Below are 72,089 nucleotides of genomic sequence, written 5' to 3'. Positions count from 1 at the left end.
ATATGGTCATTAGATTTCCTAGGAACTATTACATGCTTCGATTCGATAAGGCTAGGCCAGTTTATGCCCTTTTTAGTGAAAGAAAAAGGATCAAAATCGAGTAAAATCCGTAAATTAACAAGGAAATTACCCCCATGTTGGCCGTTTTTGAAAATTCTAATATAAACCATGGAAGTCGTAGATATGCTTGTTAGATTTCCTAGGAAGTATTACATGCTTCGATTTCATAAGGCTAGGCCACTTTATGCCCCTTTTAGTGAAAGAAAAAGGATCAAAATCGAGTAAAATCCGTAAATTAACAAGGAAATTCACTTCACCACCATTTTGGCCGTTTTTGAAATTTCTAAAATCAACCATGGAAGTCGTAGATATGCTCATTAGATTTCCTAGGAACTATTACATGCTTCGATTCGATAAGGCTAGGCCACTTTATGTCCTTTTTAGTGAAAGAAAAAGGATCAAAATCGAGTAAAATCCGTAAATTAACAAGGAAATTACCCCCATGTGGGCCGTTTTTGAAAATTCTAATATAACCCATGGAAGTCATAGATATGCTCGTTAGATTTCCTAGGAACTATTACATGCTTCGATTCGTTAAGGCTAGGCCACTTTATGCCTTTTTTAGTGAAAGAAAAAGGGTCAAAAACGAGTAAAATCCGTAAATTAACAAGGAAATTACCCCCATGTTGGCCGTTTTCGAAAATTCTAATATAAACCATGGAAGTCGTAGATATGCTTGTTAGATTTCTTAGGAACTATTACATGCTTCGATTTGATAAGGCTAGGCCACTTTATGCCCTTTTTAGTGAAAGAAAAAGGGTCAAAAACGAGTAAAATCCGTAAATTAACAAGGAAATTCACTTTACCACCATTTTGGCCATTTTTGAAATTTCTAAAATCAACCATGGAAGTCGTAGATATGCTCATTAGATTTCCTAGGAACTATTACATGCTTCGATTCGATAAGGCTAGGCCACTTTATGCCCTTTTTATTGAACGAAAAAGGATCAAAATCGAGTAAAATCCGTAAATTAACAAGGAAATTACCACCATTTTGGCCGTTTTTGAAATTTCTAAAATCAACCATGGAAGTCGTAGATATGCTCATTAGATTTCCTAGGAACTATTACATGCTTCGATTCGATAAGGCTAGGCCACTTTATGCCTTTTTTAGTGAAAGAAAAGGGTCAAAACGAGTAAAATCCGTAAATTAACAAGGAAATTACCCCCATGTTGGCCGTTTTTGAAAATTCTAATATAAACCATGGAAGTCGTAGATATGCTTGTTAGATTTCCTAGGAAGTATTACATGCTTCAATTTCATAAGGCTAGGCCACTTTATGCCCCTTTTAGTGAAAGAAAAAGGATCAAAATCGAGTAAAATCCGTAAATTAACAAGGAAATTCACTTCACCACCATTTTGGCCGTTTTTGAAATTTCTAAAATCAACCACGGAAGTCGTAGATATGGTCATTAGATTTCCTAGGAACTATTACATGCTTCGATTCGATAAGGCTAGGCCAGTTTATGCCCTTTTTAGTGAAAGAAAAAGGATCAAAATCGAGTAAAATCCGTAAATTAACAAGGAAATTACCCCCATGTTGGCCGTTTTTGAAAATTCTAATATAAACCATGGAAGTCGTAGATATGCTTGTTAGATTTCCTAGGAAGTATTACATGCTTCGATTTCATAAGGCTAGGCCACTTTATGCCCCTTTTAGTGAAAGAAAAAGGATCAAAATCGAGTAAAATCCGTAAATTAACAAGGAAATTCACTTCACCACCATTTTGGCCGTTTTTGAAATTTCTAAAATCAACCATGGAAGTCGTAGATATGCTCATTAGATTTCCTAGGAACTATTACATGCTTCGATTCGATAAGGCTAGGCCACTTTATGTCCTTTTTAGTGAAAGAAAAAGGATCAAAATCGAGTAAAATCCGTAAATTAACAAGGAAATTACCCCCATGTGGGCCGTTTTTGAAAATTCTAATATAACCCATGGAAGTCATAGATATGCTCGTTAGATTTCCTAGGAACTATTACATGCTTCGATTCGTTAAGGCTAGGCCACTTTATGCCTTTTTTAGTGAAAGAAAAAGGGTCAAAAACGAGTAAAATCCGTAAATTAACAAGGAAATTACCCCCATGTTGGCCGTTTTCGAAAATTCTAATATAAACCATGGAAGTCGTAGATATGCTTGTTAGATTTCTTAGGAACTATTACATGCTTCGATTTGATAAGGCTAGGCCACTTTATGACCTTTTTAGTGAAAGAAAAAGGGTCAAAAACGAGTAAAATCCGTAAATTAACAAGGAAATTCACTTTACCACCATTTTGGCCATTTTTGAAATTTCTAAAATCAACCATGGAAGTCGTAGATATGCTCATTAGATTTCCTAGGAACTATTACATGCTTCGATTCGATAAGGCTAGGCCACTTTATGCCCTTTTTATTGAACGAAAAAGGATCAAAATCGAGTAAAATCCGTAAATTAACAAGGAAATTACCACCATTTTGGCCGTTTTTGAAATTTCTAAAATCAACCATGGAAGTCGTAGATATGCTCATTAGATTTCCTAGGAACTATTACATGCTTCGATTCGATAAGGCTAGGCCACTTTATGCCTTTTTTAGTGAAAGAAAAGGGTCAAAAACGAGTAAAATCCGTAAATTAACAAGGAAATTACCCCCATGTTGGCCGTTTTTGAAAATTCTAATATAAACCATGGAAGTCATAGATATGCTTGTTAGATTTCCTTGGAACTATTACATGCTTCGATTTGATAAGGCTAGGCCACTTTATGCTCTTTTTAGTGAAAGAAAAAGGGTCAAAAACGAATAAAATCCATAAATTAACAAGGAAATTCACTTTACCACCATTTTGGCCGTTTTTGAAATTTCTAAAATCAACCATGGAAGTCGTAGATATGCTCATTTGATTTCCTAGGAACTATTACATGCTTCGATTCGATAAGGCTAGGCCACTTTATGCCCTTTTTAGTGAACGAAAAAGGATCAAAATCGAGTAAAATCCGTAAATAACAAGGAAATTACCACCATTTTGGCCGTTTTTGAAATTTCTAAAATCAACCACGGAAGTCGTAGATATGCTTGTTAGATTTCCTTGGAACTATTACATGCTTCGATTTGATAAGGCTAGGCCACTTTATGCTCTTTTTAGTGAAAGAAAAAGGGTCAAAAACGAATAAAATCCATAAATTAACAAGGAAATTCACTTTACCACCATTTTGGCCGTTTTTGAAATTTCTAAAATCAACCATGGAAGTCATAGATATGCTCATTAGATTTCCTAGGAACTATTACATGCTTCGATTCGATAAGGCTAGGCCACTTTATGCCATTTTTAGTGAAAGAAAAGGGTCAAAAACGAGTAAAATCCGTAAATTAACAAGGAAATTCACTTTACTACCATTTTGGCCTTTTTTGAAATTTCTAAAATCAACCACGGAAGTCGTAGATATGGTCATTAGATTTCCTATGAACTATTACATGCTTCGATTCGATAAGGCTAGGCCAGTTTATGCCCTTTTTAGTGAAAGAAAAAGGATCAAAATCGAGTAAAATCCGTAAATTAACAAGGAAATTACCCCCATGTTGGCCGTTTTTGAAAATTCTAATATAAACCATGGAAGTCGTAGATATGCTTGTTAGATTTCCTTAGAACAATTACATGCTTCGATTTGATATGGCTAGGCCACTTTATGCCCTTTTTAGTGAAAGAAAAAGGGTCAAAAACGAGTAAAATCCGTAAATTAACAAGGAAATTCACTTTACCACCATTTTGGCCGTTTTTGAAATTTCTAAAATCAACCATGGAAGTCGTAGATATGCTCATTAGATTTCCTAGGAACTATTACATGCTTCGATTCGATAAGGCTAGGCCACTTTATGCCCTTTTTAGTGAACGAAAAAGGATCAAAATCGAGTAAAATCCGTAAATAACAAGGAAATTACCACCATTTTGGCCGTTTTTGAAATTTCTAAAATCAACCATGGAAGTCGTAGATATGCTTGTTAGATTTCCTTGGAACTATTACATGCTTCGATTTGATAAGGCTAGGCCACTTTATGCTCTTTTTAGTGAAAGAAAAAGGGTCAAAAACTAATAAAATCCATAAATTAACAAGGACATTCACTTTACCACCATTTTGGCCGTTTTTGAAATTTCTAAATTCAACCATGGAAGTCGTAGATATGCTCATTAGATTTCCTAGGAACTATTACATGCTTCGATTCGATAAGGCTAGGCCACTTTATGCCTTTTTTAGTGAAAGAAAAAGGGTCAAAAACAAGTAAAATCCGTAAATTAACAAGGAAATTACCCCCATGTTGGCCGTTTTTGAAAATTCTAATATAAACCATGGAAGTCATAGATATGCTTGTTAGATTTCCTTAGAACAATTACATGCTTCGATTTGATAAGGCTAGGCCACTTTATGCCCTATTTAGTGAAAGAAAAAGGGTCAAAAACGAGTAAAATCCGTAAATTAACAAGGAAATTCACTTTACCACCATTTTGGCCGTTTTTGAAATTTCTAAAATCAACCATGGAAGTCGTAGATATGCTCATTAGATTTCCTAGGAACTATTACATGCTTCGATTCGATAAGGCTAGGCCACTTTATGCCCTTTTTAGTGAACGAAAAAGGATCAAAATCGAGTAAAATCCGTAAATTAACAAGGAAATTACCACCATTTTGGCCGTTTTTGAAATTTCTAAAATCAACCACGGAAGTCGTAGATATGCTCATTAGATTTCCTAGGAACTATTACATGCTTCGATTCGATAAGGCTAGGCCAGTTTATGCCTTTTTTAGTGAAAGAAAAGGGTCCAAAACGAGTAAAATCCGAAAATTAACAAGGAAATTACCCCCATGTTGGCCGTTTTTGAAAATTCTAATATAAACCATGGAAGTCATAGATATGCTTGTTAGATTTCCTTGGAACTATTACATGCTTCGATTTGATAAGGCTAGGCCACTTTATGCTCTTTTTAGTGAAAGAAAAAGGGTCAAAAACGAATAAAATCCATAAATTAACAAGGAAATTCACTTTACCACCATTTTGGCCGTTTTTGAAATTTCTAAAATCAACCATGGAAGTCATAGATATGCTCATTAGATTTCCTAGGAACTATTACATGCTTCGATTCGATAAGGCTAGGCCACTTTATGCCATTTTTAGTGAAAGAAAAGGGTCAAAAACGAGTAAAATCCGTAAATTAACAAGGAAATTCACTTTACTACCATTTTGGCCTTTTTTGAAATTTCTAAAATCAACCACGGAAGTCGTAGATATGGTCATTAGATTTCCTAGGAACTATTACATGCTTCGATTCGATAAGGCTAGGCCAGTTTATGCCCTTTTTAGTGAAAGAAAAAGGATCAAAATCGAGTAAAATCCGTAAATTAACAAGGAAATTACCCCCATGTTGGCCGTTTTTGAAAATTCTAATATAAACCATGGAAGTCGTAGATATGCTTGTTAGATTTCCTTAGAACAATTACATGCTTCGATTTGATATGGCTAGGCCACTTTATGCCCTTTTTAGTGAAAGAAAAAGGGTCAAAAACGAGTAAAATCCGTAAATTAACAAGGAAATTCACTTTACCACCATTTTGGCCGTTTTTGAAATTTCTAAAATCAACCATGGAAGTCGTAGATATGCTCATTAGATTTCCTAGGAACTATTACATGCTTCGATTCGATAAGGCTAGGCCACTTTATGCCCTTTTTAGTGAACGAAAAAGGATCAAAATCGAGTAAAATCCGTAAATAACAAGGAAATTACCACCATTTTGGCCGTTTTTGAAATTTCTAAAATCAACCATGGAAGTCGTAGATATGCTTGTTAGATTTCCTTGGAACTATTACATGCTTCGATTTGATAAGGCTAGGCCACTTTATGCTCTTTTTAGTGAAAGAAAAAGGGTCAAAAACTAATAAAATCCATAAATTAACAAGGAAATTCACTTTACCACCATTTTGGCCGTTTTTGAAATTTCTAAATTCAACCATGGAAGTCGTAGATATGCTCATTAGATTTCCTAGGAACTATTACATGCTTCGATTCGATAAGGCTAGGCCACTTTATGCCTTTTTTAGTGAAAGAAAAAGGGTCAAAAACAAGTAAAATCCGTAAATTAACAAGGAAATTACCCCCATGTTGGCCGTTTTTGAAAATTCTAATATAAACCATGGAAGTCATAGATATGCTTGTTAGATTTCCTTAGAACAATTACATGCTTCGATTTGATAAGGCTAGGCCACTTTATGCCCTATTTAGTGAAAGAAAAAGGGTCAAAAACGAGTAAAATCCGTAAATTAACAAGGAAATTCACTTTACCACCATTTTGGCCGTTTTTGAAATTTCTAAAATCAACCATGGAAGTCGTAGATATGCTCATTAGATTTCCTAGGAACTATTACATGCTTCGATTCGATAAGGCTAGGCCACTTTATGCCCTTTTTAGTGAACGAAAAAGGATCAAAATCGAGTAAAATCCGTAAATTAACAAGGAAATTACCACCATTTTGGCCGTTTTTGAAATTTCTAAAATCAACCACGGAAGTCGTAGATATGCTCATTAGATTTCCTAGGAACTATTACATGCTTCGATTCGATAAGGCTAGGCCAGTTTATGCCTTTTTTAGTGAAAGAAAAGGGTCCAAAACGAGTAAAATCCGAAAATTAACAAGGAAATTACCCCCATGTTGGCCGTTTTTGAAAATTCTAATATAAACCATGGAAGTCATAGATATGCTTGTTAGATTTCCTTGGAACTATTACATGCTTCGATTTGATAAGGCTAGGCCACTTTATGCTCTTTTTAGTGAAAGAAAAAGGGTCAAAAACGAATAAAATCCATAAATTAACAAGGAAATTCACTTTACCACCATTTTGGCCGTTTTCGAAATTTCTAAAATCAACCATGGAAGTCATAGATATGCTCATTAGATTTCCTAGGAACTATTACATGCTTCGATTCGATAAGGCTAGGCCACTTTATGCCATTTTTAGTGAAAGAAAAGGGTCAAAAACGAGTAAAATCCGTAAATTAACAAGGAAATTCACTTTACTACCATTTTGGCCTTTTTTGAAATTTCTAAAATCAACCACGGAAGTCGTAGATATGGTCATTAGATTTCCTAGGAACTATTACATGCTTCGATTCGATAAGGCTAGGCCAGTTTATGCCCTTTTTAGTGAAAGAAAAAGGATCAAAATCGAGTAAAATCCGTAAATTAACAAGGAAATTACCCCCATGTTGGCCGTTTTTGAAAATTCTAATATAAACCATGGAAGTCGTAGATATGCTTGTTAGATTTCCTTAGAACAATTACATGCTTCGATTTGATATGGCTAGGCCACTTTATGCCCTTTTTAGTGAAAGAAAAAGGGTCAAAAACGAGTAAAATCCGTAAATTAACAAGGAAATTCACTTTACCACCATTTTGGCCGTTTTTGAAATTTCTAAAATCAACCATGGAAGTCGTAGATATGCTCATTAGATTTCCTAGGAACTATTACATGCTTCGATTCGATAAGGCTAGGCCACTTTATGCCCTTTTTAGTGAACGAAAAAGGATCAAAATCGAGTAAAATCCGTAAATAACAAGGAAATTACCACCATTTTGGCCGTTTTTGAAATTTCTAAAATCAACCATGGAAGTCGTAGATATGCTTGTTAGATTTCCTTGGAACTATTACATGGTTCGATTTGATAAGGCTAGGCCACTTTATGCTCTTTTTAGTGAAAGAAAAAGGGTCAAAAACTAATAAAATCCATAAATTAACAAGGAAATTCACTTTACCACCATTTTGGCCGTTTTTGAAATTTCTAAATTCAACCATGGAAGTCGTAGATATGCTCATTAGATTTCCTAGGAACTATTACATGCTTCGATTCGATAAGGCTAGGCCACTTTATGCCTTTTTTAGTGAAAGAAAAAGGGTCAAAAACGAGTAAAATCCGTAAATTAACAAGGAAATTACCCCCATGTTGGCCGTTTTTGAAAATTCTAATATAAACCATGGAAGTCATAGATATGCTTGTTAGATTTCCTTAGAACAATTACATGCTTCGATTTGATAAGGCTAGGCCACTTTATGCCCTATTTAGTGAAAGAAAAAGGGTCAAAAACGAGTAAAATCCGTAAATTAACAAGGAAATTCACTTTACCACCATTTTGGCCGTTTTTGAAATTTCTAAAATCAACCATGGAAGTCGTAGATATGCTCATTAGATTTCCTAGGAACTATTACATGCTTCGATTCGATAAGGCTAGGCCACTTTATGCCCTTTTTAGTGAACGAAAAAGGATCAAAATCGAGTAAAATCCGTAAATTAACAAGGAAATTACCACCATTTTGGCCGTTTTTGAAATTTCTAAAATCAACCACGGAAGTCGTATATATGCTCATTAGATTTCCTAGGAACTATTACATGCTTCGATTCGATAAGGCTAGGCCACTTTATGCCTTTTTTAGTGAAAGAAAAGGGTCCAAAACGAGTAAAATCCGAAAATTAACAAGGAAATTACCCCCATGTTGGCCGTTTTTGAAAATTCTAATATAAACCATGGAAGTCATAGATATGCTTGTTAGATTTTCTTGGAACTATTACATGCTTCGATTTGATAAGGCTAGGCCACTTTATGCTCTTTTTAGTGAAAGAAAAAGGGTCAAAAACGAATAAAATCCATAAATTAACAAGGAAATTCACTTTACCACCATTTTGGCCGTTTTTGAAATTTCTAAAATCAACCATGGAAGTCATAGATATGCTCATTAGATTTCCTAGGAACTATTACATGCTTCGATTCGATAAGGCTAGGCCACTTTATGCCATTTTTAGTGAAAGAAAAGGGTCAAAAACGAGTAAAATCCGTAAATTAACAAGGAAATTCACTTTACTACCATTTTGGCCTTTTTTGAAATTTCTAAAATCAACCACGGAAGTCGTAGATATGGTCATTAGATTTCCTAGGAACTATTACATGCTTCGATTCGATAAGGCTAGGCCAGTTTATGCCCTTTTTAGTGAAAGAAAAAGGATCAAAATCGAGTAAAATCCGTAAATTAACAAGGAAATTACCCCCATGTTGGCCGTTTTTGAAAATTCTAATATAAACCATGGAAGTCGTAGATATGCTTGTTAGATTTCCTTAGAACAATTACATGCTTCGATTTGATATGGCTAGGCCACTTTATGCCCTTTTTAGTGAAAGAAAAAGGGTCAAAAACGAGTAAAATCCGTAAATTAACAAGGAAATTCACTTTACCACCATTTTGGCCGTTTTTGAAATTTCTAAAATCAACCATGGAAGTCGTAGATATGCTCATTAGATTTCCTAGGAACTATTACATGCTTCGATTCGATAAGGCTAGGCCACTTTATGCCCTTTTTAGTGAACGAAAAAGGATCAAAATCGAGTAAAATCCGTAAATAACAAGGAAATTACCACCATTTTGGCCGTTTTTGAAATTTCTAAAATCAACCATGGAAGTCGTAGATATGCTTGTTAGATTTCCTTGGAACTATTACATGCTTCGATTTGATAAGGCTAGGCCACTTTATGCTCTTTTTAGTGAAAGAAAAAGGGTCAAAAACTAATAAAATCCATAAATTAACAAGGAAATTCACTTTACCACCATTTTGGCCGTTTTTGAAATTTCTAAATTCAACCATGGAAGTCGTAGATATGCTCATTAGATTTCCTAGGAACTATTACATGCTTCGATTCGATAAGGCTAGGCCACTTTATGCCTTTTTTAGTGAAAGAAAAAGGGTCAAAAACAAGTAAAATCCGTAAATTAACAAGGAAATTACCCCCATGTTGGCCGTTTTTGAAAATTCTAATATAAACCATGGAAGTCATAGATATGCTTGTTAGATTTCCTTAGAACAATTACATGCTTCGATTTGATAAGGCTAGGCCACTTTATGCCCTATTTAGTGAAAGAAAAAGGGTCAAAAACGAGTAAAATCCGTAAATTAACAAGGAAATTCACTTTACCACCATTTTGGCCGTTTTTGAAATTTCTAAAATCAACCATGGAAGTCGTAGATATGCTCATTAGATTTCCTAGGAACTATTACATGCTTCGATTCGATAAGGCTAGGCCACTTTATGCCCTTTTTAGTGAACGAAAAAGGATCAAAATCGAGTAAAATCCGTAAATTAACAAGGAAATTACCACCATTTTGGCCGTTTTTGAAATTTCTAAAATCAACCACGGAAGTCGTAGATATGCTCATTAGATTTCCTAGGAACTATTACATGCTTCGATTCGATAAGGCTAGGCCAGTTTATGCCTTTTTTAGTGAAAGAAAAGGGTCCAAAACGAGTAAAATCCGAAAATTAACAAGGAAATTACCCCCATGTTGGCCGTTTTTGAAAATTCTAATATAAACCATGGAAGTCATAGATATGCTTGTTAGATTTCCTTGGAACTATTACATGCTTCGATTTGATAAGGCTAGGCCACTTTATGCTCTTTTTAGTGAAAGAAAAAGGGTCAAAAACGAATAAAATCCATAAATTAACAAGGAAATTCACTTTACCACCATTTTGGCCGTTTTCGAAATTTCTAAAATCAACCATGGAAGTCATAGATATGCTCATTAGATTTCCTAGGAACTATTACATGCTTCGATTCGATAAGGCTAGGCCACTTTATGCCATTTTTAGTGAAAGAAAAGGGTCAAAAACGAGTAAAATCCGTAAATTAACAAGGAAATTCACTTTACTACCATTTTGGCCTTTTTTGAAATTTCTAAAATCAACCACGGAAGTCGTAGATATGGTCATTAGATTTCCTAGGAACTATTACATGCTTCGATTCGATAAGGCTAGGCCAGTTTATGCCCTTTTTAGTGAAAGAAAAAGGATCAAAATCGAGTAAAATCCGTAAATTAACAAGGAAATTACCCCCATGTTGGCCGTTTTTGAAAATTCTAATATAAACCATGGAAGTCGTAGATATGCTTGTTAGATTTCCTTAGAACAATTACATGCTTCGATTTGATATGGCTAGGCCACTTTATGCCCTTTTTAGTGAAAGAAAAAGGGTCAAAAACGAGTAAAATCCGTAAATTAACAAGGAAATTCACTTTACCACCATTTTGGCCGTTTTTGAAATTTCTAAAATCAACCATGGAAGTCGTAGATATGCTCATTAGATTTCCTAGGAACTATTACATGCTTCGATTCGATAAGGCTAGGCCACTTTATGCCCTTTTTAGTGAACGAAAAAGGATCAAAATCGAGTAAAATCCGTAAATAACAAGGAAATTACCACCATTTTGGCCGTTTTTGAAATTTCTAAAATCAACCATGGAAGTCGTAGATATGCTTGTTAGATTTCCTTGGAACTATTACATGGTTCGATTTGATAAGGCTAGGCCACTTTATGCTCTTTTTAGTGAAAGAAAAAGGGTCAAAAACTAATAAAATCCATAAATTAACAAGGAAATTAACTTTACCACCATTTTGGCCGTTTTTGAAATTTCTAAATTCAACCATGGAAGTCGTAGATATGCTCATTAGATTTCCTAGGAACTATTACATGCTTCGATTCGATAAGGCTAGGCCACTTTATGCCTTTTTTAGTGAAAGAAAAAGGGTCAAAAACGAGTAAAATCCGTAAATTAACAAGGAAATTACCCCCATGTTGGCCGTTTTTGAAAATTCTAATATAAACCATGGAAGTCATAGATATGCTTGTTTGATTTCCTTAGAACAATTACATGCTTCGATTTGATAAGGCTAGGCCACTTTATGCCCTATTTAGTGAAAGAAAAAGGGTCAGAAACGAGTAAAATCCGTAAATTAACAAGGAAATTCACTTTACCACCATTTTGGCCGTTTTTGAAATTTCTAAAATCAACCATGGAAGTCGTAGATATGCTCATTAGATTTCCTAGGAACTATTACATGCTTCGATTCGATAAGGCTAGGCCACTTTATGCCCTTTTTAGTGAACGAAAAAGGATGAAAATCGAGTAAAATCCGTAAATTAACAAGGAAATTACCACCATTTTGGCCGTTTTTGAAATTTCTAAAATCAACCACGGAAGTCGTAGATATGCTCATTAGATTTCCTAGGAACTATTACATGCTTCGATTCGATAAGGCTAGGCCACTTTATGCCTTTTTTAGTGAAAGAAAAGGGTCCAAAACGAGTAAAATCCGAAAATTAACAAGGAAATTACCCCCATGTTGGCCGTTTTTGAAAATTCTAATATAAACCATGGAAGTCATAGATATGCTTGTTAGATTTCCTTGGAACTATTACATGCTTCGATTTGATAAGGCTAGGCCACTTTATGCTCTTTTTAGTGAAAGAAAAAGGGTCAAAAACGAATAAAATCCATAAATTAACAAGGAAATTCACTTTACCACCATTTTGGCCGTTTTTGAAATTTCTAAAATCAACCATGGAAGTCATAGATATGCTCATTAGATTTCCTAGGAACTATTACATGCTTCGATTCGATAAGGCTAGGCCACTTTATGCCATTTTTAGTGAAAGAAAAGGGTCAAAAACGAGTAAAATCCGTAAATTAACAAGGAAATTCACTTTACTACCATTTTGGCCTTTTTTGAAATTTCTAAAATCAACCACGGAAGTCGTAGATATGGTCATTAGATTTCCTAGGAACTATTACATGCTTCGATTCGATAAGGCTAGGCCAGTTTTTGCCCTTTTTAGTGAAAGAAAAAGGATCAAAATCGAGTAAAATCCGTAAATTAACAAGGAAATTACCCCCATGTTGGCCGTTTTTGAAAATTCAGGTATAAACCATGGAAGTCGTAGATATGCTTGTTAGATTTCCTAGGAAGTATTACATGCTTCGATTTCATAAGGCTAGGCCACTTTATGCCCCTTTTAGTGAAAGAAAAAGGGTCAAAAACGAGTAAAATCCGTAAATTAACAAGGAAATTCACTTTACCACCATTTTGGCCGTTTTTGAAATTTCTAAAATCAACCATGGAAGTCGTAGATATGCTCATTAGATTTCCTAGGAACTATTACATGCTTCGATTCGATAAGGCTAGGCCACTTTATGCCATTTTTAGTGAAAGAAAAGGGTCAAAAACGAGTAAAATCCGTAAATTAACAAGGAAATTACCACCCATGTTGGCCGTTTTTGAAAATTCTAATATAAACCATGGAAGTCGTAGATATGCTTGTTAGATTTCCTTGGAACTATTACATGCTTTGATTTGATATGGCTAGGCCACTTTATGCCCTTTTTAGTGAAAGAAAAAGGGTCAAAAACGAGTAAAATCCGTAAATTAACAAGGAAATTCACTTTACCACCATTTTGGCCATTTTTGAAATTTCTAAAATCAACCATGGAAGTCGTAGATATGCTCATTAGATTTCCTAGAAACTATTACATGCTTCGATTCGATAAGGCTAGGCCACTTTATGCCTTTTTCAGTGAAAGAAAAGGGTCAAAAACGAGTAAAATCCGTAAATTAACAAGGAAATTACCCCCATGGTGGCCGTTTTTGAAAATTCAGGTATAAACCATGGAAGTCGTAGATATGCTTGTTAGATTTCCTAGGAAGTATTACATGCTTCGATTTCATAAGGCTAGGCCACTTTATGCCCCTTTTAGTGAAAGAAAAAGGATCAAAATCGAGTAAAATCCGTAAATTAACAAGGAAATTCACTTTACCACCATTTTGGCCGTTTTTGAAATTTCTAAAATCAACCATGGAAGTCGTAGATATGCTCATTAGATTTCCTAGGAACTATTACATGCTTCGATTCGATAAGGCTAGGCCACTTTATGCCTTTTTTAGTGAAAGAAAAAGGGTCAAAAACGAGTAAAATCCGTAAATTAACAAGGAAATTACCCCATGTTGGCCGTTTTTGAAAATTCTAATATAAACCATGGAAGTCATAGATATGCTTGTTAGATTTCCTTGGAACTATTACATGCTTCGATTTGATAAGGCTAGGCCACTTTATGCTCTTTTTAGTGAAAGAAAAAGGGTCAAAAACGAATAAAATCCATAAATTAACAAGGAAATTCACTTTACCACCATTTTGGCCGTTTTTGAAATTTCTAAAATCAACCATGGAAGTCATAGATATGCTCATTAGATTTCCTAGGAACTATTACATGCTTCGATTCGATAAGGCTAGGCCACTTTATGCCATTTTTAGTGAAAGAAAAGGGTCAAAAACGAGTAAAATCCGTAAATTAACAAGGAAATTACCACCCATGTTGGCCGTTTTTGAAAATTCTAATATAAACCATGGAAGTCGTTGATATGCTTGTTAGATTTCCTTGGAACTATTACATGCTTTGATTTGATATGGCTAGGCCACTTTATGCCCTTTTTAGTGAAAGAAAAAGGGTCAAAAACGAGTAAAATCCGTAAATTAACAAGGAAATTCACTTTACCACCATTTTGGCCATTTTTGAAATTTCTAAAATCAACCATGGAAGTCGTAGATATGCTCATTAGATTTCCTAGAAACTATTACATGCTTCGATTCGATAAGGCTAGGCCACTTTATGCCTTTTTCAGTGAAAGAAAAGGGTCAAAAACGAGTAAAATCCGTAAATTAACAAGGAAATTACCCCCATGGTGGCCGTTTTTGAAAATTCAGGTATAAACCATGGAAGTCGTAGATATGCTTGTTAGATTTCCTAGGAAGTATTACATGCTTCGATTTCATAAGGCTAGGCCACTTTATGCCCCTTTTAGTGAAAGAAAAAGGATCAAAATCGAGTAAAATCCGTAAATTAACAAGGAAATTCACTTTACCACCATTTTGGCCGTTTTTGAAATTTCTAAAATCAACCATGGAAGTCGTAGATATGCTCATTAGATTTCCTAGGAACTATTACATGCTTCGATTCGATAAGGCTAGGCCACTTTATGCCTTTTTTAGTGAAAGAAAAAGGGTCAAAAACGAGTAAAATCCGTAAATTAACAAGGAAATTACTCCCATGTTGGCCGTTTTTGAAAATTCTAATATAAACCATGGAAGTCATAGATATGCTTGTTAGATTTCCTTAGAACAATTATATGCTTCGATTTGATAAGGCTAGGCCACTTTATGCCCTATTTAGTGAAAGAAAAAGGGTCAAAAACGAGTAAAATCCGTAAATTAACAAGGAAATTCACTTTACCACCATTTTGGCCGTTTTTGAAATTTCTAAAATCAACCATGGAAGTCGTAGATATGCTCATTAGATTTCCTAGGAACTATTACATGCTTCGATTCGATAAGGCTAGGCCACTTTATGCCCTTTTTAGTGAACGAAAAAGGATCAAAATCGAGTAAAATCCGTAAATTAACAAGGAAATTACCACCATTTTGGCCGTTTTTGAAATTTCTAAAATCAACCACGGAAGTCGTAGATATGCTCATTAGATTTCCTAGGACCTATTACATGCTTCGATTCGATAAGGCTAGGCCACTTTATGCCTTTTTTAGTGAAAGAAAAGGGTCCAAAACGAGTAAAATCCGAAAATTAACAAGGAAATTACCTCCATGTTGGCCGTTTTTGAAAATTCTAATATAAACCATGGAAGTCATAGATATGCTTGTTAGATTTCCTTGGAACTATTACATGCTTCGATTTGATAAGGCTAGGCCACTTTATGCTCTTTTTATTGAAAGAAAAAGGGTCAAAAACGAATAAAATCCATAAATTAACAAGGAAATTCACTTTACCACCATTTTGGCCGTTTTTGAAATTTCTAAAATCAACCATGGAAGTCATAGATATGCTCATTAGATTTCCTAGGAACTATTATATGCTTCGATTCGATAAGGCTAGGCCACTTTATGCCTTTTTTAGTGAAAGAAAAGGGTCAAAAACGAGTAAAATCCGTAAATTAACAAGGAAATTACCACCCATGTTGGCCGTTTTTGAAAATTCTAATATAAACCATGGAAGTCGTAGATATGCTTGTTAGATTTCCTTGGAACTATTACATGCTTCGATTTGATATGGCTAGGCCACTTTATGCCCTTTTTAGTGAAAGAAAAAGGGTCAAAAACGAGTAAAATCCGTAAATTAACAAGGAAATTCACTTTACCACCATTTTGGCCATTTTTGAAATTTCTAAAATCAACCATGGAAGTCGTAGATATGCTCATTAGATTTCCTAGAAACTATTACATGCTTCGATTCGATAAGGCTAGGCCACTTTATGCCTTTTTCAGTGAAAGAAAAGGGTCAAAAACGAGTAAAATCCGTAAATTAACAAGGAAATTACCCCCATGTTGGCCGTTTTTGAAAATTCTAATATAAACCATGGAAGTCGTAGATATGCTTGTTAGATTTCCTAGGAAGTATTACATGCTTCGATTTCATAAGGCTAGGCCACTTTATGCCCCTTTTAGTGAAAGAAAAAGGATCAAAATCGAGTAAAATCCGTAAATTAACAAGGAAATTCACTTTACCACCATTTTGGCCGTTTTTGAAATTTCTAAAATCAACCATGGAAGTCGTAGATATGCTCATTAGATTTCCTAGAAACTATTACATGCTTCGATTCGATAAGGCTAGGCCACTTTATGCCTTTTTCAGTGAAAGAAAAGGGTCAAAAACGAGTAAAATCCGTAAATTAACAAGGAAATTACCCCCATGGTGGCCGTTTTTGAAAATTCAGGTATAAACCATGGAAGTCGTAGATATGCTTGTTAGATTTCCTAGGAAGTATTACATGCTTCGATTTCATAAGGCTAGGCCACTTTATGCCCCTTTTAGTGAAAGAAAAAGGATCAAAATCGAGTAAAATCCGTAAATTAACAAGGAAATTCACTTTACCACCATTTTGGCCGTTTTTGAAATTTCTAAAATCAACCATGGAAGTCGTAGATATGCTCATTAGATTTCCTAGGAACTATTACATGCTTCGATTCGATAAGGCTAGGCCACTTTATGCCTTTTTTAGTGAAAGAAAAAGGGTCAAAAACGAGTAAAATCCGTAAATTAACAAGGAAATTACCCCATGTTGGCCGTTTTTGAAAATTCTAATATAAACCATGGAAGTCATAGATATGCTTGTTAGATTTCCTTGGAACTATTACATGCTTCGATTTGATAAGGCTAGGCCACTTTATGCTCTTTTTAGTGAAAGAAAAAGGGTCAAAAACGAATAAAATCCATAAATTAACAAGGAAATTCACTTTACCACCATTTTGGCCGTTTTTGAAATTTCTAAAATCAACCATGGAAGTCATAGATATGCTCATTAGATTTCCTAGGAACTATTACATGCTTCGATTCGATAAGGCTAGGCCACTTTATGCCATTTTTAGTGAAAGAAAAGGGTCAAAAACGAGTAAAATCCGTAAATTAACAAGGAAATTACCACCCATGTTGGCCGTTTTTGAAAATTCTAATATAAACCATGGAAGTCGTTGATATGCTTGTTAGATTTCCTTGGAACTATTACATGCTTTGATTTGATATGGCTAGGCCACTTTATGCCCTTTTTAGTGAAAGAAAAAGGGTCAAAAACGAGTAAAATCCGTAAATTAACAAGGAAATTCACTTTACCACCATTTTGGCCATTTTTGAAATTTCTAAAATCAACCATGGAAGTCGTAGATATGCTCATTAGATTTCCTAGAAACTATTACATGCTTCGATTCGATAAGGCTAGGCCACTTTATGCCTTTTTCAGTGAAAGAAAAGGGTCAAAAACGAGTAAAATCCGTAAATTAACAAGGAAATTACCCCCATGGTGGCCGTTTTTGAAAATTCAGGTATAAACCATGGAAGTCGTAGATATGCTTGTTAGATTTCCTAGGAAGTATTACATGCTTCGATTTCATAAGGCTAGGCCACTTTATGCCCCTTTTAGTGAAAGAAAAAGGATCAAAATCGAGTAAAATCCGTAAATTAACAAGGAAATTCACTTTACCACCATTTTGGCCGTTTTTGAAATTTCTAAAATCAACCATGGAAGTCGTAGATATGCTCATTAGATTTCCTAGGAACTATTACATGCTTCGATTCGATAAGGCTAGGCCACTTTATGCCTTTTTTAGTGAAAGAAAAAGGGTCAAAAACGAGTAAAATCCGTAAATTAACAAGGAAATTACTCCCATGTTGGCCGTTTTTGAAAATTCTAATATAAACCATGGAAGTCATAGATATGCTTGTTAGATTTCCTTAGAACAATTATATGCTTCGATTTGATAAGGCTAGGCCACTTTATGCCCTATTTAGTGAAAGAAAAAGGGTCAAAAACGAGTAAAATCCGTAAATTAACAAGGAAATTCACTTTACCACCATTTTGGCCGTTTTTGAAATTTCTAAAATCAACCATGGAAGTCGTAGATATGCTCATTAGATTTCCTAGGAACTATTACATGCTTCGATTCGATAAGGCTAGGCCACTTTATGCCCTTTTTAGTGAACGAAAAAGGATCAAAATCGAGTAAAATCCGTAAATTAACAAGGAAATTACCACCATTTTGGCCGTTTTTGAAATTTCTAAAATCAACCACGGAAGTCGTAGATATGCTCATTAGATTTCCTAGGACCTATTACATGCTTCGATTCGATAAGGCTAGGCCACTTTATGCCTTTTTTAGTGAAAGAAAAGGGTCCAAAACGAGTAAAATCCGAAAATTAACAAGGAAATTACCTCCATGTTGGCCGTTTTTGAAAATTCTAATATAAACCATGGAAGTCATAGATATGCTTGTTAGATTTCCTTGGAACTATTACATGCTTCGATTTGATAAGGCTAGGCCACTTTATGCTCTTTTTATTGAAAGAAAAAGGGTCAAAAACGAATAAAATCCATAAATTAACAAGGAAATTCACTTTACCACCATTTTGGCCGTTTTTGAAATTTCTAAAATCAACCATGGAAGTCATAGATATGCTCATTAGATTTCCTAGGAACTATTATATGCTTCGATTCGATAAGGCTAGGCCACTTTATGCCTTTTTTAGTGAAAGAAAAGGGTCAAAAACGAGTAAAATCCGTAAATTAACAAGGAAATTACCACCCATGTTGGCCGTTTTTGAAAATTCTAATATAAACCATGGAAGTCGTAGATATGCTTGTTAGATTTCCTTGGAACTATTACATGCTTCGATTTGATATGGCTAGGCCACTTTATGCCCTTTTTAGTGAAAGAAAAAGGGTCAAAAACGAGTAAAATCCGTAAATTAACAAGGAAATTCACTTTACCACCATTTTGGCCATTTTTGAAATTTCTAAAATCAACCATGGAAGTCGTAGATATGCTCATTAGATTTCCTAGAAACTATTACATGCTTCGATTCGATAAGGCTAGGCCACTTTATGCCTTTTTCAGTGAAAGAAAAGGGTCAAAAACGAGTAAAATCCGTAAATTAACAAGGAAATTACCCCCATGTTGGCCGTTTTTGAAAATTCTAATATAAACCATGGAAGTCGTAGATATGCTTGTTAGATTTCCTAGGAAGTATTACATGCTTCGATTTCATAAGGCTAGGCCACTTTATGCCCCTTTTAGTGAAAGAAAAAGGATCAAAATCGAGTAAAATCCGTAAATTAACAAGGAAATTCACTTTACCACCATTTTGGCCGTTTTTGAAATTTCTAAAATCAACCATGGAAGTCGTAGATATGCTCATTAGATATCCTAGGAACTATTACATGCTTCGATTCGATAAGGCTAGGCACTTTATGCCTTTTTTAGTGAAAGAAAAAGGGTCAAAAACGAGTAAAATCCGTAAATTAACAAGGAAATTACCCCCATGTTGGCCGTTTTTGAAAATTCTAATATAAACCATGGAAGTCATAGATATGCTTGTTAGATTTCCTTAGAACAATTATATGCTTCGATTTGATAAGGCTAGGCCACTTTATGCCCTATTTAGTGAAAGAAAAAGGGTCAAAAACGAGTAAAATCCGTAAATTAACAAGGAAATTCACTTTACCACCATTTTGGCCGTTTTTGAAATTTCTAAAATCAACCATGGAAGTCGTAGATATGCTCATTAGATTTCCTAGGAACTATTACATGCTTCGATTCGATAAGGCTAGGCCACTTTATGCCCTTTTTAGTGAACGAAAAAGGATCAAAATCGAGTAAAATCCGTAAATTAACAAGGAAATTACCACCATTTTGGCCGTTTTTGAAATTTCTAAAATCAACCACGGAAGTCGTAGATATGCTCATTAGATTTCCTAGGACCTATTACATGCTTCGATTCGATAAGGCTAGGCCACTTTATGCCTTTTTTAGTGAAAGAAAAGGGTCCAAAACGAGTAAAATCCGAAAATTAACAAGGAAATTACCCCCATGTTGGCCGTTTTTGAAAATTCTAATATAAACCATGGAAGTCATAGATATGCTTGTTAGATTTCCTTGGAACTATTACATGCTTCGATTTGATAAGGCTAGGCCACTTTATGCTCTTTTTATTGAAAGAAAAAGGGTCAAAAACGAATAAAATCCATAAATTAACAAGGAAATTCACTTTACCACCATTTTGGCCGTTTTTGAAATTTCTAAAATCAACCATGGAAGTCATAGATATGCTCATTAGATTTCCTAGGAACTATTATATGCTTCGATTCGATAAGGCTAGGCCACTTTATGCCTTTTTTAGTGAAAGAAAAGGGTCAAAAACGAGTAAAATCCGTAAATTAACAAGGAAATTACCACCCATGTTGGCCGTTTTTGAAAATTCTAATATAAACCATGGAAGTCGTAGATATGCTTGTTAGATTTCCTTGGAACTATTACATGCTTCGATTTGATATGGCTAGGCCACTTTATGCCCTTTTTAGTGAAAGAAAAAGGGTCAAAAACGAGTAAAATCCGTAAATTAACAAGGAAATTCACTTTACCACCATTTTGGCCATTTTTGAAATTTCTAAAATCAACCATGGAAGTCGTAGATATGCTCATTAGATTTCCTAGAAACTATTACATGCTTCGATTCGATAAGGCTAGGCCACTTTATGCCTTTTTCAGTGAAAGAAAAGGGTCAAAAACGAGTAAAATCCGTAAATTAACAAGGAAATTACCCCCATGTTGGCCGTTTTTGAAAATTCTAATATAAACCATGGAAGTCGTAGATATGCTTGTTAGATTTCCTAGGAAGTATTACATGCTTCGATTTCATAAGGCTAGGCCACTTTATGCCCCTTTTAGTGAAAGAAAAAGGATCAAAATCGAGTAAAATCCGTAAATTAACAAGGAAATTCACTTTACCACCATTTTGGCCGTTTTTGAAATTTCTAAAATCAACCATGGAAGTCGTAGATATGCTCATTAGATATCCTAGGAACTATTACATGCTTCGATTCGATAAGGCTAGGCCACTTTATGCCTTTTTTAGTGAAAGAAAAAGGGTCAAAAACGAGTAAAATCCGTAAATTAACAAGGAAATTACCCCCATGTTGGCCGTTTTTGAAAATTCTAATATAAACCATGGAAGTCGTAGATATGCTTGTTAGATTTCCTTAGAACAATTACATGCTTCGATTTGATAAGGCTAGGCCACTTTATGCCCTATTTAGTGAAAGAAAAAGGGTCAAAAACGAGTAAAATCCGTAAATTAACAAGGAAATTCACTTTACCACCATTTTGGCCGTTTTTGAAATTTCTAAAATCAACCATGGAAGTCGTAGATATGCTCATTAGATTTCCTAGGAACTATTACATGCTTCGATTCGATAAGGCTAGGCCACTTTATGCCTTTTTTAGTGAAAGAAAAAGGGTCAAAAACGACTAAAATCCGTAAATTAACAAGGAAATTCACTTTACCACCGTTTTGGCCATTTTTGAAATTTCTAAAATCAACCATGGAAGTCGTAGATATGCTCAATAGATTTCCTAGGAACTATTACATGCTTCGATTCGATAAGGCTAGGCCACTTTATGCCTTTTTTAGTGAAAGAAAAGGGTCAAAAACGAGTAAAATCCGAAAATTAACAAGGAAATTACCCCCATGTTGGCCGTTTTTGAAAATTCTAATATAAACCATAGAAGTCATAGATATGCTTGTTAGATTTCCTTGGAACTATTACATGCTTCGATTTGATAAGGCTAGGCCACTTTATGCTCTTTTTAGTGAAAGAAAAAGGGTCAAAAACGAATAAAATCCATAAATTAACAAGGAAATTCACTTTACCACCATTTTGGCAGTTTTTGAAATTTCTAAAATCAACCATGGAAGTCATAGATATGCTCATTAGATTTCCTAGGAACTATTACATGCTTCGATTCGATAAGGCTAGGCCACTTTATGCCTTTTTTAGTGAAAGAAAAGGGTCCAAAACGAGTAAAATCCGAAAATTAACAAGGAAATTACCCCCATGTTGGCCGTTTTTGAAAATTCTAATATAAACCATGGAAGTCATAGATATGCTTGTTAGATTTCCTTGGAACTATTACATGCTTCGATTTGATAAGGCTAGGCCACTTTATGCCTTTTTTAGTGAAAGAAAAGGGTCAAAAACGAGTAAAATCCGAAAATTAACAAGGAAATTACCCCCATGTTGGCCGTTTTTGAAAATTCTAATATAAACCATAGAAGTCATAGATATGCTTGTTAGATTTCCTTGGAACTATTACATGCTTCGATTTGATAAGGCTAGGCCACTTTATGCTCTTTTTAGTGAAAGAAAAAGGGTCAAAAACGAATAAAATCCATAAATTAACAAGGAAATTCACTTTACCACCATTTTGGCCGTTTTTGAAATTTCTAAAATCAACCATGGAAGTCATAGATATGCTCATTAGATTTCCTAGGAACTATTACATGCTTCGATTCGATAAGGCTAGGCCACTTTATGCCTTTTTTAGTGAAAGAAAAGGGTCCAAAACGAGTAAAATCCGAAAATTAACAAGGAAATTACCCCCATGTTGGCCGTTTTTGAAAATTCTAATATAAACCATGGAAGTCGTAGATATGCTTGTTAGATTTCCTAGGAAGTATTACATGCTTCGATTTCATAAGGCTAGGCCACTTTATGCCCCTTTTAGTGAAAGAAAAAGGATCAAAATCGAGTAAAATCCGTAAATTAACAAGGAAATTCACTTTACCACCATTTTGGCCGTTTTTGAAATTTCTAAAATCAACCATGGAAGTCGTAGATATGCTCATTAGATATCCTAGGAACTATTACATGCTTCGATTCGATAAGGCTAGGCCACTTTATGCCTTTTTTAGTGAAAGAAAAAGGGTCAAAAACGAGTAAAATCCGTAAATTAACAAGGAAATTACCCCCATGTTGGCCGTTTTTGAAAATTCTAATATAAACCATGGAAGTCGTAGATATGCTTGTTAGATTTCCTTAGAACAATTACATGCTTCGATTTGATAAGGCTAGGCCACTTTATGCCCTATTTAGTGAAAGAAAAAGGGTCAAAAACGAGTAAAATCCGTAAATTAACAAGGAAATTCACTTTACCACCATTTTGGCCGTTTTTGAAATTTCTAAAATCAACCATGGAAGTCGTAGATATGCTCATTAGATTTCCTAGGAACTATTACATGCTTCGATTCGATAAGGCTAGGCCACTTTATGCCTTTTTTAGTGAAAGAAAAAGGGTCAAAAACGACTAAAATCCGTAAATTAACAAGGAAATTCACTTTACCACCGTTTTGGCCATTTTTGAAATTTCTAAAATCAACCATGGAAGTCGTAGATATGCTCAATAGATTTCCTAGGAACTATTACATGCTTCGATTCGATAAGGCTAGGCCACTTTATGCCTTTTTTAGTGAAAGAAAAGGGTCAAAAACGAGTAAAATCCGAAAATTAACAAGGAAATTACCCCCATGTTGGCCGTTTTTGAAAATTCTAATATAAACCATAGAAGTCATAGATATGCTTGTTAGATTTCCTTGGAACTATTACATGCTTCGATTTGATAAGGCTAGGCCACTTTATGCTCTTTTTAGTGAAAGAAAAAGGGTCAAAAACGAATAAAATCCATAAATTAACAAGGAAATTCACTTTACCACCATTTTGGCCGTTTTTGAAATTTCTAAAATCAACCATGGAAGTCATAGATATGCTCATTAGATTTCCTAGGAACTATTACATGCTTCGATTCGATAAGGCTAGGCCACTTTATGCCTTTTTTAGTGAAAGAAAAGGGTCCAAAACGAGTAAAATCCGAAAATTAACAAGGAAATTACCCCCATGTTGGCCGTTTTTGAAAATTCTAATATAAACCATGGAAGTCATAGATATGCTTGTTAGATTTCCTTGGAACTATTACATGCTTCGATTTGATAAGGCTAGGCCACTTTATGCCTTTTTTAGTGAAAGAAAAGGGTCAAAAACGAGTAAAATCCGTAAATTAACAAGGAAATTACCACCCATGTTGGCCGTTTTTGAAAATTCTAATATAAACCATGGAAGTCGTAGATATGCTTGTTAGATTTCCTTGGAACTATTACATGCTTCGATTTGATATGGCTAGGCCACTTTATGCCCTTTTTAGTGAAAGAAAAAGGGTCAAAAACGAGTAAAATCCGTAAATTAACAAGGAAATTCACTTTACCACCATTTTGGCCATTTTTGATATTTCTAAAATCAACCATGGAAGTCGTAGATATGCTCATTAGATTTCCTAGAAACTATTACATGCTTCGATTCGATAAGGCTAGGCCACTTTATGCCTTTTTCAGTGAAAGAAAAGGGTCAAAAACGAGTAAAATCCGTAAATTAACAAGGAAATTACCACCCATGTTGGCCGTTTTTGAAAATTCTAATATAAACCATGGAAGTCGTAGATATGCTTGTTAGATTTCCTTGGAACTATTACATGCTTCGATTTGATATGGCTAGGCCACTTTATGCCCTTTTTAGTGAAAGAAAAAGGGTCCAAAACGAGTAAAATCCGAAAATTAACAAGGAAATTACCCCCATGTTGGCCGTTTTTGAAAATTCTAATATAAACCATGGAAGTCGTAGATATGCTTGTTAGATTTCCTAGGAAGTATTACATGCTTCGATTTCATAAGGCTAGGCCACTTTATGCCCCTTTTAGTGAAAGAAAAAGGATCAAAATCGAGTAAAATCCGTAAATTAACAAGGAAATTCACTTTACCACCATTTTGGCCGTTTTTGAAATTTCTAAAATCAACCATGGAAGTCGTAGATATGCTCATTAGATATCCTAGGAACTATTACATGCTTCGATTCGATAAGGCTAGGCCACTTTATGCCTTTTTTAGTGAAAGAAAAAGGGTCAAAAACGAGTAAAATCCGTAAATTAACAAGGAAATTACCCCCATGTTGGCCGTTTTTGAAAATTCTAATATAAACCATGGAAGTCGTAGATATGCTTGTTAGATTTCCTTAGAACAATTACATGCTTCGATTTGATAAGGCTAGGCCACTTTATGCCCTATTTAGTGAAAGAAAAAGGGTCAAAAACGAGTAAAATCCGTAAATTAACAAGGAAATTCACTTTACCACCATTTTGGCCGTTTTTGAAATTTCTAAAATCAACCATGGAAGTCGTAGATATGCTCATTAGATTTCCTAGGAACTATTACATGCTTCGATTCGATAAGGCTAGGCCACTTTATGCCTTTTTTAGTGAAAGAAAAAGGGTCAAAAACGACTAAAATCCGTAAATTAACAAGGAAATTCACTTTACCACCGTTTTGGCCATTTTTGAAATTTCTAAAATCAACCATGGAAGTCGTAGATATGCTCAATAGATTTCCTAGGAACTATTACATGCTTCGATTCGATAAGGCTAGGCCACTTTATGCCTTTTTTAGTGAAAGAAAAGGGTCAAAAACGAGTAAAATCCGAAAATTAACAAGGAAATTACCCCCATGTTGGCCGTTTTTGAAAATTCTAATATAAACCATAGAAGTCATAGATATGCTTGTTAGATTTCCTTGGAACTATTACATGCTTCGATTTGATAAGGCTAGGCCACTTTATGCTCTTTTTAGTGAAAGAAAAAGGGTCAAAAACGAATAAAATCCATAAATTAACAAGGAAATTCACTTTACCACCATTTTGGCCGTTTTTGAAATTTCTAAAATCAACCATGGAAGTCATAGATATGCTCATTAGATTTCCTAGGAACTATTACATGCTTCGATTCGATAAGGCTAGGCCACTTTATGCCTTTTTTAGTGAAAGAAAAGGGTCCAAAACGAGTAAAATCCGAAAATTAACAAGGAAATTACCCCCATGTTGGCCGTTTTTGAAAATTCTAATATAAACCATGGAAGTCATAGATATGCTTGTTAGATTTCCTTGGAACTATTACATGCTTCGATTTGATAAGGCTAGGCCACTTTATGCCTTTTTTAGTGAAAGAAAAGGGTCAAAAACGAGTAAAATCCGTAAATTAACAAGGAAATTACCACCCATGTTGGCCGTTTTTGAAAATTCTAATATAAACCATGGAAGTCGTAGATATGCTTGTTAGATTTCCTTGGAACTATTACATGCTTCGATTTGATATGGCTAGGCCACTTTATGCCCTTTTTAGTGAAAGAAAAAGGGTCAAAAACGAGTAAAATCCGTAAATTAACAAGGAAATTCACTTTACCACCATTTTGGCCATTTTTGATATTTCTAAAATCAACCATGGAAGTCGTAGATATGCTCATTAGATTTCCTAGAAACTATTACATGCTTCGATTCGATAAGGCTAGGCCACTTTATGCCTTTTTCAGTGAAAGAAAAGGGTCAAAAACGAGTAAAATCCGTAAATTAACAAGGAAATTACCACCCATGTTGGCCGTTTTTGAAAATTCTAATATAAACCATGGAAGTCGTAGATATGCTTGTTAGATTTCCTTGGAACTATTACATGCTTCGATTTGATATGGCTAGGCCACTTTATGCCCTTTTTAGTGAAAGAAAAAGGGTCAAAAACGAGTAAAATCCGTAAATTAACAAGGAAATTCACTTTACCACCATTTTGGCCGTTTTTGAAATTTCTAAAATCAGCCATGGAAGTCGTAGATATGCTCATTAGATTTCCTAGTAACAATTACATGCTTCGATTCGATAAGGCTAGGCCACTTTATGCCCTTTTTAGTGAACGAAAAAGGATCAAAATCGAGTAAAATCCGTAAATTAACAAGGAAATTCACTTTACCACCGTTTTGGCCATTTTTGAAATTTCTAAAATCAACCTTGGAAGTCGTAGATATGCTCATTAGATTTCCTAGGAACTATTACATGCTTCGATTCGATAAGGCTAGGCCACTTTATGCCTTTTTTAGTGAAAGAAAAGGGTCAAAAACGAGTAAGATCCGAAAATTAACAAGGAAATTACCCCCATGTTGGCCGTTTTTGAAAATTCTAATATAAACCATGGAAGTCATAGATATGCTTGTTAGATTTCCTTGGAACTATTACATGCTTCGATTTGATAAGGCTAGGCCACTTTATGCTCTTTTTAGTGAAAGAAAAAGGGTCAAAAACGAATAAAATCCATAAATTAACACGGAAATTCACTTTACCACCATTTTGGCCATTTTTGAAATTTCTAAAATCAACCATGGAAGTCGTAGATATGCTCATTAGATTTCCTAGAAACTATTACATGCTTCGATTCGATAAGGCTAGGCCACTTTATGCCTTTTTTAGTGAAAGAAAAGGGTCAAAAACGAGTAAAATTCGTAAATTAACAAGGAAATTACCACCCATGTTGGCCGTTTTTGAAAATTCTAATATAAACCATGGAAGTCGTAGATATGCTTGTTAGATTTCCTTGGAACTATTACATGCTTCGATTTGATATGGCTAGGCCACTTTATGCCCTTTTTAGTGAAAGAAAAAGGGTCAAAAACGAGTAAAATCCGTAAATTAACAAGGAAATTCACTTTACCACCATTTTGGCCATTTTTGAAATTTCTAAAATCAACCATGGAAGTCGTAGATATGCTCATTAGATTTCCTAGAAACTATTACATGCTTCGATTCGATAAGGCTAGGCCACTTTATGCCTTTTTTAGTGAAAGAAAAGGGTCAAAAACGAGTAAAATCTGTAAATTAACAAGGAAATTACCCCCATGTTGGCCGTTTTTGAAAATTCTAATATAAACCATGGAAGTCATAGATATGCTTGTTAGATTTCCTTGGAACTATTAAATGCTTCGATTTGATAAGGCTAGGCCACTTTATGCTCTTTTTAGTGAAAGAAAAAGGGTTAAAAACGAATAAAATCCATAAATTAACAAGGAAATTCACTTTACCACCATTTTGGCTGTTTTTGAAATTTCTAAATTCAACCATGGAAGTCGTAGATATGCTCATTAGATTTCCTAGGAACTATTACATGCTTCGATTCGATAAGGCTAGGCCACTTTATGCCTTTTTCAGTGAAAGAAAAAGGGTCAAAAACGAGTAAAATGCGTAAATTAACAAGGAAATTAGCCCCATGTTGGCCGTTTTTGAAAATTCTAATATAAACCATGGAAGTCGTAGATATGCTTGTTAGATTTCCTTGGAACTATTACATGCTTCGATTTGATATGGCTAGGCCACTTTATGCCCTTTTTAGTGAAAGAAAAAGGGTCAAAAACGAGTAAAATCCGTAAATTAACAAGGAAATTCACTTTACCACCATTTTGGCCGTTTTTGAAATTTCTAAAATCAGCCATGGAAGTCGTAGATATGCTCATTAGATTTCCTAGTAACAATTACATGCTTCGATTCGATAAGGCTAGGCCACTTTATGCCCTTTTTAGTGAACGAAAAAGGATCAAAATCGAGTAAAATCCGTAAATTAACAAGGAAATTCACTTTACCACCGTTTTGGCCATTTTTGAAATTTCTAAAATCAACCTTGGAAGTCGTAGATATGCTCATTAGATTTCCTAGGAACTATTACATGCTTCGATTCGATAAGGCTAGGCCACTTTATGCCTTTTTTAGTGAAAGAAAAGGGTCAAAAACGAGTAAGATCCGAAAATTAACAAGGAAATTACCCCCATGTTGGCCGTTTTTGAAAATTCTAATATAAACCATGGAAGTCATAGATATGCTTGTTAGATTTCCTTGGAACTATTACATGCTTCGATTTGATAAGGCTAGGCCACTTTATGCTCTTTTTAGTGAAAGAAAAAGGGTCAAAAACGAATAAAATCCATAAATTAACACGGAAATTCACTTTACCACCATTTTGGCCATTTTTGAAATTTCTAAAATCAACCATGGAAGTCGTAGATATGCTCATTAGATTTCCTAGAAACTATTACATGCTTCGATTCGATAAGGCTAGGCCACTTTATGCCTTTTTTAGTGAAAGAAAAGGGTCAAAAACGAGTAAAATTCGTAAATTAACAAGGAAATTACCACCCATGTTGGCCGTTTTTGAAAATTCTAATATAAACCATGGAAGTCGTAGATATGCTTGTTAGATTTCCTTGGAACTATTACATGCTTCGATTTGATATGGCTAGGCCACTTTATGCCCTTTTTAGTGAAAGAAAAAGGGTCAAAAACGAGTAAAATCCGTAAATTAACAAGGAAATTCACTTTACCACCATTTTGGCCATTTTTGAAATTTCTAAAATCAACCATGGAAGTCGTAGATATGCTCATTAGATTTCCTAGAAACTATTACATGCTTCGATTCGATAAGGCTAGGCCACTTTATGCCTTTTTTAGTGAAAGAAAAGGGTCAAAAACGAGTAAAATCTGTAAATTAACAAGGAAATTACCCCCATGTTGGCCGTTTTTGAAAATTCTAATATAAACCATGGAAGTCATAGATATGCTTGTTAGATTTCCTTGGAACTATTAAATGCTTCGATTTGATAAGGCTAGGCCACTTTATGCTCTTTTTAGTGAAAGAAAAAGGGTTAAAAACGAATAAAATCCATAAATTAACAAGGAAATTCACTTTACCACCATTTTGGCTGTTTTTGAAATTTCTAAATTCAACCATGGAAGTCGTAGATATGCTCATTAGATTTCCTAGGAACTATTACATGCTTCGATTCGATAAGGCTAGGCCACTTTATGCCTTTTTCAGTGAAAGAAAAAGGGTCAAAAACGAGTAAAATGCGTAAATTAACAAGGAAATTAGCCCCATGTTGGCCGTTTTTGAAAATTCTAATATAAACCATGGAAGTCGTAGATATGCTTGTTAGATTTCCGTAGAACAATTACATGCTTCGTTTCGATAAGGCTAGGCCACTTTATGCCCTTTTTAGTGAAAGAAAAGGGTCCAAAACGAGTAAAATCCGAAAATTAACAAGGAAATTACCCCCATGTTGGCCGTTTTTGAAAATTCTAATATAAACCATGGAAGTCATAGATATGCTTGTTAGATTTCCTTGGAACTATTACATGCTTCGATTTGATAAGGCTAGGCCACTTTATGCCTTTTTTAGTGAAAGAAAAGGGTCAAAAACGAGTAAAATCCGTAAATTAACAAGGAAATTACCACCCATGTTGGCCGTTTTTGAAAATTCTAATATAAACCATGGAAGTCGTAGATATGCTTGTTAGATTTCCTTGGAACTATTACATGCTTCGATTTGATATGGCTAGGCCACTTTATGCCCTTTTTAGTGAAAGAAAAAGGGTCAAAAACGAGTAAAATCCGTAAATTAACAAGGAAATTCACTTTACCACCATTTTGGCCATTTTTGATATTTCTAAAATCAACCATGGAAGTCGTAGATATGCTCATTAGATTTCCTAGAAACTATTACATGCTTCGATTCGATAAGGCTAGGCCACTTTATGCCTTTTTCAGTGAAAGAAAAGGGTCAAAAACGAGTAAAATCCGTAAATTAACAAGGAAATTACCCCCATGTTGGCCGTTTTTGAAAAATCTAATATAAACCATTGAAGTCGTAGATATGCTTGTTAGATTTCCTAGGAAGTATTACATGCTTCGATTTCATAAGGCTAGGCCACTTTATGCCCCTTTTAATGAAAGAAAAAGGATCAAAATCGAGTAAAATCCGTAAATTAACAAGGAAATTCACTTTACCACCATTTTGGCCGTTTTTGAAATGTCTAAAATCAACCATGGAAGTCGTAGATATGCTCATTAGATTTCCTAGGAACTATTACATGCTTCGATTCGATAAGGCTAGGCCACTTTATGCCTTTTTTAGTGAAAGAAAAAGGGTCAAAAACGAGTAAAATCCGTAAATTAACAAGGAAATTACCCCCATGTTTGCCGTTTTTGAAAATTCTAATATAAACCATGGAAGTCGTAGATATGCTTGTTAGATTTCCTTAGAACAATTACATGCTTCGATTTGATAAGGCTAGGCCACTTTATGCCCTATTTAGTGAAAGAAAAAGGGTCAAAAACGAGTAAAATCCGTAAATTAACAAGGAAATTCACTTTACCACCATTTTGGCCGTTTTTGAAATTTCTAAAATCAGCCATGGAAGTCGTAGATATGCTCATTAGATTTCCTAGTAACAATTACATGCTTCGATTCGATAAGGCTAGGCCACTTTATGCCCTTTTTAGTGAAAAAAAAAGGATCAAAATCGAGTAAAATCCGTAAATTAACAAGGAAATTCACTTTACCACCGTTTTGGCCATTTTTGAAATTTCTAAAATCAACCATGGAAGTCGTAGATATGCTCATTAGATTTCCTAGGAACTATTACATGCTTCGATTCGATAATGCTAGGCCACTTTATGCCTTTTTTAGTGAAAGAAAAGGGTCAAAAACGAGTAAGATCCGAAAATTAACAAGGAAATTACCCCCATGTTGGCCGTTTTTGAAAATTCTAATATAAACCATGGAAGTCATAGATATGCTTGTTAGATTTCCTTGGAACTATTACATGCTTCGATTTGATAAGGCTAGGCCACTTTATGCTCTTTTTAGTGAAAGAAAAAGGGTCAAAAACGAATAAAATCCATAAATTAACAAGGAAATTCACTTTACCACCATTTTGGCCATTTTTGAAATTTCTAAAATCAACCATGGAAGTCGTAGATATGCTCATTAGATTTCCTAGAAACTATTACATGCTTCGATTCGATAAGGCTAGGCCACTTTATGCCTTTTTTAGTGAAAGAAAAGGGTCAAAAACGAGTAAAATTCGTAAATTAACAAGGAAATTACCACCCATGTTGGCCGTTTTTGAAAATTCTAATATAAACCATGGAAGTCGTAGATATGCTTGTTAGATTTCCTTGGAACTATTACATGCTTCGATTTGATATGGCTAGGCCACTTTATGCCCTTTTTAGTGAAAGAAAAAGGGTCAAAAACGAGTAAAATCCGTAAATTAACAAGGAAATTCACTTTACCACCATTTTGGCCATTTTAGAAATTTCTAAAATCAACCATGGAAGTCGTAGATATGCTCATTAGATTTCCTAGAAACTATTACATGCTTCGATTCGATAAGGCTAGGCCACTTTATGCCTTTTTTAGTGAAAGAAAAGGGTCAAAAACGAGTAAAATCCTTAAATTAACAAGGAAATTACCCCCATGTTGGCCGTTTTTGAAAATTCTAATATAAACCATGGAAGTCATAGATATGCTTGTTAGATTTCCTTGGAACTATTACATGCTTCGATTTGATAAGGCTAGGCCACTTTATGCTCTTTTTAGTGAAAGAAAAAGGGTTAAAAACGAATAAAATCCATAAATTAACAAGGAAATTCACTTTACCACCATTTTGGCTGTTTTTGAAATTTCTAAATTCAACCATGGAAGTCGTAGATATGCTCATTAGATTTCCTAGGAACTATTACATGCTTCGATTCGATAAGGCTAGGCCACTTTATGCCTTTTTCAGTGAAAGAAAAAGGGTCAAAAACGAGTAAAATGCGTAAATTAACAAGGAAATTAGCCCCATGTTGGCCGTTTTTGAAAATTCTAATATAAACCATGGAAGTCGTAGATATGCTTGTTAGATTTCCGTAGAACAATTACATGCTTCGTTTCGATAAGGCTAGGCCACTTTATGCCCTTTTTAGTGAAAGAAAAGGGTCCAAAACGAGTAAAATCCGAAAATTAACAAGGAAATTACCCCCATGTTGGCCGTTTTTGAAAATTCTAATATAAACCATAGAAGTCATAGATATGCTTGTTAGATTTCCTTGGAACTATTACATGCTTCGATTTGATAAGGCTAGGCCACTTTATGCCTTTTTTAGTGAAAGAAAAGGGTCAAAAACGAGTAAAATCCGTAAATTAACAAGGAAATTACCACCCATGTTGGCCGTTTTTGAAAATTCTAATATAAACCATGGAAGTCGTAGATATGCTTGTTAGATTTCCTTGGAACTATTACATGCTTCGATTTGATATGGCTAGGCCACTTTATGCCCTTTTTAGTGAAAGAAAAAGGGTCAAAAACGAGTAAAATCCGTAAATTAACAAGGAAATTCACTTTACCACCATTTTGGCCATTTTTGATATTTCTAAAATCAACCATGGAAGTCGTAGATATGCTCATTAGATTTCCTAGAAACTATTACATGCTTCGATTCGATAAGGCTAGGCCACTTTATGCCTTTTTCAGTGAAAGAAAAGGGTCAAAAACGAGTAAAATCCGTAAATTAACAAGGAAATTACCCCCATGTTGGCCGTTTTTGAAAAATCTAATATAAACCATGGAAGTCGTAGATATGCTTGTTAGATTTCCTAGGAAGTATTACATGCTTCGATTTCATAAGGCTAGGCCACTTTATGCCCCTTTTAATGAAAGAAAAAGGATCAAAATCGAGTAAAATCCGTAAATTAACAAGGAAATTCACTTTACCACCATTTTGGCCGTTTTTGAAATGTCTAAAATCAACCATGGAAGTCGTAGATATGCTCATTAGATTTCCTAGGAACTATTACATGCTTCGATTCGATAAGGCTAGGCCACTTTATGCCTTTTTTAGTGAAAGAAAAAGGGTCAAAAACGAGTAAAATCCGTAAATTAACAAGGAAATTACCCCCATGTTTGCCGTTTTTGAAAATTCTAATATAAACCATGGAAGTCGTAGATATGCTTGTTAGATTTCCTTAGAACAATTACATGCTTCGATTTGATAAGGCTAGGCCACTTTATGCCCTATTTAGTGAAAGAAAAAGGGTCAAAAACGAGTAAAATCCGTAAATTAACAAGGAAATTCACTTTACCACCATTTTGGCCGTTTTTGAAATTTCTAAAATCAGCCATGGAAGTCGTAGATATGCTCATTAGATTTCCTAGTAACAATTACATGCTTCGATTCGATAAGGCTAGGCCACTTTATGCCCTTTTTAGTGAAAAAAAAAGGATCAAAATCGAGTAAAATCCGTAAATTAACAAGGAAATTCACTTTACCACCGTTTTGGCCATTTTTGAAATTTCTAAAATCAACCATGGAAGTCGTAGATATGCTCATTAGATTTCCTAGGAACTATTACATGCTTCGATTCGATAATGCTAGGCCACTTTATGCCTTTTTTAGTGAAAGAAAAGGGTCAAAAACGAGTAAGATCCGAAAATTAACAAGGAAATTACCCCCATGTTGGCCGTTTTTGAAAATTCTAATATAAACCATGGAAGTCATAGATATGCTTGTTAGATTTCCTTGGAACTATTACATGCTTCGATTTGATAAGGCTAGGCCACTTTATGCTCTTTTTAGTGAAAGAAAAAGGGTCAAAAACGAATAAAATCCATAAATTAACAAGGAAATTCACTTTACCACCATTTTGGCCATTTTTGAAATTTCTAAAATCAACCATGGAAGTCGTAGATATGCTCATTAGATTTCCTAGAAACTATTACATGCTTCGATTCGATAAGGCTAGGCCACTTTATGCCTTTTTTAGTGAAAGAAAAGGGTCAAAAACGAGTAAAATTCGTAAATTAACAAGGAAATTACCACCCATGTTGGCCGTTTTTGAAAATTCTAATATAAACCATGGAAGTCGTAGATATGCTTGTTAGATTTCCTTGGAACTATTACATGCTTCGATTTGATATGGCTAGGCCACTTTATGCCCTTTTTAGTGAAAGAAAAAGGGTCAAAAACGAGTAAAATCCGTAAATTAACAAGGAAATTCACTTTACCACCATTTTGGCCATTTTTGAAATTTCTAAAATCAACCATGGAAGTCGTAGATATGCTCATTAGATTTCCTAGAAACTATTACATGCTTCGATTCGATAAGGCTAGGCCACTTTATGCCTTTTTTAGTGAAAGAAAAGGGTCAAAAACGAGTAAAATCCTTAAATTAACAAGGAAATTACCCCCATGTTGGCCGTTTTTGAAAATTCTAATATAAACCATGGAAGTCATAGATATGCTTGTTAGATTTCCTTGGAACTATTACATGCTTCGATTTGATAAGGCTAGGCCACTTTATGCCCTATTTAGTGAAAGAAAAAGGGTCAAAAACGAGTAAAATCCGTAAATTAACAAGGAAATTCACTTTACCACCATTTTGGCCGTTTTTGAAATTTCTAAAATCAGCCATGGAAGTCGTAGATATGCTCATTAGATTTCCTAGTAACAATTACATGCTTCGATTCGATAAGGCTAGGCCACTTTATGCCCTTTTTAGTGAAAAAAAAGGATCAAAATCGAGTAAAATCCGTAAATTAACAAGGAAATTCACTTTACCACCGTTTTGGCCATTTTTGAAATTTCTAAAATCAACCATGGAAGTCGTAGATATGCTCATTAGATTTCCTAGGAACTATTACATGCTTCGATTCGATAATGCTAGGCCACTTTATGCCTTTTTTAGTGAAAGAAAAGGGTCAAAAACGAGTAAGATCCGAAAATTAACAAGGAAATTACCCCCATGTTGGCCGTTTTTGAAAATTCTAATATAAACCATGGAAGTCATAGATATGCTTGTTAGATTTCCTTGGAACTATTACATGCTTCGATTTGATAAGGCTAGGCCACTTTATGCTCTTTTTAGTGAAAGAAAAAGGGTCAAAAACGAATAAAATCCATAAATTAACAAGGAAATTCACTTTACCACCATTTTGGCCATTTTTGAAATTTCTAAAATCAACCATGGAAGTCGTAGATATGCTCATTAGATTTCCTAGAAACTATTACATGCTTCGATTCGATAAGGCTAGGCCACTTTATGCCTTTTTTAGTGAAAGAAAAGGGTCAAAAACGAGTAAAATTCGTAAATTAACAAGGAAATTACCACCCATGTTGGCCGTTTTTGAAAATTCTAATATAAACCATGGAAGTCGTAGATATGCTTGTTAGATTTCCTTGGAACTATTACATGCTTCGATTTGATATGGCTAGGCCACTTTATGCCCTTTTTAGTGAAAGAAAAAGGGTCAAAAACGAGTAAAATCCGTAAATTAACAAGGAAATTCACTTTACCACCATTTTGGCCATTTTTGAAATTTCTAAAATCAACCATGGAAGTCGTAGATATGCTCATTAGATTCCTAGAAACTATTACATGCTTCGATTCGATAAGGCTAGGCCACTTTATGCCTTTTTTAGTGAAAGAAAAGGGTCAAAAACGAGTAAAATCCTTAAATTAACAAGGAAATTACCCCCATGTTGGCCGTTTTTGAAAATTCTAATATAAACCATGGAAGTCATAGATATGCTTGTTAGATTTCCTTGGAACTATTACATGCTTCGATTTGATAAGGCTAGGCCACTTTATGCTCTTTTTAGTGAAAGAAAAAGGGTTAAAAACGAATAAAATCCATAAATTAACAAGGAAATTCACTTTACCACCATTTTGGCCGTTTTTGAAATTTCTAAATTCAACCATGGAAGTCGTAGATATGCTCATTAGATTTCCTAGGAACTATTACATGCTTCGATTCGATAAGGCTAGGCCACTTTATGCCTTTTTCAGTGAAAGAAAAAGGGTCAAAAACGAGTAAAATGCGTAAATTAACAAGGAAATTAGCCCCATGTTGGCCGTTTTTGAAAATTCTAATATAAACCATGGAAGTCGTAGATATGCTTGTTAGATTTCCGTAGAACAATTACATGCTTCGATTTGATAAGGCTAGGCCACTTTATGCCCTATTTAGTGAAAGAAAAAGGGTCAAAAACGAGTAAAATCCGTAAATTAACAAGGAAATTCACTTTACCACCATTTTGGCCGTTTTTGAAATTTCTAAAATCAACCATGGAAGTCGTAGATATGCTCATTAGATTTCCTAGGAACTATTACATGCTTCGTTTCGATAAGGCTAGGCCACTTTATGCCCTTTTTAGTGAACGAAAAAGGATCAAAATCGAGTAAAATCCGTAAATTAACAAGGAAATTACCACCATTTTGGCCGTTTTTGAAATTTCTAAAATCAACCATGGAAGTCATAGATATGCTCATTAGATTTCCTAGGAACTATTACATGCTTCGATTCGATAAGGCTAGGCCACTTTATGCCTTTTTTAGTGAAAGAAAAGGGTCAAAAACGAGTAAAATCCGTAAATTAACAAGGAAATTACCACCCATGTTGGCCGTTTTTGAAAATTCTAATATAAACCATGGAAGTCGTAGATATGCTTGTTAGATTTCCTTGGAACTATTACATGCTTCGATTTGATATGGCTAGGCAACTTTATGCCCTTTTTAGTGAAAGAAAAAGGGTCAAAAACGAGTAAAATCCGTAAATTAACAAGGAAATTCACTTTACCACCATTTTGGCCATTTTTGAAATTTCTAAAATCAACCATGGAAGTCGTAGATATGCTCATTAGATTTCCTAGAAACTATTACATGCTTCGATTCGATAAGGCTAGGCCACTTTATGCCTTTTTTAGTGAAAGAAAAGCGTCAAAAACGAGTAAAATCCGTAAATTAACAAGGAAATTACCCCCATGTTGGCCGTTTTTGAAAATTCTAATATAAACCATGGAAGTCGTAGATATGCTTGTTAGATTTCCTAGGAAGTATTACATGCTTCGATTTCGTAAGGCTAGGCCACTTTATGCCCCTTTTAGTAAAAGAAAAAGGATCAAAATCGAGTAAAATCCGTAAATTAACAAGGAAATTCACTTTACCACCATTTTGGCCGTTTTTGAAATTTCTAAAATCAACCATGGAAGTCGTAGATATGCTCATTAGATTTCCTAGGAACTATTACATGCTTCGATTCGATAAGGCTAGGCCACTTTATGCCCTTTTTAGTGAAAGAAAAAGGATCAAAATCGAGTAAAATCCGTAAATTAACAAGGAAATTACCCCCATGTGGGCCGTTTTTGAAAATTCTAATATAACCCATGGAAGTCATAGATATGCTCGTTAGATTTCCTAGGAACTATTACATGCTTCGATTCGTTAAGGCTAGGCCACTTTATGCCTTTTTTAGTGAAAGAAAAAGGGTCAAAAACGAGTAAAATCCGTAAATTAACAAGGAAATTACCCCCATGTTGGCCGTTTTTGAAAATTCTAATATAAACCATGGAAGTCATAGATATGCTTGTTAGATTTCTTAGGAACTATTACATGCTTCGATTTGATAAGGCTAGGCCACTTTATGCCCTTTTTAGTGAAAGAAAAAGGGTCAAAAACGAGTAAAATCCGTAAATTAACAAGGAAATTCACTTTACCACCATTTTGGCCATTTTTGAAATTTCTAAAATCAACCATGGAAGTCGTAGATATGCTCATTAGATTTCCTAGGAACTATTACATGCTTCGATTCGATTAGGCTACGCCACTTTATGCCTTTTTTAGTGAAAGAAAAGGGTCAAAAACGAGTAAAATCCGTAAATTAACAAGGAAATTACCCCCATGTTGGCCGTTTTTGAAAATTCTAATATAAACCATGGAAGTCATAGATATGCTTGTTAGATTTCTTAGGAACTATTACATGCTTCGATTTGATAAGGCTAGGCCACTTTATGCCCTTTTTAGTGAAAGAAAAAGGGTCAAAAACGAGTAAAATCCGTAAATTAACAAGGAAATTCACTTTACCACCATTTTGGCCATTTTTGAAATTTCTAAAATCAACCATGGAAGTCGTAGATATGCTCATTAGATTTCCTAGGAACTATTACATGCTTCGATTCGATTAGGCTACGCCACTTTATGCCTTTTTTAGTGAAAGAAAAAGGGTCAAAAACGAGTAAAATCCGTAAATTAACAAGGAAATTACCCCCATGTTGGCCGTTTTTGAAAATTCTAATATAAACCATGGAAGTCGTAGATATGCTTGTTAGATTTCCTAGGAAGTATTACATGCTTCGATTTCATAAGGCTAGGCCACTTTATGCCCCTTTTAGTAAAAGAAAAAGGATCAAAATCGAGTAAAATCCGTAAATTAACAAGGAAATTCACTTTACCACCATTTTGGCCGTTTTTGAAATTTCTAAAATCAACCATGGAAGTCGTAGATATGCTCATTAGATTTCCTAGGAACTATTACATGCTTCGATTCGATTAGGCTACGCCACTTTATGCCTTTTTTAGTGAAAGAAAAGGGTCAAAAACGAGTAAAATCCGTAAATTAACAAGGAAATTGCCCCCATGTTGGCCGTTTTTGAAAATTCTAATATAAACCATGGAAGTCATAGATATGCTTGTTAGATTTCCTTGGAACTATTACATGCTTCGATTTGATAAGGCTAGGCCACTTTATGCCCTTTTTAGTGAAAGAAAAAGGGTCAAAAACGAGTAAAATCCGTAAATTAACAAGGAAATTCACTTTACCACCATTTTGGCCATTTTTGAAATTTCTAAAATCAACCATGGAAGTCGTAGATATGCTCATTAGATTTCCTAGGAACTATTACATGCTTCGATTCGATTAGGCTACGCCACTTTATGCCTTTTTTAGTGAAAGAAAAAGGGTCAAAAACGAGTAAAATCACTACAAGAAAAACTGCATTTTGCGACCTTTAAAATGGCAGATTGCGACTGTTAGAAGGGTCGCAGATGTACAATTGCGACCCTTCCCCAACAGTCACGGATGTTGGGGTCGCAAGTGTCTTTTGCGACCCTTCATAGAACAGCCGCACCAACTGCCGCAAAAGGCACTGCGACAGTTGCTAAGGGTCGCAAATGAGGAGATTCAAATGGATTTCAAGGGACTTGCGACAGTTGGGGAAGGGTCGCAGATGCATAAAATTTATTTATAAAAAAATATTGCGACAGTTTGCAAGGGTCGCAGATGTTGAGTTAATTTAAAAAAAAAATCAATTTTTTCCTGAATTTTTAATAGAACTATTTACTAATAAAAAATATATAAAAACTAAAATAATTCATAATAAAAAATATGAACAAATTCATAAACTAAAATATGAATTTTACATTCATATAAAATACAAACAAGTGATACAATAAGGTTTCTTGAGTTCCTAACATGAAAATTTAATCAATTATGTAGATGATATTTGGCGAGGAAGTTGTTTTGATCAACTAGAGATGAATAGACTCCAAAGAATGCTATGCTCTGTTTGGTGATTCTAAGTCTTCCACCTAAAAATAAGTCAAAGATTATATAACACAATAATTAACAAAAATAAGCAATAATGTCACGCAAGTCATGATTCTAACTTATCGCGCAATTAAACTTATAATTACTTTCTGATATATTTGTCAAAAATAACCACTATGGAATAACCATTAGCTATTTATTACAGAGAAGCTTACAAGACCAATTAACATCAGGAAGAGCACAAATTTGTACACACTTTTTGTAGTTCCTATTTTCTCCAAAACCCTTCAATATTTTCATGAGTTTGTACATATAGAGATTGCAAGGATAATCATGGGTATAAACAATGTCCACTTTTTACTTCAGATAGAAACTAACATGGTTAAAAAATTGAACTAATCCTTCTATAAAATCATGTTCTCAAATTTACATATGATCTATAACAACCTAAATCAAAGGTATGTCAATTAGGTCTATTGCATAGTTCAAAACCATTACTAAATATTGATTCCATTAGGCACCAAAGAAAACTGAATAAACAAATCAAATAGATTGATTACAAGTTCAACAATAGGAAACTTATAGTATTCCTAGAATGAACTTACTTGGTAATGCCATTGATATCAATAAGTTCTTCTTTTGTTATCGGCAGTCTCTTGTTTATTTGCTGCAACGTATCATTGCTAAATAGAAACAACAACTTATCAGATGCTTTTATCAAGAAAAGAAGATAAATTGATACTTGTATAAACCAAAAGTGACACTCTTTAGCAGAATTATCAAAAACTAACTAATTCCATGAGGCACAAATACAAGGTGCTGCAATTTGCAGCAGAGAACTCTTGAGATTAAAACACAAATACTCAAAAAGACATGAATTACAACAATTCTTATAGCTTATTATCCTGGATTACTTTGTTCCCTGGTGCCTAAAAACATTTTGAAACATGTAGTAAAACATAATTGAAAAATCTACTCAATGCATTCAAGCAATAGCTGTGTTTCGATGAGACATGGTCCACTACAGAAAAAATCAGTGGCCTTTAATCACATTTAGAGTGAAAACCATACCATAACATAACTTTGCACATATTCCAAAAGCAACAGGTTTAGAGTGAAACCCATACCATAACAGAACTTTGCACATATTCCAAAAGCAACAGGTCCTCCAGGAATGTCGTGGATGTAAATTTCTTCGTTATCCTCATCTGTGTTTGAAACCAACCTTTGCAAGCGTAAACTTTTTCTATTTGACATATATTTGATCTACTTTGCACATATTGGTTTATGATACAACACTATGGCATAATTTGATCTACTCTAAATGCGACTAAAGTGGTGGTCCATATAAGAGCGCTACCTTTCGAGGAAGAATACCCAACTTCTGGAAGCACTCCTTGTATTGGAAAAATGATGGCTTCGACTAACTCTTGGATCTGTCAACAAAACCCATACTATTGATCATAAGATCCAGTTATCTTATTGACCATAAATTCATTAAAAAAAAAAAAAAAAGAAGGGCTTCAATTGGTGTTGCTATCTCAACCTATGGCTTATACAGTTATACATACATAGCAGCTGAGCACACAGATTAGTGTTCAAAATCAGATTAATTGCTGTAGTAGAAAATTTAAAATCAGCACAGTTTGAACCAAAATCAACATAAACACTCAAATCAACATTCATCCTTTGCTATAGAAATAGCTTATACATAACACTAAACTATTATTACATATAAGTTGTATACCCAAACAGGGCCTCAAAACCAGCACAGTTTGAACTAAAATTGCATCATATTCAAAAACTTTCAACTAGCAAAATTAAGTCAGAGAATAAAACTTTACCCAAGTCAATCACTTATTAAAAAAAAATACCCTTATTACACAATAAACAAGTTCAAATACATTCTTATAACTTCAATTTTTTTCAGTTCTGAATTTCAAATATTTGAACAAAAACTTTAATCGAATTAAAACCAGCAATTTCACCTAAAATTTCATGAGCAAAATCACCTCACACCATCAGTTGTCACACCAGGCTGAATAATCCGAGCGGCTGCATCCAACACCTCCCTTACAATCTATGAATCAATTTGCGAAATTAAAGTCTAAAGTATGCCACTCTACTCCAATATACAAGACGAAAGATAAAGAAAAGAAATTTTCACCAAAAGTTTATTCACATAACACAGCCACCTCAACTATCCTAAAAGAACATAGTTTTTCTTTTAAATCATTGTATGATCATTCACAACATTTAACTATTGATTCTCGCCCTCATCACACATAGCGGATAATAGGTTTGTTGGATCTCATCGTTAATGAACAAAGTAAAAGTAATTCATGTATCACCAAGTCAAGTCTCATACAGTTGGCCTGCAACAAACTCCAAAATAAGGAGCATATCAAGCCTCGTGAAAATGAAGACATCAGTGTTGTTAAATAGCAGCTGGTGCTATTTAGTGCCAAATGTTGTCAAATAGCGTTTGTAGCAGCGTTGCATAATTACATATCACTCATGTAACAAACCACTATTTTTTGCAATTTACAACACAGGGAATACATGAACCAGTTTTACGTTGAAATATGAATTGAAATAGTATAGAGTTTAAAACTTCTCCATGAGAATCTAAAAGGGCGTAATGGTGGAACTCACCCGACATGTTTCTCTCATTCTTTCAATCTGGTCTGGTGTCTTGATCTACAAATTAATATCAGTTAGAAAGTGGAATAAAAGAATACAGCCAATGTACAAGCAACTTGATCTTGCATCAATTGAACCTCGGGTATATTATGAAAAATAACTTCAAATTGTATTTAAGTAAAGAAGTTAAATACTTAAATTAGAAAAAATGCAAGGCATCTAAATAGGAAGAAGTCAGATAACTCACATCATCAGCCCAATCAGCTATAACAATATGAGCTGGGACAATCCGTTTACCAGATATGGGATATGGCCACAGTGCCCTTGCAAGAGCAGAAATAAAATTTTGGTTTTAGCAAAATAATTGGGGAAAGAAATGCAAGGTGCAAATATCTAAGATGCTGAAACTAAAAGCATCAACGAAAACAAGGACAACAGGGACTATGATTTGCGAAAACATAAATATATTGTTACTGATAACATATTCTTCCGTTATTAATTAAAAAAATAGTCAACTATCAGAGTTCTAAAATCAGAAGGGACTCAAAGCGGTGGAAATTTACCCAATCCAATCAAAGTAAGGAAGCTTTGGAGTTCGACCCTGCCCTCTCTTCACGCAATATAACCATCCTTCACCAAGTGAGTCTGAATTCTGTGTACCAACTGAGGATACCTTTGCCTTCAGATGCACTGATTTGTGCGAACTCCATGAAGATTTAAAACATTCCTGAGAGCTGTCAAAAGATATCAAAATTGGTTTCAAATATATGAAAGATATCAATACTATGAAGAATAAAATACTGAGTGATTCAATAGATAGTGGTAACTTGTAGCAGTAATTATTTAGTAACTGACTGTTCACTCATTACTAGCAACATTGCTCAACCTCACCTTCTATATGGTGCCCTTCGGAACAACAATGCCATCCCTTTCACCAAAATGCTAATCACTAATAACTAAACCAATCTGCTATAAATATTAAATTAGATCAATCACAGCTTATTTCTTTTTGGTTCACAATAACTAAAACAGAATTACTAGTCAGAAGTCAGAACCAAATCAGTGTTGTCAATCACAGATTGCAGATAATAGTCGTTTGTTGAAATTCCATTACGCTACAGCACTATAGCCTCTATTTGACAACACTTTATACTATATCGTCACCGTGTACGGCAGAACAATAGCAGTTCATTAAATTCCTCTAGTAACAACATTACCTAATTCAAATACATATAGAAATAACATTATTACACAATAAAAAATAAAAAATTATATACATTTTCCTATGCTAATTCTGAATTTTAAATTTCATGTTCAACACAATGGAAATTATAAGTTATAAATCAAAAATAAAGTAAATAACGAATGAAATAGAAAATTACTTCAAAAAAACAAACTCTAAAACATAATTTGACCTAAAAATACATCAAATTTATAGCTTTAACTAAGTCAAATACATAAAATTAACCTTAACACAGTTCAAGATTGAACTTTTTTATCACAAATTATGATAAACTGTTTGGGTCAGCGAGTGGAAAAATGAACCCAGCGAGTGGAAAAAGGAACCAAGAAATGAGATTGAGAGTTTATACCTTATAGATCGAGAACCCAGCAAGTGGAAAAAGGAACCCAGCGGTCGAGTGGAAATGGAACCCAGCGGTCGAGTAACGAGTGGAAAAAGGAACGGAATGAAGAATGAAATTGGAAAAAGGAACCCAAAATTATGATAAATCCATGTTGTAGCAACTAATTGTGGGTGGGATCTTAAATGAAATTAGAAAATGAAACTGGGGGAATGCTTCGATTGAGCCAGGGATGGTAGAGATTTAGATTTCAATTTGGGGGAAAGTGGGATTGTGGGTGAGAGTGGTGGAGATTTAGGTTTTAGATTGGGGGGAAAATGAAATTGAGGAATAAATCTGGTTTTAGGGTTTTGGAAGTGTGAGAGGGAGAATGAAATTGGATAAGCGGGAGTGATAGATATTTGGCCAAAAATATATCGTGAAACTTTGAAAAAAGAGTATAAAACCTACGACCCTTAAGTCTAACAGTCGCACTAACTGTCGCAAAAGTGTAATCTGCGACAGTTCTAAGTCAAGGGTCGCAAAGTATGTGTCGCAAAATGACAAATTTCTTGTAGTGAATCCGTAAATTAACAAGGAAATTACCCCCATGTTGGCCGTTTTTGAAAATTCTAATATAAACCATGGAAGTCGTAGATATGCTTGTTAGATTTCCTAGGAAGTATTACATGCTTCGATTTCATAAGGCTAGGCCACTTTATGCCCCTTTTAGTAAAAGAAAAAGGATCAAAATCGAGTAAAATCCGTAAATTAACAAGGAAATTCACTTTACCACCATTTTGGCCGTTTTTGAAATTTCTAAAATCAACCATGGAAGTCGTAGATATGCTCATTAGATTTCCTAGGAACTATTACATGCTTCGATTCGATTAGGCTACGCCACTTTATGCCTTTTTTAGTGAAAGAAAAGGGTCAAAAACGAGTAAAATCCGTAAATTAACAAGGAAATTACCCCCATGTTGGCCGTTTTTGAAAATTCTAATATAAACCATGGAAGTCATAGATATGCTTGTTAGATTTCCTTGGAACTATTACATGCTTCGATTTGATAAGGCTAGGCCACTTTATGCTCTTTTTAGTGAAAGAAAAAGGGTCAAAAACGAATAAAATCCATAAATTAACAAGGAAATTCACTTTACCACCATTTTGGCCGTTTTTGAAATTTATAAAATCAACCATGGAAGTCGTAGATATGCTCATTAGATTTCCTAGGAACTATTACATGCTTCGATTCGATAAGGCTAGGCCACTTTATGCCTTTTTTAGTGAAAGAAAAAGGGTCAAAAACGAGTAAAATCCGTAAATTAACAAGGAAATTACCCCCATGTTGGCCGTTTTTGAAAATTTTAATATAAACCATGGAAGTCGTAGATATGCTTGTTAGATTTTCTAGGAACTATTGCATGCTTCGATTTGATAAGGCTAGGCCACTTTATGCCCTTTTTAGTGAAAGAAAAAGGGTCAAAAACAAGTAAAATCCGTAAATTAACAAGGAAATTCACTTTACCACCATTTTGGCCGTTTTTGAAATTTCTAAAATCAACCACGGAAGTCGTAGATATGGTCATTAGATTTCCTAGGAACTATTACATGCTTCGATTCGATAAGGCTAGGCCAGTTTATGCCCTTTTTAGTGAAAGAAAAGGGTCAAAAACGAGTAAAATCCGTAAATTAACAAGGAAATTACCCCCATGTTGGCCGTTTTTGAAAATTCTAATATAAACCATGGAAGTCGTAGATATGCTTGTTAGATTTCCTAGGAAGTATTACATGCTTCGATTTCATAAGGCTAGGCCACTTTATGCCCCTTTTAGTGAAAGAAAAAGGATCAAAATCGAGTAAAATCCGTAAATTAACAAGGAAATTCACTTTACCACCATTTTGGCCGTTTTTGAAATTTCTAAAATCAACCATGGAAGTCGTAGATATTGTAACAGCCCGATTTTCGTCAGATTTATTTTATTTGTTTTATGTGTGTTTGTGTGTGATTACTTGTATTTGTGTGTATTTTATTCGGGATTATTGGATTCTGGCTTAATAATGGTATTTTAGTCATTTTAGACTTAGGGGTATTTTGGTCATTTGGTGAGCGAGGGTAAATTAGTTTTTTTTTTAAGAAGGTTATTTTTGTGAGAATAGTTATTTTTACTAAGATAGAAATAAGTAATAATTTAGAGATATTAATTATCCGATGTTTTAACGGTTTAAGTAAGTGTAGTAACTTTTTGAGAATTTAGTGAAATGAGTTTTAGAGGCCCATTAAGCTCTAACCTAATTTAGCCCAACATGTGGTGTATATAAGGATATCCCTTAAGAGAAAAATTAGGTCATTTCTCATTATTCCAAATTGTCACAAACATAGAGAGAGGTAGAGAGAGAAAGTGGGAGCAAGAGAAGAGCTTAGAGGAAAGAAGACCAAGAGCTTAGGAGAGGTGAAATTCAAGAGCTAAGGGGAGAGTGAAGCCATAGCTAGTGTTGGTAAAGCTTTGAGGTAAGGGGGTTAGATACTTATTCTCATAATCACTTTTCTTAGCTTATGATTAATTGTTGAATTGATGAATTGATGATTTTGTTTTGTGAAATTCGTACTCCTAATTAGTGGGTAATTATGTGTATACTAATTTTTGTTGAATTGGTGAATTAACATGTTCATATTCATGCTTTTGATTCATAATAAGTGGTTTTTGGGATTTTTGCTTAAAGTGATGAAAAATCATGATTGTGGTTGTTGAATGATGATGAATTCATAATTTGTGTTCTTGCTATGTTAATGGGTATATGAAAGTGAAGAAACTAAGTTGTTATTAGTGTTGTTGTGATTAGAGAAACCCAATAAAAACCCATCCCAATTTATTTAACACTAGTGTCCTGTGTTGTTGCTACCTCTCTGTTTCGATTTTCACTAAGGAATTTTGTAATGCTTCTGCCAGCTGTGTCCCACAAATCATATTTGCTACCTGATTTTATTTGAAGGATCAGCTAGTATGATACCATTGTGTATTGGTTTTCGGTTTATAGAAATTGAGGCTGGAATTTTTGTTAACTCATTATGACCATATGATGCATTTTTTTTTCTTCTTCTTCAAGTGAATGCATACTATGATCTAGAATTTTGTCCCTGTAGATAAGTATATCTCCTAATGTGATTTGTTTTCAATAACTAAGAGAGAATATGTGGTTTTCAACTAGCTAGCCTACTTGGGTTAGATTAATAAGGTAGTAATGAATCTAGATAATGTGCAGGTGGGCACTAATTGAATTTTATTTGGTTTTCCTTAAAATATGAAACTAGCATTACATGAGATTGGTTGGCTTAAATGCAATTTATATGTTTTTCTTTAAAAAAAAATAATAAGAATGATTTACATATTTGAAGGCTTGTAGCTGTTTTTGCGTGGCCTAGCTAGCAAGGTTTCAAGGATTAAAATCCAAGTACTTCCTTGTTTTTACGTTTTGTTATTTGTTTGGTCATTAATATGCAGCCATATAGTTCCATTATTATTATTATGTGTAGGACTCCTACATTTGATTTTGACATGATTTTTTTAAAGCTCCTAGCTGTTGCTGATGTACTGCCGTGCCTTTTTGTCTTTGAATTGAACTCCATGGTTCAAAAAGAGATACCATTATTAAGATTAATAATTGATATTGATCTATATGATTAGTTTTGGAATGCAAACCATTTGTTGATGTGAGAATGTCAAAATAGACGAATTATGCTAAACTTGAGTTTTATGATTCAATAACTTGTAAATGACCTTTTATCCATGATGATATGATAGAATAATAATGAATCAATGTTGTTTGGGTATTTAATGTGATGAATATCATGATGTTGTTAGATGTCTGTTATATGTGAAATGTGAATTTGGAACCTTGTTGCTTCTTTGAGAGGAATGTTATTGATGATGATTTTGGTGTTGGTGATTTGTCATAAAATGTGAATTCATACATGCAATTTGGTGATGATATTGATGGTGTTTGCATGTATGAAAGGCGTCGGTGTTCGTGTTGGTGAACTATTGTATGAACGTATGCATTGTGGTGTCATATATTCATGCATTCATAAGTGTCCAGAGGCGATGTTTAGAGGCGATGTTTATGATACAATTTCGTATCAAGAGGTGATGTTTTGAGGTGACGACCTTGACGATGATTCGGTACCACATGCATATAAAGTCGTGTCTAGACGCATTACATACATTCATTAAGGTTTAAATGTGCTATGTTTGATATGTGCTTGGTGAACCTTGGTGAAATATACATTGATGAAATTTTGGTGATTGCGTACTTAGTGAAATTTGGTGATATATGAAGGTGTGAAAGTACACTTGTTATGATATAGCACACTTGTATGATTAATGTTGAATAAATGACGATGAATCCTTGTGAATAATATGATTAGATTTCATTGATCATCTGAAATTAGTTATGTTGTTTATTTTCATTTAATTGTGCTTAATTTGATTTGAATGATGTCTAACCCCCAGTGGTCGTTTGGTTGACCGCCTGCCTTATTCTAATGAATGGGTAGACGGTGTGCAGGATTAGTTGCTTAGCTGGCTTGGTGAGTTGCTTGAGGATAGCGGAAGCTTCCTCCTTTATCTGCTTTGGAGTTTAGTAGTGTCGGGCTCTGATTAGGATATCGAGTCTTACTTTTATCGTTGGTTTATGTTGAGATTTTTTTATATGACTGTTGAGATATTTCTTATGTGTTGAGCCTTGTTATGACCTTTGAGATGGTTACTAGATGTACCTGAGGATGACTGTATGTCTCTGAGATTTTTATGTTGATTGTTAAAATTTTCCGCTGCGTAGTTTTTTTTTTTTTTTTTGAAACTGAATATTTGTATGTCTAGAAACAAATGACGACGTGACGTATAAACCTTTTTGGATATTTATTATTTAAAATCGCATGATTATTGCTTCCGGGTTTAGGGCGTTACAAGTTGGTATCAGAGCCTGGTTGGTCTTGTCCGGACCAGAATTGGGTGATTATTTTCGTTTGTATGTGAATGGTATAGGAATATCTTCAATAATTGTTCTGTTGTTCTTATATGTTGGTTGTGGTTTGTGTGTAGTGAGAGATGGCTGGTGGTAGAGATGATGCGGCTATTGCAGCGGCCTTGGCTGCATTAGCGCAGGTGTTGGCTCAAACCAACCAGCAGGTTGCGAATGGTCATCAGGATCATGGGGAAGCGGAGGAGCGGAGGCTCGATCGTTTCTTGCGAAACAAGCCACCAACGTTCAAGGGAAGGTTTGACCCAGAGGGAGCTCAGACATGGGTGCAAGGCATGGAGAGGATCTTCCGTGCTATGGTGACCAGTGAAGACCAGAAGGTCAGGTTGGCTACACACATGCTTGCTGAGGAGGCTGAGTACTGGTGGACGAATGCTAAGGGGAGACTTGAGGCTAGTGGAGAGGTTGTGACTTGGGCTAGGTTCAAGACTGAGTTTTTGAGGAAGTACTTTCCTGAGGATTTGAGGACCAGGAAGGAAGTGGAATTCTTGAACTTGAAGCAGGAGAATCGGTCAGTGGCAGAGTATGCTGCAAAGTTTGAAGAGCTTTCGAGGTTTTGCCCGTATATCAATGCCGAGGATGCGATGGTTTCTAAGTGTGTGAAGTTTGAAAGTGGACTTAGGCCGGATATCTATCAGTACATGTGTATTCAGGAGATTGGAGATTTCGATACTTTGGTGCACAAGTGTCGTATGTTTGATGATGCCGGAAAGGTCAAGGTGAACCATTACAAAGCATTGCATGATAAGAAAGGAAAGGGTCATGGATTTGGGAAGCCATACAACAAAGATAAGGGGAAGAAGAAAGAGGTGGGCGGAGGCTCTAAGCCGAATGTTGCTGAGGTGAGGTGCTACAAGTGTGGAACTTTGGGTCATTTTGCTAATGATTGTAGGAGGGGTGATAGTTGCTTCAAGTGTGGGAAAGCTGGTCATAAGTCGTTTGAGTGCAAGCAGGATATTACTTGTTTTAACTGTGGAGATGCAGGTCATATCAGTACTAAGTGTACCAAGCCGAAGAAGGCGTCGGGTAAGGTGTTTGCTTTGAACGTGGAGGAAGTGGAGTAGCCGGATAATCTAATCCGAGGTATGTGTTTTATCAATAGTACTCCTTTGATTGCAATTATTGATACTGGTGTTACTCATTCTTTTATCGCGGTTAGTTGTGTTGAACGTTTGAATCAGGTTGTAACTCCGTTGTTGCGAGGGATGGTCATCGACACCCCGGCCAGTGGCTCGGTGACTACTTCCTTGGTGTGTGCTAAATGTCCTGTTAATTTTGGTAATGTTGATTTTGAGTTGGATCTTGTGTGCCTTCCGTTGAAGCACATGGATGTAATTTTCGGTATGGACTGGATGTTGTCTTTTGGTGTGAACATCAACTGTTTAACCAAGAGTATAACATTCTCTAAGCCAGTAGCTGAGGTAGGTGGGAAGTTCTTAACCGCGGAGCAAGTGAAGAAGTCTTTGGACGATGAAGCTAGTGTGTTCATGATGTTTGCTTCATTGAAGGAAAGTAGTGAGAAAGGAGTTTGTGATTTGCCGGTAGTGCAAGAGTTTCCAGAAGTTTTTCCGGACGACATTACCGAATTGCCGCCGGAGAGGGAAGTGGAGTTTGCAATTGATTTGGTACCAGGAACGAGTCCTATTTCGATTGCGCCGTATCGGATGTCTGCATCAGAGTTGGGTGAATTGAAGAAGCAGTTGGAAGAGTTGCTTGAGAAGCAGTTTATCAGGCCGAGTGTCTCTCCGTGGGGTGCTCCAGTGTTATTGGTTAAGAAGAAGGATGGGAGCATGAGGTTGTGTGTGGATTATCGGCAGTTGAACAAAGTAACAATCAAGAATCGGTATCCGCTTCCGAGGATTGATGATTTGATGGATCAGCTGGTTGGTGCGGAAGTGTTTAGCAAGATTGATTTGAGGTCTGGATATCATCAGATTAGAGTGAAGGCAGAAGATATATCCAAAACTGCGTTCCGAACAAGGTATGGACACTATGAGTATTCTGTGATGCCATTTGGTGTGAGTAATGCGCCGGGTGTCTTTATGGAATATATGAATAGGATCTTCCATCCTTATTTGGACAAATTTGTGGTGGTGTTTATAGACGATATTTTGGTGTATTCGAAGTCAGAAGAAGAACATGCTGAGCATCTAAGGATCGTGTTGAGTGTCTTGAAGGAGAATAAGTTGTTTGCTAAGTTGTCAAAGTGTGAGTTTTGGCTGCGGGAAGTGAGTTTTCTTGGTCATGTGATTTCGAAGGGTGGTATAGCGGTGGATCCATCAAAGGTTGATGCAGTATTGCAGTGGGAAACTCCAAAGTCAGTTTTTGAGATTAGAAGCTTTCTTGGATTGGCAGGTTACTATCGGAGGTTTATTGAAGGATTCTCTAAGTTGGCGTTGCCATTGACACAGTTGACTCGGAAGGGGCAAGCGTATGTTTGGGATGCTAAGTGTGAGAAGAGTTTCCAAGAGTTGAAGAAGAGGTTGACTTCAGCGCCAGTGTTGATTTTGCCGAATCCGAAGGAATCGTTTGTCGTGTATTGTGATGCTTCTAAGATGGGTCTTGGTGGTGTGTTGATGCAGAATCGTCAGGTTGTGGCTTATGCGTCGAGGCAGTTGAAAGTGCATGAGAAGAATTATCCGACTCATGATTTGGAATTGGCGGCAGTTGTGTTTGTGTTGAAGATCTGGAGGCACTATTTGTATGGTTCTAAGTTTGAAGTGTTCAGTGACCACAAGAGTTTGAAGTAATTATTTGATCAGAAAGAGTTGAACATGAGGCAGAGAAGATGGTTGGAATATCTTAAGGATTTCGATTTCCAGTTGAGTTATCATCCTGGGAAGGCGAATGTTGTGGAAGATGCCTTGAGTAGGAAGTCTTTACATATGTCTTCTTTGATGGTTAAAGAGTTGGAGTTGATTGAACAGTTTCGAGATTTAAGTTTGGTTAGTGAGTTGACGCCGGATGGTGTGAGATTGGGAATGTTGAAGCTGACTAGTAATATTTTGGAAGAGATCAAGAATGGTCAGAAGGAAGATTTGGAACTTGTGTATCGAGTGGTGTTGATTAATCAAGGTAAAGGTGGGGACTTCAGATTGAATGAGAACGGTGTTTTGATGTTTCGTGACCGAGTTTGTGTGCCAGATATACTTGATCTTAAGAAACGGATTTTGGAAGAAGGTCACAGGAGTAGTCTGAGTATTCATCCAGGAGCGACGAAGATGTATCAGGATTTGAAGAAGTTGTTTTGGTGGCCTGGAATGAAGAAGGAAATTGCAGAGTTTGTTTATGCTTGTTTGATTTGTCAGAAGTCGAAGATTGAACATCAAAAGCCGTCGGGTTTGATGCAACCGTTGTTTGTGCCAGAATGGAAATGGGATAGTATCTCTATGGACTTTGTCGGAGCGTTGCCGAAGACTGTGAAGGGTTTTGATTCGATTTGGGTGATCGTTGATCGTTTGACGAAGTCGGCACATTTCGTTCCTATCAAGACCGGTATGTCCGTGGCGAAGTTGGCTGAGATCTACATTGAGCAGATTGTCAGGTTGCATGGTATTCCTTCTAGCATCGTGTCAGATAGAGATCCGAGGTTTACTTCTAAGTTTTGGGAGAGTTTGCAAGCAGCTTTGGGAACCAAGTTGAGGTTGAGTTCTGCTTATCATCCCCAGACTGATGGGCAGACGGAGAGGACGATTCAGAGTTTGGAGGATTTGTTGAGAGCTTGTGTTTTAGAGCAAGGTGTCAGTTGGGCTGAATGTTTACCGTTGATTGAGTTTACTTACAACAACAGTTTTCACTCTAGTATCGGGATGGCACCGTTTGAGGCTTTGTATGGACGGAGGTGTAGGACGCCGTTGTGTTGGTATGAGTCAGGAGAAAGTGTTTTGTTAGGACCGGAAGTGGTGCAAGAGACTACGGAGAAGGTGAATATGATCCAAGAGAAGATGAAAGCGTCTCAGAGTAGGCAGAAGAGCTATCATGACAAGAGGAGAAAGGATATTGAGTTTCAGGTTGGTGATCATGTGTTTTTAAGAGTGAATCCTGTAACCGGTGTTGGACGTGCTTTGAAGTGTCGGAAGTTGACACCTCGTTTTGTTGGACCGTTTGAGATTATAGAGAAGATTGGAGTTGTAGCGTATCGGATTGCGTTACCGCCGTCGTTGTCGAATCTTTATGATGTGTTTCATGTGTCTCAGTTGAGGAAGTATGTGTATGATGCGTCTCATGTGATTCAAGTGGATAATTTGGAAGTAAAAGAGAATTTGACTGTTGAGACTTGGCCTGTTAGAATTGAAGATCGGGAAGTGAAGCGCTTAAGAGGAAAAGAGATTATTTTGGTGAAGGTGATTTGGGTTGGACCAACTGGTGAGAGTGCTACCTGGGAATCGGAGAGTAGGATGAAGGTTTCGTATCCGGAGTTGTTTCTTTCAGGTAATTTTCGAGGGCGAAAATTCTTTTTAGAGGGGGAGAGTTGTAACAGCCCGATTTTCGTCAGATTTATTTTATTTGTTTTATGTGTGTTTGTGTGTGATTACTTGTATTTGTGTGTATTTTATTCGGGATTATTGGATTCTGACTTAAGAAGGGTATATTAGTCATTTTAGACTTAGGGGTATTTTGGTCATTTGGTGAGCGAGGGTAAATTAGTTTTTTTTAAGAAGGTTATTTTTGTGAGAATAGTTATTTTTACTAAGATAGAAATAAGTAATAATTTAGAGATATTAATTATCCGATGTTTTAACGGTTTAAGTAAGTGTAGTAACTTTTTGAGAATTTAGTGACATGAGTTTTAGAGGCCCATTAAGCTCTAACCTAATTTAGCCCAACATGTGGTGTATATAAGGATATCCCTTAAGAGAAAAATTAGGTCATTTCTCATTATTCCAAATTGTCACAAACATAGAGAGAGGTAGAGAGAGAAAGTGGGAGCAAGAGAAGAGCTTAGAGGAAAGAAGACCAAGATCTTAGGAGAGGTGAAATTCAAGAGCTAAGGGGAGAGTGAAGCCATAGCTAGTGTTGATAAAGCTTTGAGGTAAGGGGGTTAGATACTTATTCTCATAATCACTTTTCTTAGCTTATGATTAATTGTTGAATTGATGAATTGATGATTTTGTTTTGTGAAATTCGTACTCCTAATTAGTGGGTAATTATGTGTATACTAATTTTTGTTGAATTGGTGAATTAACATGTTCATATTCATGCTGTTGATTCATAATAAGTGGTTTTTGGGATTTTTGCTTAAAGTGATGAAAAATCATGATTGTGGTTGTTGAATGATGATGAATTCATAATTTGTGTTCTTGCTATGTTAATGGGTATATGAAAGTGAAGAAACTAAGTTGTTATTAGTGTTGTTGTGATTAGAGAAACCCAATAAAAACCCATCCCAATTTATTTAACACTAGTGTCCTGTGTTGTTGCTACCTCTCTGTTTCGATTTTCACTAAGGAATTCTGTAATGCTTCTGCCAGCTGTGACCCACAAATCATATTTGCTACCTGATTTTATTTGAAGGATCAGCTAGTATGATACCATTGTGTATTGGTTTTCGGTTTATAGAAATTGAGGCTGGAATTTTTGTTAACTCATTATGACCATATGATGCATTTTTTTTTTCTTCTTCTTCAAGTGAATGCATACTATGATCTAGAATTTTGTCCCTGTAGATAAGTATATCTCCTAATGTGATTTGTTTTCAATAACTAAGAGAGAATATGTGGTTTTCAACTAGCTAGCCTACTTGGGTTAGATTAATAAGGTAGTAATGAATCTAGATAATGTGCAGGTGGGCACTAATTGAATTTTATTTGGTTTTCCTTAAAATATGAAACTAGCATTACATGAGATTGGTTGGCTTAAATGCAATTGATATGTTTTTCTTTAAAAAAAAAAATAATAAGAATGATTTACATATTTGAAGGCTTGTAGCTGTTTTTGCGTGGCCTAGCTAGCAAGGTTTCAAGGATTAAAATCCAAGTACTTCCTTGTTTTTACGTTTTGTTATTTGTTTGGTCATTAATATGCAGCCATATAGTTCCATTATTATTATGTGTAGGACTCCCACATTTGATTTTGACATGATTTTTTTAAAGCTCCTAGCTGTTGCTGATGTACTGCCGTGCCTTTTTGTCTTTGAATTGAACTCCATGGTTCAAAAAGAGATACCATTATTAAGATTAATAATTGATATTGATCTATATGATTAGTTTTGGAATGCAAACCATTTGTTGATGTGAGAATGTCAAAATAGACGAATTATGCTAAACTTGAGTTTTATGATTCAATAACTTGTAAATGACCTTTTATCCATGATGATATGATAGAATAAGAATGAATCAATGTTGTTTGGGTATTTAATGTGATGAATATCATGATGTTGTTAGATGTCTGTTATATGTGAAATGTGAATTTGGAACCTTGTTGCTTCTTTGAGAGGAATGTTATTGATGATGATTTTGGTGTTGGTGATTTGTAATAAAATGTGAATTCATACATGCAATTTGGTGATGATATTGATGGTGTTTGCATGTATGAAAGGCGTCGGTGTTCGTGTTGGTGAACTATTGTATGAACGTATGCATTGTGGTGTCATATATTCATGCATTCATAAGTGTCCAGAGGCGATGTTTAGAGGCGATGTTTATGATACAATTTCGTATCAAGAGGTGATGTTTTGAGGTGACGACCTTGACGATGATTCGATACCACATGCAAAGATCAACCATGTTTATGATACACTTTACCACCATTTTGGCCGTTTTTGAAATTTCTAAAATCAACCATGGAAGTCGTAGATATGCTCATTAGATTTCCTAGGAACTATTACATGCTTCGATTCGATAAGGCTAGGCCACTTTATGCCCTTTTTAGTGAACGAAAAAGGATCAAAATCGAGTAAAATCCGTAAATTAACAAGGAAATTACCACCATTTTGGCCGTTTTTGAAATTTCTAAAATCAACCATGGAAGTCGTAGATATGCTCATTAGATTTCCTAGGAACTATTACATGCTTCGATTCGATAAGGCTAGGCCACTTTATGCCTTTTTTAGTGAAAGAAAAGGGTCAAAAACGAGTAAAATCCGTAAATTAACAAGGAAATTACCCCCATGTTGGCCGTTTTTGAAAATTGTAATATAAACCATGGAAGTCATAGATATGCTTGTTAGATTTCCTTGGAACTATTACATGCTTCGATTTGATAAGGCTAGGCCACTTTATGCTCTTTTTAGTGAAAGAAAAAGGGTCAAAAACGAATAAAATCCATAAATTAACAAGGAAATTCACTTTACCACCATTTTGGCCGTTTTTGAAATTTCTAAATTCAACCATGGAAGTCGTAGATATGCTCATTAGATTTCCTAGGAACTATTACATGCTTCGATTCGATAAGGCTAGGCCACTTTATGCCTTTTTTAGTGAAAGAAAAGGGTCAAAAACGAGTAAAATCCGTAAATTAACAAGGAAATTACCCCCATGTTGGCCGTTTTTGAAAATTGTAATATAAACCATGGAAGTCATAGATATGCTTGTTAGATTTCCTTGGAACTATTACATGCTTCGATTTGATAAGGCTAGGCCACTTTATGCTCTTTTTAGTGAAAGAAAAAGGGTCAAAAACGAATAAAATCCATAAATTAACAAGGAAATTCACTTTACCACCATTTTGGCCGTTTTTGAAATTTCTAAAATCAGCCATGGAAGTCGTAGATATGCTCATTAGATTTCCTAGGAACTATTACATGCTTCGATTCGATAAGGCTAGGCCACTTTATGCCTTTTTTAGTGAAAGAAAAGGGTCAAAAACGAGTAAAATCCGTAAATTAACAAGGAAATTACCCCCATGTTGGCCGTTTTTGAAAATTCTAATATAAACCATGGAAGTCGTAGATATGCTTGTTAGATTTCCTTGGAACTATTACATGCTTTGATTTGATAAGGCTAAGCCACTTTATGCTCTTTTTAGTGAAAGAAAAAGGGTCAAAAACGAATAAAATCCATAAATTAACAAGGAAATTCACTTTACCACCATTTTGGCCGTTTTTGAAATTTATAAAATCAACCATGGAAGTCGTAGATATGCTCATTAGATTTCCTAGGAACTATTACATGCTTCGATTCGATAAGGCTAGGCCACTTTATGCCTTTTTTAGTGAAAGAAAAAGGGTCAAAAACGAGTAAAATCCGTAAATTAACAAGGAAATTACCCCCATGTTGGCCGTTTTTGAAAATTCTAATATAAACCATGGAAGTCGTAGATATGCTTGTTAGATTTTCTAGGAACTATTACATGCTTTGATTTGATAAGGCTAGGCCACTTTATGCCCTTTTTAGTGAAAGAAAAAGGGTCAAAAACAAGTAAAATCCGTAAATTAACAAGGAAATTCACTTTACCACCATTTTGGCCGTTTTTGAAATTTCTAAAATCAACCACGGAAGTCGTAGATATGGTCATTAGATTTCCTAGGAACTATTACATGCTTCGATTCGATAAGGCTAGACCAGTTTATGCCCTTTTTAGTGAAAGAAAAAGGATCAAAATCGAGTAAAATCCGTAAATTAACAAGGAAATTACCCCCATGTTGGCCGTTTTTGAAAATTCTAATATAAACCATGGAAGTCGTAGATATGCTTGTTAGATTTCCTTAGAACAATTACATGCTTCGATTTGATAAGGCTAGGCCACTTTATGCCCTTTTTAGTGAAAGAAAAAGGGTCAAAAACGAGTAAAATCCGTAAATTAACAAGGAAATTCACTTTACCACCATTTTGGCCGTTTTTGAAATTTCTAAAATCAACCATGGAAGTCGTAGATATGCTCATTAGATTTCCTAGGAACTATTACATGCTTCGATTCGATAAGGCTAGGCCACTTTATGCCCTTTTTAGTGAACGAAAAAGGATCAAAATCGAGTAAAATCCGTAAATTAACAAGGAAATTACCACCATTTTGGCCGTTTTTGAAATTTCTAAAATCAACCACGGAAGTCGTAGATAGGCTCATTAGATTTCCTAGGAACTATTACATGCTTCGATTCGATAAGGCTAGGCCACTTTATGCCTTTTTTAGTGAAAGAAAAGGGTCAAAAACGAGTAAAATCCGTAAATTAACAAGGAAATTACCCCCATGTTGGCCGTTTTTGAAAATTGTAATATAAACCATGGAAGTCATAGATATGCTTGTTAGATTTCCTTGGAACTATTACATGCTTCGATTTGATAAGGCTAGGCCACTTTATGCTCTTTTTAGTGAAAGAAAAAGGGTCAAAAACGAATAAAATCCATAAATTAACAAGGAAATTCACTTTACCACCATTTTGGCCGTTTTTGAATTTTCTAAATTCAACCATGGAAGTCGTAGATATGCTCATTAGATTTCCTAGGAACTATTACATGCTTCGATTCGATAAGGCTAGGCCACTTTATGCCTTTTTTAGTGAAAGAAAAAGGGTCAAAAACGAGTAAAATCCGTAAATTAACAAGGAAATTACCCCCATGTTGGCCGTTTTTGAAAATTCTAATATAAACCATGGAAGTCGTAGATATGCTTGTTAGATTTTCTAGGAACTATTACATGCTTCGATTTGATAAGGCTAGGCCACTTTATGCCCTTTTTAGTGAAAGAAAAAGGGTCAAAAACAAGTAAAATCCGTAAATTAACAAGGAAATTCACTTTACCACCATTTTGGCCGTTTTTGAAATTTCTAAAATCAACCACGGAAGTCGTAGATATGGTCATTAGATTTCCTAGGAACTATTACATGCTTCGATTCGATAAGGCTAGGCCAGTTTATGCCCTTTTTAGTGAAAGAAAAAGGATCAAAATCGAGTAAAATCCGTAAATTAACAAGGAAATTACCCCCATGTTGGCCGTTTTTGAAAATTCTAATATAAACCATGGAAGTCGTAGATATGCTTGTTAGATTTCCTTGGAACAATTACATGCTTCGATTTGATAAGGCTAGGCCACTTTATGCCCTTTTTAGTGAAAGAAAAAGGGTCAAAAACGAGTAAAATCCGTAAATTAACAAGGAAATTCACTTTACCACCATTTTGGCCGTTTTTGAAATTTCTAAAATCAACCATGGAAGTCGTAGATATGCTCATTAGATTTCATAGGAACTATTACATGCTTCGATTCGATAAGGCTACGCCACTTTATGCCCTTTTTAGTGAACGAAAAAGGATCAAAATCGAGTAAAATCCGTAAATTAACAAGGAAATTACCACCATTTTGGCCGTTTTTGAAATTTCTAAAATCAACCACGGAAGTCGTAGATAGGCTCATTAGATTTCCTAGGAACTATTACATGCTTCGATTCGATAAGGCTAGGCCACTTTATGCCTTTTTTAGTGAAAGAAAAGGGTCAAAAACGAGTAAAATCCGTAAATTAACAAGGAAATTACCCCCATGTTGGCCGTTTTTGAAAATTGTAATATAAACCATGGAAGTCATAGATATGCTTGTTAGATTTCCTTGGAACTATTACATGCTTCGATTTGATAAGGCTAGGCCACTTTATGCTCTTTTTAGTGAAAGAAAAAGGGTCAAAAACGAATAAAATCCATAAATTAACAAGGAAATTCACTTTACCACCATTTTGGCCGTTTTTGAATTTTCTAAATTCAACCATGGAAGTCGTAGATATGCTCATTAGATTTCCTAGGAACTATTACATGCTTCGATTCGATAAGGCTAGGCCACTTTATGCCTTTTTTAGTGAAAGAAAAAGGGTCAAAAACGAGTAAAATCCGTAAATTAACAAGGAAATTACCCCCATGTTGGCCGTTTTTGAAAATTCTAATATAAACCATGGAAGTCGTAGATATGCTTGTTAGATTTTCTAGGAACTATTACATGCTTCGATTTGATAAGGCTAGGCCACTTTATGCCCTTTTTAGTGAAAGAAAAAGGGTCAAAAACAAGTAAAATCCGTAAATTAACAAGGAAATTCACTTTACCACCATTTTGGCCGTTTTTGAAATTTCTAAAATCAACCACGGAAGTCGTAGATATGGTCATTAGATTTCCTAGGAACTATTACATGCTTCGATTCGATAAGGCTAGGCCAGTTTATGCCCTTTTTAGTGAAAGAAAAAGGATCAAAATCGAGTAAAATCCGTAAATTAACAAGGAAATTACCCCCATGTTGGCCGTTTTTGAAAATTCTAATATAAACCATGGAAGTCGTAGATATGCTTGTTAGATTTCCTTAGAACAATTACATGCTTCGATTTGATAAGGCTAGGCCACTTTATGCCCTTTTTAGTGAAAGAAAAAGGGTCAAAAACGAGTAAAATCCGTAAATTAACAAGGAAATTCACTTTACCACCATTTTGGCCGTTTTTGAAATTTCTAAAATCAACCATGGAAGTCGTAGATATGCTCATTAGATTTCCTAGGAACTATTACATGCTTCGATTCGATAAGGCTAGGCCACTTTATGCCCTTTTTAGTGAACGAAAAAGGATCAAAATCGAGTAAAATCCGTAAATTAACAAGGAAATTACCACCATTTTGGCCGTTTTTGAAATTTCTAAAATCAACCACGGAAGTCGTAGATATGCTCATTAGATTTCCTAGGAACTATTACATGCTTCGATTCGATAAGGCTAGGCCACTTTATGCCTTTTTTAGTGAAAGAAAAGGGTCAAAAACGAGTAAAATCCGTAAATTAACAAGGAAATTACCCCCATGTTGGCCGTTTTAGAAAATTCTAATATAAACCATGGAAGTCATAGATATTCTTGTTAGATTTCCTTGGAACTATTACATGCTTCGATTTGATAAGGCTAGGCCACTTTATGCTCTTTTTAGTGAAAGAAAAAGGGTCAAAAACGAATAAAATCCATAAATTAACAAGGAAATTCACTTTACCACCATTTTGGCCGTTTTTGAATTTTCTAAATTCAACCATGGAAGTCGTAGATATGCTCATTAGATTTCCTAGGAACTATTACATGCTTCGATTCGATAAGGCTAGGCCACTTTATGCCTTTTTTAGTGAAAGAAAAAGGGTCAAAAACGAGTAAAATCCGTAAATTAACAAGGAAATTACCCCCATGTTGGCCGTTTTTGAAAATTCTAATATAAACCATGGAAGTCGTAGATATGCTTGTTAGATTTTCTAGGAACTATTACATGCTTCGATTTGATAAGGCTAGGCCACTTTATGCCCTTTTTAGTGAAAGAAAAAGGGTCAAAAACAAGTAAAATCCGTAAATTAACAAGGAAATTCACTTTACCACCATTTTGGCCGTTTTTGAAATTTCTAAAATCAACCACGGAAGTCGTAGATATGGTCATTAGATTTCCTAGGAACTATTACATGCTTCGATTCGATAAGGCTAGGCCAGTTTATGCCCTTTTTAGTGAAAGAAAAAGGATCAAAATCGAGTAAAATCCGTAAATTAACAAGGAAATTACCCCCATGTTGGCCGTTTTTGAAAATTCTAATATAAACCATGGAAGTCGTAGATATGCTTGTTAGATTTCCTTAGAACAATTACATGCTTCGATTTGATAAGGCTAGGCCACTTTATGCCCTTTTTAGTGAAAGAAAAAGGGTCAAAAACGAGTAAAATCCGTAAATTAACAAGGAAATTCACTTTACCACCATTTTGGCCGTTTTTGAAATTTCTAAAATCAACCATGGAAGTCGTAGATATGCTCATTAGATTTCCTAGGAACTATTACATGCTTCGATTCGATAAGGCTAGGCCACTTTATGCCCTTTTTAGTGAACGAAAAAGGATCAAAATCGAGTAAAATCCGTAAATTAACAAGGAAATTACCACCATTTTGGCCGTTTTTGAAATTTCTAAAATCAACCACGGAAGTCGTAGATATGCTCATTAGATTTCCTAGGAACTATTACATGCTTCGATTCGATAAGGCTAGGCCACTTTATGCCTTTTTTAGTGAAAGAAAAGGGTCAAAAACGAGTAAAATCCGTAAATTAACAAGGAAATTACCCCCATGTTGGCCGTTTTAGAAAATTCTAATATAAACCATGGAAGTCATAGATATTCTTGTTAGATTTCCTTGGAACTATTACATGCTTCGATTTGATAAGGCTAGGCCACTTTATGCTCTTTTTAGTGAAAGAAAAAGGGTCAAAAACGAATAAAATCCATAAATTAACAAGGAAATTCACTTTACCACCATTTTGGCCGTTTTTGAAATTTCTAAATTCAACCATCGAAGTCGTAGATATGCTCGTTAGATTTCCTAGGAACTATTACATGCTTCGATTCGATAAGGCTAGGCCACTTTATGCCTTTTTTAGTGAAAGAAAAAGGGTCAAAAACGAGTAAAATCCGTAAATTAACAAGGAAATTACCCCCATGTTGGCCGTTTTTGAAAATTCTAATATAAACCATGGAAGTCGTAGATATGCTTGTTAGATTTCCTTAGAACAATTCACTAGTACAAAAAACCCTTTTTAAGTCGGTTAAAAAGGGCTTTTTAAATCGGGCGCGTGGCCGACTTAATAGCTCCCGTCATAAGAAGTTTTTGCTTTGTAAGTCGGATTTAGCAACCGTCTTAAGGCATCATTTTTTAAGTCGGTTAAAAGGGCCTTTTAAGTCGGGCGCGCGTGCGTCTTAATAGCTGCCGTAGTAAGAAGTTTCTGCCTGTTAAGACAGAATTTAGAACCGACTTAACAAAATCTTTTTAGCTCGGTTGTTTCTCAACTGACTTAAGAAGACGGCATATAAAAAAAAAATGTAACAAATCAACTCGACCTAAAATGAAGTTTGTTTCGTGGGTCAACTAGAATTCAAAAGACAACCAATACCAAAATATCAAAGTATCAAATCATAAACATAGAGCTGCATGTAATGTCACGCTAAATTAAATTATAGAGTAGTGCGATCAAAATAGGTGCACAACCCTACATTTGGTAAGAGTTTACACTAAAATGCAAAGTCACATATATACAAGTATAACACCTACAATCAAGAGTATTACATATCTTCACCCTTAGAGCGTTTAAATTTTCAGAATGTTTTTCAAGTGTTATTCAAGTACCTTGGCTAAATTCTCACTACATCAGAACATTTGTTTCCTGCAATGTCAGAAGAAGAAGAAAAAGATATCAACCATTATATTCACATTCTATATTTCCCTAAATCAGTGCTTTTGTTTACCAAATTCAGTCCACTTTGGAAGATAAGAAAGTAAGTGTTCATGATACAATCACATTTTTCATAAGCAATTGGAAAATTTAAACTATCTGAATTTAAACAATTTTTTTATTAATAATTTTTTAATGATATCAACTAGGCTTAGAATCACAAGTGTCACTCTCCCCATCTTATATGAAAGGTTAAGAAAATCTTTGAATTGTGTGCTAGACTAGATAAAGAAATTAAAAAACACCGATATGAATATAAAAACTCTAAGATATTACTAGGCATTGAACTCCACAAAACCATCCTGCTGCACAAGAAACTATCACACAAATGAAAGCAAACTAGTAACAATACAATTTGTTGAAGTCACCATGAATACAAAGTTCCCCTTTAATATTAGTTGTCACACAAATACATGAGCCCTATAGTTTAACAACTCCACTCTAGGTTCATTAGAATCTACTCAACTTACTGGTTATACTCAGGGAGATAAATGTTGAGTAAGATAATGCAATTGTGGGAACATAAACAAGATGTGTATAATAATAATAGCATTCAAGATCAGCATATTATGTAATTATAATTAATATAGTCTATAATGCAATCATAAACAAACTAAAATTAAAGTTATTTTTTCATTTTCTTATGATTTTTTTTACTTGTTTACAACAATTAGGTACTCTTTTCAACGATTTCTTTATTACTCACATAATCAAACTGCAGAAATTTATGCATGAAATTGTCTTAAAGTTAGAGCACGAGAAAAACTAATAACGCGGCTGTATTTTTCAATAATAAAAGTCAATATCCTAACACTAACGCGGTTTTATTTTTCAATTATAATACCACAACTGCATTTTTCAATAGACTATAGCTAACTTTACTTAGATAACCATCAAACAAACAATTACCTTATGTCTATCAAATACAGAAAAATTGAGAGAAAGTCAACACACCTTTTCTCGTTATGTGGGTGAAGAGTGAAATGATGCTACTTTGATTATTGAAAAAGCATATATGAATCCAAAGTGGAATCGGTTAAAAATATTGTAACATTGAGCTGATTCATGATTAAAAAAAATATTATTTTTAGAAAGGATTTGTAGCACTATAAAAATTCAAATTCATATAAAAAATGAGAATAGGAAAAAAGATATCATATATGAATCTAACCTTGATATGTGTAACCAATCTCATGAGGAATAAAGCTGAAGTCGAATTAAAGAACTACATTTATCAACATCATGAGGAATAGAGCCTGAGATATTATTAGAAATCAATAAAAGCATAGTTAAATTATGAAGCTTAGAAAGGCTTGAAGGTGAACTATAATTAAATTTAATATAAGACAAATCCAAAGCCCTAACTGCTAAAAACCTACTACAACCCAAAAAAGACAAAAATGGACCTCCAACACACCTCCCCCAAACGAGACCTGAATCATGGCAAAAAACACTCACAAATAGAACATCGGCCTGCTGTCCAAATTCAAGCTCCTTCAAAATATGTTCCTTGCATATCTTCCAGCTCCTTCAAAATTCGAGCACAAAGATATTTTAGAATCAAACTAAATTTACAATTGAATCCACTTTGGTTTGATGTCCATTCATAATTTTAAATTTATATTTCAACAATACTTACTTTTCAAAATTCATGTTCCTTCAATTCACATATCTAAAAGACTATGAAAAATGATATTAGTATTTTAAAAATATAACCATACTTCATGCCAATTTATGTTGAAGAGATTAATAAGGTTTGAGAAATGTTAACATGACAAGTCTATTGTTTACCAGCATCACATATCATGTTACCTAAGAGTTGAAAGCACTTGGAAAATTAAGATAGACACATCCTATCCAAAAAAATTGAGAGTCATGGTCTCTCCTAATTAATCCGATCTCAAAATAAAATGCCTACTGATCTTTCCTTCAGCGTTCTTATTTATTCAAAATCTACCTAATAGCATGACTGCCTAGTGCCTAATAAATAACATAACGGCTGCCTAAAACATAACAAAGTTGGTTGTTGCCTAATAACATAACAACTGCAGCCTAATATTAATATAATATAATAACTCTGAGTAGACATCTTGCATAAATGGTATATCAACTAAAATGCCGAGAATTAGATTTTTAAAACATCTCGAGATCGTACGCTATACTTCAGAGACTATTAGATGTACTACTTTAAAGTGACACATTCAGAAGAGTAATATTTTAATCTTTTTCAAATCCATTTTCCAATTATTCACATTATGGAACATAACATGTACCTTAACTTACTAGAGATCAGAGGTGCACTGTTTCACATAGAAAAAAACTTTCAATCTTAGATGAACCATAAGATTAAAAGGACAAAAACAACACTTGCAACGGGCACCAGAAAGCTATTGCAACTACACAAAAAAAGTACATATATACACAACACATAACGAAATTTGAGAAAATCTACAATATCATTTGATTAAAATTCAATATAGTTAATTCTATGATGTCTTACCATATGAAGTTTATCTTCTCCAGATACACGATGAAAGTATTGCAAAGAATGACAGCGGCGGAATTAGATCACTTGAACCTTATTTTGGAGCTCTCATCCTCATAAGAATATGCAGCTGAAGTATTAAACCAATAACAATTATCAATCAGAATTTGTAGAAAAAAAATATGCAGTAGCCCGATATAGGCTTCTTTTAAAGCTCTCATCCTCATAAATTAAAGTTTTCTTTTAAATCTCTAACGATACTTGGAAAGGACATGAAGCTGAAAGTCTATATCTCTAAAAAAAAAGGTAATTATGATCAACTAAACACTCTAACAAGATTATAAAAAGGAAAAGTGTTTTTATTAAAAAAGAAAGAAAAGTATTTACAAAGTATTGTAGCTTTGCATCAAAAAGTGAGGCATATAAGACATATGGATAGAAGAATAAGAAAACTATCCTAGTTATAGGTTTAAAGAATAGGACCAAAACTTACACCTTGTATATTTTTATTTCCTTAGCCTTCATGACTTGATCTAAAAATGCCTCAACTGAGTGTTGATTGTCCCTTGGTTTTTCTTCCCCTGCAAAGCTTACCAAATGTTTCATCATTAATCATCCAAATCATAGTTACTAAAAACTATCTCAACTTTCAATAACACAAAATCAATTCCACAAAAAAAAAAACACAAAATCAATAAAATTCAATCCCAATTTTTCATTAATATTAATTCAGATACACTGTTAAGATCACTAACCACAAAATGAAAAGAATTTCTATGGAGATACTCACAATTTGATCCAACTTTAATCTAAGAAAACCAAACCACTTTATCTAAAAAATCAATTTCATGAGCTAACACTATATATTGTTCAAATCAAACAAATATATTCATGGTTATTATCTAGAAAATTGTTTTCACTGTTCTTAATCCCAAACTTAATAGAAATCAAAACCATCAAATCCTGAAATTATCAATTTTATCAAATCGATTCAAAGGTATGACAATTTAAGTAAACCCTAGTACCCAAATTCTAAAAGAATAAAAATACCTTTGTGGGGAGAGTGATGGAAACAGTGACAGAGGGAACGAGTGACAGACAGATAGTGAGTGACGGAGGTTCGACTACAGTAGTGAGTAGCGGAGGTTCGATAACTGTGAGAGAGAGTGACAGCAGCGAGAGTGATGACGGCGAGAAAGTTCAGCAGCAAGAGATGGAGGCGGAGGATCAGCAACGAGTGAGTGGCGGCGGAGGTTCGATTGAAATCTGTGAGGTTCGATTGATATCTCTGAGGTTTGATATGGGAGAAAATAGAGGTTCGATTGAGAAGAAAGAAAGGTTTGATTGAGATAAGTTTTTTTTTTTACTGAAAGGTGGATAAGTGTTTTTTTGTTACTAAAAGTTGGACAAGTATTTTAATTAATAAATTCCTTCAAAAAAAAGTATTTTAATTAATAAATAAAATTTATTTATTTAATTAATAAATAATTAAGGGAAGTTAATTTCCTGAAAGAAAAGTTTTTATTTTGAAAAAAAAAAATAGAGGAAAAAATTCTTAGGTCGGGTAGTCAACTGAACGACTTAAGTAAATGACTTATTAAGTCACTTGGTCAACCAAATGACTTAAGCAGTTAAATATAAATTTTTCTTCTCATTATTCTATCAACCTTAAGTCGGGTAACCTTATAACCGACTAAAGAAAGTTTGAAAGAATTACGCAACTGCCACGGCTTCACTTCTTAAGACGGGTGGCAGAGCTAACCGACTTAAGCACGAATCTAAAAAGTATTTTTTGTACTAGTGATTACATGCTTCGATTTGATAAGGCTAGGCCACTTTATGCCCTTTTTAGTGAAAGAAAAAGGGTCAAAAACGAGTAAAATCCGTAAATTAACAAGGAAATTCACTTTACCACCATTTTGGCCGTTTTTGAAATTTCTAAAATCAACTATGGAAGACGTAGATATGCTCATTAGATTTCCAAGGAACTATTACATGCTTCGATTCGATAAGGCTAGGCCACTTTATGCCCTTTTTAGTGAACGAAAAAGGATCAAAATCGAGTAAAATCCGTAAATTAACAAGGAAATTACCACCATTTTGGCCGTTTTTGAAATTTCTAAAATCAACCATGGAAGTCGTATATATGCTCATTAGATTTCCTAGGAACTATTACATGCTTCGATTCGATAAGGCTAGACCACTTTATGCCTTTTTTAGTGAAAGAAAAGGGTCAAAAACGAGTAAAATCCGAAAATTAACAAGGAAATTACCCCCATGTTGGCCGTTTTTGAAAATTCTAATATAAACCATGGAAGTCATAGATATGCTTGTTAGATTTCCTTGGAACAATTACATGCTTCGATTTGATAAGGCTAGGCCACTTTATGCTCTTTTTAGTGAAAGAAAAAGGGTCAAAAACGAATAAAATCCTTAAATTAACAAGGAAATTCACTTTACCACCATTTTGGCCGTTTTTGAAATTTCTAAAATCAACCATGGAAGTCGTAGATATGCTCATTAGATTTCCTAGGAACTATTACATGCTTCGATTCGATATGGCTAGGCCACTTTATGCCTTTTTTAGTGAAAGAAAAAGGGTCAAAAACGAGTAAAATCCGTAAATTAACAAGGAAATTACCCCCATGTTGGCCGTTTATGAAAATTCTAATATAAACCATGGAAGTCGTAGATATGCTTGTTAGATTTCCTTAGAACAATTACATGCTTCGATTTGATGAGGCTAGGCCACTTTATGCCCTTTTTAGTGAAAGAAAAAGGGTCAAAAACGAGTAAAATCCGTAAATTAACAAGGAAATTCACTTTACCACCATTTTGGCCGTTTTTGAAATTTCTAAAATCAACCATGGAAGTCGTAGATATGCTCATTAGATTTCCTAGGAACTATTACATGCTTCGATTTGATAAGGCTAGGCCACTTTATGCCTTTTTTAGTGAAAGAAAAAGGGTCAAAAACAAGTAAAATCCGTAAATTAACAAGGAAATTACCCCCATGTTGGCCGTTTTTGAAAATTCTAATATAAACCATGGAAGTCGTAGATATGCTTGTTAGTTTTTCTAGGAACTACTACATGCTTCGATTTGATAAGGCTAGGCCACTTTATGCCCTTATTAGTGAAAGAAAAAGGGTCAAAAACAAGTAAAATCCGTATATTAACAAGGAAATTCACTTTACCACCATTTTGGCCGTTTTTGAAATTTCTAAAATCAACCACGGAAGTCGTAGATATGGTCATTAGATTTCCTAGGAACTATTACATGCTTCGATTCGATAAGGCTAGGCCAGTTTATCCCCTTTTTAGTGAAAGAAAAAGGATCAAAATCGAGTAAAATCCGTAAATTAACAAGGAAATTACCCCCATGTTGGCCGTTTTTGAAAATTCTAATATAAACCATGGAAGTCGTAGATATGCTTGTTAGATTTCTTAGGAACTATTACATGCTTCGATTTGATAAGGCTAGGCCACTTTATGCCCTTTTTAGTGAAAGAAAAAAGGTTAAAAACGAGTAAAATCCGTAAATTAACAAGGAAATTCACTTTACCACCATTTTGGCCGTTTTTGAAATTTCTAAAATCAACCATGGAAGTCGTAAATATGCTCATTAGATTTCCAAGGAACTATTACATGCTTCGATTCGATAAGGCTAGGCCACTTTATGCCCTTTTTAGTGAACGAAAAAGGATCAAAATCGAGTAAAATCCGTAAATTAACAAGGAAATTACCACCATTTTGGCCGTTTTTGAAATTTCTAAAATCAACCACGGAAGTCGTAGATATGCTCATTAGATTTCCTAGGAACTATTACATGCTTCGATTCGATAAGGCTAGGCCACTTTATGCCTTTTTTAGTGAAAGAAAAGGGTCAAAAACGAGTAAAATCCGTAAATTAACAAGGAAATTACCCCCATGTTGGCCGTTGTTGAAAATTGTAATATAAACCATGGAAGTCATAGATATGCTTGTTAGATTTCCTTGGAACTATTACATGCTTCGATTTGATAAGGCTAGGCCACTTTATGCTCTTTTAAGTGAAAGAAAAAGGGTCAAAAACGAATAAAATCCATAAATTAACAAGGAAATTCACTTTACCACCATTTTGGCCGTTTTTGAAATTTCTAAATTCAACCATGGAAGTCGTAGATATGCTCATTAGATTTCCTAGGAACTATTACATGCTTCGATTCGATAAGGCTAGGCCACTTTATGCCTTTTTTAGTGAAAGAAAAGGGTCAAAAACGAGTAAAATCCGTAAATTAACAAGGAAATTACCCCCTTGTTGGCCGTATTTGAAATTTCTAAAATCAACCATGGAAGTCGTAGATTTGCTCATTAGATTTCCTAGGAACTATTACATGCTTCGATTCGATAAGGCTAGGCCACTTTATGCCCTTTTTAGTGAAAGAAAAAGGGTCAAAAACGAGTAAAATCCGTAAATTAACAAGGAAATTAACCTATCCCCCATTTTGGCCGTTTTTGAAATTTCTAAAATCAACCATGGAAGTCGTAGATATGCTCATTAGATTTCCTAGGAACTATTACATGCTTCGATTCGATAAGGCTAGGCCACTTTATGCCTTTTTTAGTGAAAGAAAAGGGTCAAAAACGAGTAAAATCCGAAAATTAACAAGGAAATTACCCCCATGTTGGCCGTTTTTGAAAATTCTAATATAAACCATGGAAGTCATAGATATGCTAGTTAGATTTCCTTGGAACAATTACATGCTTCGATTTGATAAGGCTAGGCCACTTTATGCTCTTTTTAGTGAAAGAAAAAGGGTCAACAACGAATAAAATCCATAAATTAACAAGGAAATTCACTTTACCACCATTTTGGCCGTTTTTGAAATTTCTAAAATCAACCATGGAAGTCGTAGATATGCTCATTAGATTTCCTAGGAACTATTACATGCTTCGATTCGATATGGCTAGGCCACTTTATGCCTTTTTTAGTGAAAGAAAAAGGGTCAAAAACGAGTAAAATCCGTAAATTAACAAGGAAATTACCCCCATGTTGGCCGTTTATGAAAATTCTAATATAAACCATGGAAGTCGTAGATATGCTTGTTAGATTTCCTTAGAACAATTACATGCTTCGATTTGATAAGGCTAGGCCACTTTATGCCCTTTTTAGTGAAAGAAAAAGGGTCAAAAACGAGTAAAATCCGTAAATTAACAAGGAAATTCACTTTACCACCATTTTGGCCGTTTTTGAAATTTCTAAAATCAACCATGGAAGTCGTAGATATGCTCATTAGATTTCCTGGGAACTATTACATGCTTCGATTCGATAAGGCTAGGCCACATTATGCCCTCTTTAGTGAACGAAAAAGGATCAAAATCAAGTAAAATCCGTAAATTAACAACGAAATTACCACCATTTTGGCCGTTTTTGAAATTTCTAAAATCAACCATGGAAGTCGTAGATATGCTCATTAGATTTCCTAGGAACTATTACATGCTTCGATTCGATAAGGCTAGGCCACTTTATGCCTTTTTTAGTGAAAGAAAAGGGTCAAAAACGAGTAAAATCCGTAAATTAACAAGGAAATTACCCCCATGTTGGCCGTTTTTGAAAATTCTAATATAAACCATGGAAGTCATAGATATGCTTGTTAGATTTCCTTGGAACTATTACATGCTTCGATTTGATAAGGCTAGGCCACTTTATGCTCTTTTTAGTGAAAGAAAAAGGGTCAAAAACGAATAAAATCCATAAATTAACAACGAAATTCACTTTACCACCATTTTGGCCGTTTTTGAAATTTCTAAAATCAACCATGGATGTCGTAGATATGCTCATTAGATTTCCTAGGAACTATTACATGCTTCGATTTGATAAGGCTAGGCCACTTTATGCCTTTTT

General features: G+C 34.7%; 1 protein-coding gene and 1 pseudogene across 8 annotated transcripts; one reads left to right on the top strand and one right to left on the bottom strand.

Moving 5' to 3' along the window:
- Positions 1-40,159: 40,159 nt before the first annotated feature.
- LOC146927112 (methionine aminopeptidase 1A-like) lies at positions 40,160-45,101 on the bottom strand. Of its 7 annotated transcripts, none has more exons than XM_085700493.1 (11): positions 44,572-45,090; positions 44,035-44,196; positions 43,871-43,945; positions 43,543-43,713; positions 43,227-43,302; positions 42,992-43,036; positions 42,349-42,416; positions 41,697-41,772; positions 41,464-41,544; positions 40,942-41,019; positions 40,160-40,377 (listed from the first exon to the last, which is right to left on the bottom strand). In XM_085700493.1, the coding sequence occupies exons 3-8, from the start codon at positions 43,903-43,905 to the stop codon at positions 41,760-41,762; spliced, it is 408 nt and encodes a 135-aa protein (XP_085556619.1). In that variant the 5' UTR covers positions 43,906-43,945; positions 44,035-44,196; positions 44,572-45,090; the 3' UTR covers positions 40,160-40,377; positions 40,942-41,019; positions 41,464-41,544; positions 41,697-41,759. The 7 variants fall into 7 exon arrangements, with proteins under 7 accessions (XP_085556619.1, XP_085556621.1, XP_085556616.1 ...); XM_085700495.1 differs by having other exon boundaries at positions 42,325-42,416; positions 44,572-45,081; XM_085700490.1 differs by lacking the exon at positions 42,349-42,416 and having other exon boundaries at positions 44,572-45,101.
- A 1,641-nt stretch (positions 45,102-46,742) lies between these two features.
- On the top strand, positions 46,743-52,331 carry LOC146927111 (uncharacterized; annotated as a pseudogene). Its single transcript, XR_015005594.1, has 3 exons — positions 46,743-47,053; positions 49,097-49,129; positions 49,644-52,331. The product of XR_015005594.1 is annotated as an uncharacterized LOC146927111 (transcript).
- Positions 52,332-72,089: the final 19,758 nt, after the last annotated feature.

Source organism: Medicago sativa, chromosome 4, assembly GCF_051527215.1.
Source record: "Medicago sativa cultivar Bolivia chromosome 4, Bolivia_mono, whole genome shotgun sequence".
NCBI classification, from domain to species: Eukaryota; Viridiplantae; Streptophyta; class Magnoliopsida; order Fabales; family Fabaceae; genus Medicago; species Medicago sativa.
The sequence above is the reverse complement of the archived record's forward strand: the minus strand, read 5'-3'. Positions and strand labels throughout refer to the sequence as shown.

What these genes read in the sequence shown, in the direction of transcription:
- LOC146927112 (XM_085700490.1), bottom strand. Translation starts at nt 43,905, where the DNA reads ATGGCATTGTTGTTCCGAAGGGCACCATATAGAAG. An exon ending in GAATGAGAGAAACATGTCGG is followed by an intron (nt 41,773 to 42,991) that starts GTGAGTTCCACC and finishes TTTTGTTGACAG; the next exon opens with ATCCAAGAGTTAGTCGAAGC. An exon ending in TGGGTATTCTTCCTCGAAAG is followed by an intron (nt 41,545 to 41,696) that starts GTAGCGCTCTTA and finishes TTTCAAACACAG; the next exon opens with ATGAGGATAACGAAGAAATT.